General features: G+C 39.6%; 1 protein-coding gene across 1 annotated transcript; it reads right to left on the reverse strand.

Annotated features, from left to right (window-relative positions):
• Positions 1–3,983: 3,983 nt before the first annotated feature.
• Positions 3,984–34,046, reverse strand: mtnr1al (melatonin receptor type 1A like). The gene is made up of 2 exons (XM_062425739.1): positions 33,752–34,046; positions 3,984–4,753 (listed from the first exon to the last, which is right to left on the reverse strand). The coding sequence occupies exons 1-2, from the start codon at positions 34,044–34,046 to the stop codon at positions 3,984–3,986; spliced, it is 1,065 nt and encodes a 354-aa protein (XP_062281723.1).
• Between the last annotated feature and the right edge of the window lie 35,298 nt (positions 34,047–69,344).

The raw sequence follows: 69,344 nt of genomic DNA on the forward strand, positions 1-69,344 counted from the left end.
TTTTGGGCCATAAAGCAAGAATTCATAATAGTGACAAAATTAACCCTCCTGTTGTCCTCGAGTCAAGGAAGGAAGGGAGAAAGAAGGAAGGAAGGAAGGAAAGGAGGAAGGAAGGGAGGAAGAAGGAAGGAAAGAGGGAAGGAAGGAAGGAGGGAAGGAAGGCAAGGAGGGAGGGAGAAAGGAAGGGAGGAAGGATGGAAAGATGGAGGAAAGAAGGAAGGAAGGAAGGTAGGAGGGAGGGAGGAAAGAAAGAAAAGGTCAAAACAGACGGGGTCAATTTGACCCAGGAGTACGACACAAAGGTTAAGTTTTATAACTAAGTTCGGGAACAGAGACCACGCCTCATACCTCCCTTGTTTCACACCTTATCTGCTCTTCTCCCCTCCATCCTGGACCAGAAGAAGAGACAGCTCCCTTACCCAAAATCTCAGCCCACACTGGTTCCCTCTCCACACCCGCCTAAACAGTGATACAGCAACCCACGCCTCCACCCATCCACCTAGCACCCTGATTCCAACCTCCTTCCTTCATCCTTTACTTTACACCCCCATCCCTTCATCCCCAACCCTCATCTCTCTTCTATTAATGTAATACATCTTTAAACTCCTCACTAAGTTGGCGTGGTCTCTGTTAGTGAATGTCTAATTAGGATAAAAAAATGAAGAGATGACACTTTTTTATCCAAATAGAAAGCAAATTCTTCACTGTCTGAGTCTGAGTCATACTGTACATGTCAGCATAGTGCCAGAAAATACATTTAATACCTTTTTTCATTAAATCCCCTTTAAAGTATTAACTATACATTTTACATGAGTCTGGATGTAAACTGTAACTTGACTGGTTTAGTGGAGGGAAACAACTGTTTAATATTCAAGCGTTAAAGTGAAGGTGTGATGAAGATGTGATGTTTTCAGCAGCTAAAATAAACCGTTTTGATGCATGAGGACTAGTTTGAAATAAAAGTGCACACAGTATTGCTTCCAAAGGACATAGATTGTTGTCTTTTTTTTTTCTTTTTCCATTTTAAATGTCTTCCACACAGACGTGTTCAGTCCACCAGGTGTGAGGAAAACACCTTCATGGCGTCTGAGCGGATTAACGCAGGATGTGGCGGAGTTGGAGAAACCCCTCCTGCCTTCGCTGCTCCTGTCCCAGGTAGAAGAAAGTGATGATGTGAAGAGGTGACACAGTCCCCGAGGATAAAAGACACAACGCCTCTGCAGCACAAAGTAACACCGCCGATAGCCGACAGCTTTCACAGCAGAGACGGAGACTCTCCAGAGGCGGTGTTTGTTCAACAAGTCCACATTTTAAAGTTTAATGGGCTTAAAATCCTTGTTTATTTTTTTCTCTTCAGTCAAAAGGCTGATATTTATTAAAAGATCAAACAGAACTGCAACAAATGATTATTTTGAGTGATTTTCAAAAGAAAAAATGCCAAAATTATCTGATTTTAGATCCTTAAATACAAATATTTTCTCATTTCTTTTAGTCTTCTGTGACAGTAAATTGAATATTTTTGCTTTCTGGACTGTTAACCTTAAGAGGAAACATTTTCATCTCATCACCAAATAAGACAATTGATAAATCAAGATTTGAATTGACAGATTAATCAATAATGAAAAAAAATCACTGGTTGCAGCCTTAAGATAAAATAACACTCCAATAATATCTTCACACACTGTAGTTTTGAAAGGAGGCGGTCAATAGTTAAAATTTGCTCTAATGGTGCAAAATAAATAAAAATAAACTTCTCAGATCAATCATCAGTTTTGTATATCTTTGGATAACGCCAGCAATTCATTAAATATATCTAAAGTTAGTCACAGGTTGTTGCTTGTTTTTTTTTTTAAATTTCATTGAGTTTGAAGTCATTGAATTTGCAGCTCTGTCAACATCTGTCCTCTCTGTCTTTGTCCCTGTGAGAGTTTGGCTTGTTGCTGCAAGAAAATAATTCATAAAAATAAGAAATCATTGAAAATATATCAAAATAATCAGTGTAAACAGCCTATATCAGCCTCTACCCATCTGTTAAATCATTGCTCCACAGTAGTAGTGGTCAAACACTCACACACAGGGTTAATCGCTCATTTATCTCTTGTTTTCAGCCAGATACATGTCCATTTTATGTCTATTTTTAGATGAGAATGTCTTTTTTCTCTCCCTGTGAAACAGATGTTTGATGACTCTTCCTGCACTTGGGGGCTTTAGCATAAATTCATCTAATAAAATGTGACTTTGGGGCGAGTAGTTAGCCACGCGGGTCATATAAAACCACACATAACTGTTTGTGGATCAATATGGCAATATGGAGAGAGGCAGGAAGACCCATTTTTAGCTGTTCAATCCATTTTACACCTCTCACATATTCTGTTTCACTCTGAAATTAATCACAATATGGAAACTAAAGACGCTGTAAGTTTCATTCATAAAGAATTTGAGACCTTAACCCTGACATACTGTTCAGTACATCATACAGGAAATATATTTGACCCATATTCAATTTCAAATATCTTAATTTTTCATATTTTATATAATTTGTTGAAATAGTTCTCATGTTTTATGTAATGTTGAACCATAATATAATGCATTTTATATAGTTTTTCTCATAAAAACTAAAGAATAAAGTCTCTCTGCTCTCTGAAAGCTTCAGTAAGGATTAATCATGTTTTACTGTGACTGATGAGGTCATAATGAATGATTTGTGGTTCAGAAGTTTGTTATAGAGACTAATTATGTGAGGAAATACTGTGACGAGTGAGAATATGAACAGTATGTGAGGGTTAAAACGAAATGTTTCTGTGTGATTTTCTGCTCAAACAGGATGTTGAGTTGTAACCTGTGGGGTTGGGGGTGGGGGTCGGATCTAATTGGATATCAGATAAGTAGAGGAAGACAGTCGGATTTGATTGATCTTGATCCTTTTTTTTTTTTTTTTTTCTTACACCTGTGCAGCATGAGGTAACCATTAGAAACGACTTCTGTTTTGAAGTCAAAGCCCTTTAATGCAGGTCAGAAAATAAAAGAGGGCGCTTTCCTTTGAGGGCGAACACTGTTTTTTTTTTTTCCTTCCTCAGGGACAGAAGTGGAGCTGAAAGCAGCTGGGGCTTATGGGTAATGTAGTCATAGTGCGGAGAAACTGTAACGCTTGTGTGAAATATAGCAGCTGCCAGTCGTCTCCACCATGAACGTTTCTTTGTTATTAAAATGAATCATCTTGATGCTTGGAAATGTGCATGTGGCACCTTAAACCATTTTTATCGAAAGGTATATCACACTACTATACTATACTTTATATATAATAAAATGTGTTTTTCTATCCGTATAAATAAATTACTTTTTGTAAACATCTTTCTCTCCATTTTGAAACCAGCATTCGTCACTTTTCTCTTCTTTTCTCTTCTGTGAACAATCAGAAAACAGCATAGAAATAAAAAAAAAAAATTCAAAGTACTGAGTTTTTTTGTGTGTGTGTCATTCATGAAGGATTTTATGCATCAAATGAGGAGGATGGAGAAGGTCCAACATCAAATATATGTATGAAGTTTGCTATAAAGATAGGTAATTACTTATTTATGACTTCATTAAAGAGAAAGTCACAATGAAACACGTTACTAAGTAAGGAGTTACTCCCACACTCTCTCTCTCTCTCTGCATTTTCTCTGCAGTGTCTCTTTATCTCAGTTTCCCTGAAGGCATCACTGATAACTCTCAGTGTAGCATCATTTATTTCATTTTGTCTCTGCTCTTCACACCTCGAGCCATAAAAAGTTCTTCTATTCTTCTCCTCCATACACAGTGTTTTTCTGTCTTCTTTATACTTTTATACGTTTCTCTCCCCTCTCATTACTAAGTTTCTTAAGGTCTTTGTCAGGGTCATATTCTTCTTTCTTTCATCACTTTTTTTTAATTGACTTTTCTTGTCACATAAAAGTAAAACTACCCCTCCCCTCGACCTCCACCCTCCGTCTCAGCGTCTTTTCTCAGCAGTGAAACTTGAAGATGATCAGGACGATCCTCTTGTATTCCTTCCTGAAGTTGTGGTTCAGGACGCCGTAGACGACGGCGTTGAGGCAGCTGTTGAAGTACGCCATGAAATAGCTGGCCGTGAAAAGCCACTCCGGTATGGCCCGGCTCAGCCTGGAGTCCAGCGCCACCGCCAGGCCGATCAGGTTGAGCGGCGCCCAGCAGACGGCGAAGAGCACAAACACCACGAACATGGTGAGGAAGTTGCGGAGGTCGTGCGGTTTGATCTTTGGCCGCGAGTCCGGCTTGACCCTCCGCCTCACCTGGATGACGAGGATCCAGATGCGCAGGTAGCAGTAGGTGACGATGCCGATCGGCAGGATGAAGTGCACCACCACCACCGTGATGGTGTACAGCGAGCTCACCGACTGGGCGAAGGTGCAGGAGTAAACCCGCGGATCGTACTGCAGCGACTCCACAAACCAGTTGGGCACGATGGCGAGGATGGTGAGCGCCCAGACGAGCACGACGTAGCACATGGTGTTGCTGTTGGAGAAGAGTTTGTCGTACTTGAGGCTGTGGCAGATGTAGCAGTAGCGGTTGATTGCGATGCCCGTGATGTTGAAGATGGAGCCGATGACGCTGAGGCCCATGAGGAAGCCGCTGATCTGACAGTGGATGTAGCCGGCGATCCAGCCGTCGTGGAAGATGGCGGTCAGGACCAGCGGGTAGGGGTAGATGGCGACCACCAGGTCAGCGAGAGCCAGGCTCACCACGAAGGCGTTTCCTGCAGAGCGAGAGGAGGCATAAAAAAAGGTTATAAGCGTGAATTATTCTCACAATCTTTAACTCAAAAATGTGTTTTTTCTAAGTCTTCCATCAGCTTCACTTTTCCAAATCCAAGCTGAACAGAATCTTTCCCTCCGTCTCTGCTACCTGTGATGAGTAGAAGCCAGGTGATGGGACCCTAAGCCATCTTTTCTGGTCTTTCCCAAAACTCACAAGTCATGTTTAAGGTGTATAGTGAGAAATACAACAGACAGCTAATCCCTGATGGCCTTTTTTGTAATATTGGGATGCTCTGATTTCTATTTGGCTTGTCCTTCTAAATTATAACAAACCCTCATATTTGGTGTGGTCACTGCAAAAAGGAGTTATCCTATATTCCCTCCCTGCTTTAAAAAATAGTTGAATGACATGGTTTCCTGTCTATACCTTGAAGAAACACCTTGTCTAATTTCTACCCCAAGTTAACCCTTTGTAGGTCTGCTCAACCGTTTGGTAGTTTGATATCTGGTCAAAATGGTCAAAAAGACCTTCAGATTGCATTATGGTTGCTATAGATACAGGTTGTGCTAGCGTATAAACGAAGAATAACACAAATCACTGCTGACATCAGAGATCCTGCTGGAGACATTTTTGAAGTTGAATTTCATTTTTTCATCTTGTACACGAACAGAATGACTCTCTAACATGTTTTTAAAAATGTTTTGAACACTGAGGTCTGAATGAGGTCTGTATAGGTCTGTAAAACATCAAATTTAGGGTCAATGAGAAAAAAAAAATCCATGTTTTATGTTGTAATGGCCTCAAAGAGGAAGGAAAATAAATAGCATTTTCTTGGTGTGACCTACAAAGGGTTAAAGGTCTGGGGACCCTTTATTGATCAAATTAGGAAGGAGAGGTGTCTCACTGTCTCACTGGGACCTAATTAGATTGGACTACACTGTTTTGTGTTGTATCACATTGCAGTGTGCTGTGATCCACCAGGTTCATTTTCTTTCCTGGCCTTCTTCGACTTCTCTGTCTTAGTTACACTGACTCGATTCCTGACACTCAATCAGCTTATGGACATTTCAGTCATTGCATCGATTGACATGCTTGTTTTTGTTCTCCGTGTTGTATAAAATTCATAAACAATAAAATGTGTTTTTCCTCGTTTCCTCCAGTTGGATGTCTGAGCTTCACTCTGCAGAACGAGTTTGTTTTTATGTTCATCTCCTGAAGGAGGAAAGTTTCTCAGAGCTCACCTTGAATCTGAGTTTAATGAGTGTTAGTACCAGCAGGATTTGTTACATCACAGCCAGTTTTTGAAGTTTTAAACGAAAGTTAAATGAGAAAACTGAAGTGAACGTGTGGAAACTTGAAGCGTCTGCTGCACCTACACTGAACATGTATCTTCTATTTAGCTATTATGGTTGGTTTTGGAAATTACTCAAAGAGGGAAATTGAACTTTTTGAGTTGGAAAAACCATTTCAGACATATTACGATTACAAGTGCTTAATTTTTATGTCTTAAAACAAGAAGGAGCCTCGTTAAACTCAACAGAAAAAGTTTATGAAATTAAACTCAATGCACACTGAATATATTTGTGTTTTTGAGTGTTTGTGTTGAAATTTAGCCATAAGTGCATCTACTTTATTGAAGAGCATAAACTGTAAATGCAATTTTATTCCTTCCTTTCTTGTATTTCTTCATTGTTTTAATGTGCATGAGTACAGCATTGGTGCAGTAAACCAAGCTCTGGTATCAGATCATTTCTTTCATAAAAAAAATCTTGAGAATAATTAATTCATTTCTTGTAATTTTTCAAGCACAAAAACAAAAATCCTGTAGTTTTAACTTCTCAAATGAAACAGTTTTTGCTTTTCTCTTATTGTTGTGAATTTAGTATCTTTGAGTTTTGGATTGTTGGGCATAACACGACATTTAAAGACGTCACTTTGGTCCCTGCAAACCTGTGATGGACATATTATAAAGACAACAAAACAACAAATGTATTCACAGTAAAAATAATCAACAGATTACTAGTCGATGAATAATTTACAGTAAGTACTATAGCTGTTTGCAGCCGTAATGTGGTTTAAACACTTTTTTTGGGTAGTTTCTGGATTCAAACATAAAAAAACCTTTTACATAACAGATTACATTGTCAATAGAAAAGGAGACTTGTTTTCAAGTAGTATGGGAGTCTAATTTGTTGTCAACGAATGTCAAAGCTCTTAAGAAAAAGACAAACAAAATAAAACCCAAACCGAGGCTCAGAACAACCCGGCTCAGGAACAGGACGTTAACTGAAGGAAACGAGCAAACAAAAATAATCTCCAAGAAAAACAAAAACCAGACGAGCAGAAACTGCAGACAAACTTCATGATCCTCAAAATCATAATAGCATCTGGATCATTAAGCTCTCACAAACCTCATCACTCACACTTCAATGCCTCCAAACATCATCACGAGATAATGAACACAACTGTCCAACGTTGTTCATGTACACACTGACTTTAACTTCTTCAGATCACTCACAAACACACACTTTGTCTCCCCCCAAAAAAACTTCATAATGATGGATTATTGTTGCTCCTAAAGAAAGGAGTAAACACTGGTTTGTATGCCGGCCACACCAGCTGATGGGTTTGAGTTTACTCTAGTTTTTCATCTCTTTGTTCAGTCGTACACTGTAAGCATTGACAATAAAAGAAGATCTCACCCTGCTGATGTGCAGTAAAGGTCTCCCACATGGGAAGACCTTTCACATTAGGTTTGAAGAGCAACTGAGCTGCATTTCAATCATAATTTCTCACAGTATTAGACGTCGTCCCAGAATCCCTTTATGAAACTGTCATGTCTGTCCTGCATTAGTATGACAGACGGCTTTCTATCTGAGATATGTATGTCGGCAGATAAATGTGAGGAGTGGTGAGATGATTAATGAGAGAGGAAAGAAGAAATCTGTTTCTTTTGGTTTTTGGTGAAATATTGGATCATTTGAGCATTTTTTTAAGTCATTCATTTACAGACTTTTTAGCAGCAAATTTCCACTTTGTGTAAAAAAAAAAAAAAGATGGACTTTGACACTAAAAAGACTATAACGTTGAAAGATATCTACTTGATTTGACTCATTTGGACAGCTGAAGCTTCATATTAGCTTCAGATCAACTTTTAAATACATTTGAGTGCATTATAAAGGGATTTTTGGTCTTCCGCGGAAATCTCTTCACAAACTCCAGCTGGTACAGAACGCAGCTGCCCGTATCATAACCAGAACTCCCTCTATTGAACATATCACTCCTGCCCTGCAGCAACTTCATTGGCTTCCTATCAAATCCCGCATTGACTTTAAGATTCTACTCCTCACTTACAAGATCCTTCACAACCTGGCACCATCATATCTCTCGGAACTTATTCACATCTACACACCTTCCCGAACTCTCCGATCCTCCTCTGCCAACCAGCTCTTTGCCCCATCTGCCAACTTAACTACCATGGGGTCAAGAGCTTTCAGCCGATCTGCCCCCCGCCTTTGGAACTCTCTCCCGCCAGACATTTGCACTTCGGACTCTGTTTCCACCTTTAAATCCCGCCTGAAAACGCCCCTATTCAGAGTGGCATACTCTGTCTCACACTAACTATGCAATCACGTTCTTGTTTATTTGTTGCACTGATGCACTTTATAGTCACATTCATATTCAATACAATAATTCATACACAAATATTCTAAACCTGTACTTTAACTGTGATGCATCTAAATTAAAATTTGACACTCTGGGCTCGGCTGACTAAAACTGAGCGTTTCCGCTGTCTGGTTAAAACCCTCAGTTGCTGCTGTGGAAAGATAATGGATACACGTTTTGGAGGAAGCTTTTTATCAAAACGTCTCCTTTTTTACCTCTGGGAGCAGCGTGGTGGGAACTCTGGCAGCGTTAATAACAACTTGCTCTACCTGCACCATTTATCACCCTGCCATCCTATCTTCATTATGAATAGGCCTCATCCTTAATATTCTGCTCGACAACTCTGTGTCTCCCGCACGCCACAGATGGCTAGTTAGGAAAGAGCTGTGGCTCGGAGAGGAGAGACGGGGGACTTGTTAACCGCCAGTCAATACGTGTTAGTCCGTGGTTCTGTCTTTATTGTTACCGCATTTGCTCTTTTCATCTCCCCATGCATGCTGGAGCTATATGCTAATATGCGAAGAAGAGAAATGATGCCAAGGTTAGAGGTTCAACTCCCTGTGTAGATCAGTGATTGAGGAAGATATTAAGAAGTGTCAGAGTCGGCCTCATTAGAGACGTTTCATGCTGTATAAACGTGGAGATTCATGGTACCTGAAGGTGCTTCTAGCGGTGTCAGCTGTGGCCATGGCCTCAGTTTGTATCTATAATGTGCAAATGTGTCTTTATATAACAGTGTGTATCTTGTTAGCTGACGTTAGCAAGGTGGCAAAGAAAGTTTCATCATGTTTGACTGACACTAAAGCAACTATACCACAATGTAAATACACACTGTTGCATGGAAAATATAATTAAAGGCATAACATTTAAGTAAAAGCACAGATGTATTAGTGGTATATATTATTTTCACTGATGCATTACCTTGTAAGCATCATTTTAATGCTGCACTAGTTGAAGAGAAGATATTTATTTTTACTTAATAAGCTGTTGAGTACTTTAAACCTAGTTTTTTTTTAATATTTGCTGGTTGACATGTTTCCCCTTTGGCTTAAATCACTTACACTTGTAGTGTCTGTCTTTGTCTTTTGTTATGTGATATCTTGTGACATCCTGTCTCTATCTTGTGATATATCTTCCAAAACCAGATGTTTACTTAGGTTAAAGTTTAAAAGTTATAGGTCATGGAACAGAGGGTTTTACTTAGGTTAAAGATTTCCTAACTGACCGATTGTTAAAAGCTAGCCATAAATGGGTCAGGGGCTGTGTTTCCTGACTGGCCAAAAGTTCAGTAGGTGGGTTTTTTTAGAGATAGGATACTATATATGGGTGTGCCAAACCTGGAGTAGAGAGACTCAGATCGGCACCAGGAACGCTCTCAAGATTGGATGTTTGACACTGTTCTCTTTTGTAATAAAATCTTTAAAATATACAAGTGAGAGGTGTCAGCGGTGGTTTCCTTCTTCATCAGCGTATCAAGAGTCAACTAATTAATATATACTTCATACTGAAAACACATTTGAAGCAGGGTGCAAACTAACGGGGGGCCAGGGTGAGTTTGGCTCCTCTAATAAGACATGAGCTCCTCTGTATGACTCACACAAGAGGGCTATTCATTATTAATTTCTCTGTCATGTGGTAGTCAGCACAAGTCAATTAACTCTGAATACCAGAGCTAGTGGCGTCTTTTGACCTACTGCAAATGTTAATGAACTAAAAGCTAAACTATATAATATAGTACATCACTCTGCAGAGTATACTGTGTCCTGCTTGGCTGTATTGTATCATACAGTGATGTTTAGTTTTGATATCCACGTGGAGGTTTTATATGTCATAAATTCATACACTGTCAGTCACGAAAAAATCTAAGCTACCCTGAATATATACAGTATATCTATAGTTTGCACACCTGTTGGCGGGCGATCTTTTAATATTCAGTATGAGCCGGAGGAATGATAACAGCGAGGAAAATCTCTTTCACTGACAGAGTTGAAAAATATTGAACCTACCCTTAAAAGTTCACACTAATACAATAAGTGAAGAAGAGGCGCCGAAGCTCCCCTCATGATGAATTAAACCCAAATAGGTTTGCTAATTAGTATCTTCATTAAAACAAATGATCAGTTAATTAGTAAACATTCCTGTCTCCTGTATTGTATCATACAGTGATGTTTAGTTTGGATACTCACATGGAGGTTTTATGTGTCATATATTCATCATAATGTCATTCACGGAATAATGTGAGCTTCTCTGAATATATCTATATCTATAGTTTTATATAGGGATCTTTTAACCCTCCTGTTGTCCTCGAGTCAAGGAAGGAAGGGAGGAAGGAAGGGAGGAAGAAGGAAGGAAAGGAGGGAGGAAGGAAGGAAGGGAAGAAGAAGGAAGGGAGGAAGGAAGAAGGAAGGAAAGGAGGGAGGAAGGAAGGAAGGAATGGAGGAAAGAAAGGAAGGTAGGAGGGAGGGAGGAAGAAGGGAGGAAGGAAGGAAAGAAGGACAGAGGAAAGAAGGAAGGGAGGAAGGTAGGGGGGAGGGGAAAAGAGAGAAGGAGGGAGGAAGGAAAGAAGGAGGGAGGGAGGAAGGAAGGACAGAATGAAGGAAGAAAGGGGGATGGAAGAAGGAAAGAAGGAAGGGAAGAAAGAGAGAAGGAGGGAGGAAGGACAGACGGAAGGAAGGAAAGGAGGAAAGAAGGAACAGTCAAAACAGACGGGGTCAATTTGACCCGGGAGGACGACATGAAGGTTAATAGTCAGTATGAACAGGAGGAATGATTACAGTGAGCTAAATCTCTTTCACTGTTATATGAACCTATCCTCAAAAGCTACTAGAGGCACTGAAGCTCCCCTCATGATGAATTAAACCGAAATAGTTATGTTAATTAGTCTCTTCATTAAGACAAATAATCAGCAAACATTCCTGTCGATGCGATGCGATCTTTGCCTCTTGAACGCACTGAGAAGGTACAGCGGTTCCAAACATTCATTGGTTTTTTATTCCACATTGATATGCAGATTTATGCGGCGAGTAGCTCCAAAATCTAATCAGATCATCTGTTGGTTAGAGGAAGCTCGCTGTGTTTGAAACGGCGCGTCCACACACACAGACGGACGGACGGATCCCAGCGTGATTGAGCATCCTGTAACCACAGAAAGTGTCGGCTTCGTTCCTTCTCTCTGCTCGTGTGTTTTGTTTATTTCCTCGCAGCAGCGTGAGAGTGTTTCTGGTCCTGAAGGCACCTCTGACTGCTGCTGCTTGTTCAAGTACAACAGAAAACACTGCTGTCACACAGGCAGGAGGATATTGGTTTGCAGCAAACAGCGAAATAGAAAATTGTCACTTTTTCAACTGACATTTCTGGATCATACAGGAGTAATGAAAAGACACAAGAGTTGGTGGTTATAAAACTCAAGCTGGGAGATTTAATGAGATTATATTATCCAATACTGAAGCCATGACTTCAAATGTCCTCAGGACAGAGCTGTAGCTACGTTTGAGGACAGTAGAAATCATGTCCTTATTCCTTTTTTACCAAATGGAGGCAAGTTTGTGTCTACAATCAAAAAGGTTTGAATCATGCCATTTTACAGGCTGTTTCTCACACGTTCACATCCAATATAATTCATTTTGACTACTTTAGACCAAAGAAATACATAATTAATGAACAAGGGCTCAGTATAAATATCAGGGCCTATAAAAAAATCTTCCTTTGAAGGAAGTTTCCTGATTTAAATCTGAAAACACCCATTTGAAGCATCATTAAACAACTTTAAGGCTGTAGCCAACTTTTTGATAACACGATTAAACTATTCAATCATGTGCGTTTCTAAGTGGTATTATAGTTTGCTCTGTTATTGTTGTTATTGTTGTTGTTGTTGTTGTTGTTGTGAAGACAAACAGGGTCACTCTCTGATTCACTCTGAGTGACGCACCATGAAGAAGTGATCAACACCACTTTGGAAACGAGAGAGAGAGAGAGAGAGAGAGAGAGAGAGAGAGAGAGAGAGAGAGAGAGAGAGGAGAGAGAGAGAGAGAGAGAGAGAGAGAGAGAGAGAGAGAGAGAGAGAGAGAGAGAGAGAGAGAGAGAGAGAGAGAGAGAGAGAGAGAGAGAGAGAGAGAGAGGAGAGAGAGAGAGAGAGAGAGAGAGAGGAAACAGGCATGTTCACCGAAGAGGTAAATTAAAAATTGTCACAACTTCATATTGAACTTTGTCAACAGGCTACTTTAAATGATGTGCATTGCATATTAATAACATAGTTTGGATTCAACATTATCGATTCAAATAAACAAGTAACTACAGCAGGGTTGGTGTCAGGCTGGAAAGGGGAACAATGTGAGTTTGTTCATTCATGTTGTCTCTAATGGAGACATGAACGCAGATAGAAAGCCTTTAGTATGTGTTGCATGTGAGGGATTTTGTATGTCTGTAAAATGCCTATGGGCTTCTGTACAATGACTTTTGTTAACTCAGGAAAAACACATTACTTCCCTTCTTCAAATTTCCATTAGGAGTTACAGTATAAAAGCTGAAACTGTCCTTCTTCATGCTGGCATGTACTGAGTAAAGAGAGAGATTCATCACTCCGTCGTCTGTGCTTCTTCAGAGAAACTTCTAGTAACAAAAATTCTACAACACATGTTTATGTTTTTACAAAATAAAAGAAACTGCACAGATGGAAACACTGATATAACATATTTTCTATCCGTTGAGTCTGTTAATTTTCACATGAACAAAGCTTCATATGAGTTACGGTAGCTGACAGTAAAAGGCCCTCTAGAAATGAAAAACAGTATACTAAAACATAATGTACACAGATATAAGTAGCCTTGTGTGTCATGAGATTTAACCGCGCAATCACATTTATCATAGAGCATAAATGCCTTCTTCCTCTTTTAGTTGCACAGTGGTTGATGCACTTCCTTTGTGCCGTAAATCGAGCCTTCATTTCCCCAGGAGATCGTATCTGGTGCCAGAAATAATGGCAGAGTGAGAGCGACGCTTATAGGGAACCATTTTTAACACTGATGGTGTCTTTATTCTATAGCTGTTACCCAGTGCAATCAACATGTACCTCATAATAATAAGTTAACCCTCCTGTCGTCCTCCCGGATCAAATTGACCCCATCTCTTTTGACTGTTCCTTCTTTCCTTCCTTCCTCTTTCTTTAATTTTTCCTTCGTTCTTCCCCTCCTTCCCTCTTTCTTTGCTCCCTCCTCATTCTATACTTCTTTCCTCACTTCTTTCCTTCCTTCCTTCCTTCCTCCCATCCTCCTCTACTTCCTTCCTTCCTCTTTTCCTCCCTCCTTTCCTTCCTTCCTTCCTTCCTTCCTTCCTTCCTTCCTTCCTTCCTTCCTTCCTTCCTTCCTTATTCTTTCCTCCCTTCCTCCCTTCCTTCCTCCCTTCTTCCCTTCCTTCCTTACTCCTGTCCTTCCTCCCTTCCTTCTTTCCTCACTTCCGTCCTTCCTTCCTTCTTTCCCCTGTCTTCCCCTCCTTCCCTCTTTCTTTGCTCCCTCCCCCTTCCATACTTCTTTCCTCACTTCTTTCCTTCCTTCCTTCCTTCCTCCCTTCCTCCTCTACTTACTTCCTTCCTCTTTTCCTCCCTCCTTACTCCTTTCCTTCCTTCTTTCCTTCCTTATTCTTTCCTCCCTTCCTTCCTCCCTTACTCCTGTCCTTCCTTCTTTCCCCCTGTCTTCTCTTCCTTCCTCCCTCCTGTCCTTCCTTCTGTCCTTTCCTTCCTCCTTTCCTTCCTCCCTTCCTTCTTTCCTCACTTACTTCCTTCCTTCCTTCCTTCCTTCCTTCCTTCCGTCCTTCTCGCCTTATTTCCTTTCTCTTTTCTTCCCTCCCTCCTTACTCCCTTCCTTCCTTCCTTCCTCCTGTCCTTCCTTCCTTCCTTGACCTGAAGACAACAGGAGGGTTAAAGCACAAAAAAGTAGTCTATTTCCACTTTAAATTCAATCATACATCATCATCATCAACATCTGTGCTGCTGCTGCCGCTGGTAGTGAGTAGGCGCTGAAGCTTCTCCGCCTTTGATCAATGGCCGGCTTCAGTAACTGGTGAAGTGATTGTTAGCGGGCGTTGACAGAGCTGATGAGAAAGCTAATGAGTTCTTGTTTTATACACCATGTTTAAAAAGATATTCAATTCCAAAATCTATATTTTCGACTCAGCTAATGCTTGTGTCAGTTACAATTGATTACTATTATTTTTATGGACAGATTTAATGGCAGAAAAAGCTATAAAAACATCCATCAACTCAATCTTCTCCTGCAGCATAGTCCCTATTTACTCCATCTTTCATTCACTTCAGTGACTGAATCATCCTCTATTCAACTTTTACTTACAGATTCGGACAGTTGCCTAATAGAAAACGCCTTCTTGATGCAGTTTAGGTTTTTAAATGAAGGAGATATCATTCTACAGATGTGTCATTACCCGTCAGTGATGCATCAAGACAAGAAGCCGCAGCATTGCTCTCATATAGTGTTTATAGTCTGTGATCGCTCTGCTCAGTATTCATTTGCCCTTTACATTGAACTGGAGACATCACATCGTTTATTGCTTCTGATTGGCCTTTTGATATGTCATATAAAAGTTGCTGTAATGACCGGTTTCCAGCTTTTACTTGGAACTTCACTTCTAGCAAATGTGTATTTTTGTGAAATATGTCTGACTTAATAATACAAAACAAACAAACATCGATGCTTCGAATCAACTTCAGTCCGTCATTCATTCAGATGCAATGCTACACTGTCAATGCACACTATATGTTTTAAACCTCACAAGGCCAATTCTGCAACCCTACAGCTGTCTGATGATGAGAAAACAAACATTTTACTGTCATTCATCTCTGTTACTGTCTTTATATTAACTACAGCCAGGCAGCATCTCTTACTTTTCTGCTGTTTGTATTATTTTATCATGCCGTTATGAAGCAAGAACATAAACAATATGGGCATGGTCGGATCTACCATACAGGCAATCTGAATGACGGGAGAAAAAATTTGTGCACTTGCTTTTTTGTCTGGCTCTACAGAAATACACCACAAGACTTGACCCATTCTCTTCATGTTTCTAACAGTAACCTAGTAACAATATATAGATGTACTGTAGATCAGGTGCTGCCACAGAGGTTTCCCTGCAGCAGAGAATACAGACAGATGATGGTTGTTTAGTCCTTTTTTATTTGTTAAATAACCGCCATGGGGCTCCCATGCGTTGCCCCTCGGCGCTCAGCCACGTCTCCACCGAACACACAAACTTAAAACACAAAACAAACTTAAGCTTTGAGTCCTTGTCTTCAGCTTCGCTTTCCATTTGCAGCCCGTCTGCGCCCCTTTAGCCAGCTCTGCGCCCAGCCTCTCTCATACAGCCGACTGCCCAAACCATGCCCACTTCCACAAAGGTTTCCACCCAACAGCAGCGTTATCCAATTAGGACAAACATAAGAGTTATTTGGGGGACATGAGCTTCAGTGCCTTCAGAGGCCCTTGGGGGTACTAATGCAGCCCTGGACAATGGGGAGCTTCTCAATTTTATGAGTCAAAGTTCGATTGGATTGAAATCTTCGTTAAGCAAAGCAAGCAGGTCAATTCATAACCCTTTCTTTTGAAGCTTATACAGCGTAGTTTCAGGAGCGGGACCACACCACAACTGCTCTGCCTTCAGCCATTCTTATAAACACCATTAAGACTTCTCCTCCCCTTCCACTCTTGTATTCTGCCACCCCATTTCTCTCCTCCTGTTTCTTCCTCTCCTTCATAAGGTCCTAAGGGGAGTCAGCGCTGCCCTGGTACTATAAGTCTCCCCAAACGCAGTCAACAGAAACAGAAGAACCACTCTCATCAATCGTTTTTCTTAATAAATCATTTAAACACATCTTGTTGTTGGTGTGGTCCTTTCTAGTGAAATTATAGTTTAGTGATTGGCTCCTGGACATGTCAGTCAAACAGTTACTTTCTGTGTGAGCATAACATCAGACCCTGTTTAATACATCAAAGTTATGCATTTATCCAGATTTTGGGGAAAATATGAGTCTTTTTTTTCACATTTAAAACTTGTCTCTATTGGAATCTATCGTACCTGCTGTGAATATACTACTAGTTTCATACAGCCACCTTTCAGTCGTGCAGGAGGCTACAGATATGTGGTGTAAGATTTTAATGGGTGTGAGGTTCCAGTGCATTGAACTGCACGTTCCACATTTCACTCCGGTGACAGAACAGAACAGCAGATACATTTGTAAAGAAAATGTATTTTCAGAGTCACGATCTAGTGGTGTGAGGTTAAAAACGAGGCAGGGTTTTGTTGTGTCTGGAATAACGTCTGCGCCTCCAGCAGCAGCCGTGCCACATGTCCTCTCCATGTCTAAAAAACACCAACAGTCAGAATTACAGCAAATGATAAAGTAGCCGAGCAGTTAAAGGAAATTAGACAAAATAAATCATGTTGCCGTGGCAGCTCGCCACAGCGTCTGAATCTTTGGGCAGGTGCGCTGCAGCGGGATGGGGTCAGACGTGTGGTTTGGATCAGGTCAAGCTCATCAGACGAGATGTCAGGGTGGGAAAAGTGAGGCCGTGACTTCATGTCGTTCACTGCAGCAGAGCACATGCCTCACAGTTACGGCAGATGCTCGCTGAATCGTTAAACTTCCTGCCACCTGTTGCTGTTGTTTTAACATCTCTCTTCTGCTCTGTGTTTATCGGGGAGAGGTGTGAGGGAGGCGAGAGTCTCACCTGCGGGGGGTTGATGGAGGAGTTAACGCAGTGATGTGATACTTCCGGCAATGACTAATCACAAATATAAATGCTTAAATTGAGTGAAATTGAAAAGGTTAGTCCCCCCTTGTTCCCCCCACTGTTCTCAGCAAGCTAAACTCCGTCCAATAAATGCAGAAGAATCAGGGATCATCTTAGATGTGCCTCTAATAAGATGCAATTGTTGATGCAATTATGAATAAAGACTGAAACTGGAACAAAATACATAATCAAGTCAATAGTGTTACAACTGGTGCAATGACAAAGAAGCTGTGACTTACTGCTGCACACCATATGAATTTTAAATAAACTAAATTGTATGCATTTTCACTCGAAATGTATATTAACTTTTAATAATGCACTTGCACTTAACATACAACTTACTTCTTACAGCCTGCACTCTATTTTGGTGCATTGCAAACCAGACAAGCACGTGTTAAATCTCAGTAATTACAACATATATCTTACAAAGTTCACTAGAGCACCCTACTCAAAAATATCACCAAATTCCGTTAAATAACACCGAAACTTACAGTTGATGCTCATCTACTTTCAGATCACATGCAGTCTACTTCCTGTTAAAACAAACCCACCACTAGTAGGTGCTAAAAACACCATTAAAAGAACTCTAGAGAGCCTAGTGCAAGACACTCCCAAACTTAGGCCTGTCACAATATCGACTTATCGTACAATAATGTCATTATTAACATCATCATGCCTATATATGGACTTATCATATGATATATAGACATGACCTATCATCATTTTTTTGACCTCAGTATTACCACACTTCACATTAGCAGCTAAGAGGCTATTCATGTCACATTAGCTAAGCGAATAGTTGCCTCCATTCCTCGCTGTGCTCGTCCTGAGTGGAGACTGCAGAAGCGAGTGGCGGCGGCGCTTATATGGAATTAGAGATAAATAATCCCCCCCTTGCATTATTATGCTATTATATTATCATTATATCAGTTGTATAAAATGATCTCCAAATGACAATAAAAGTAGTTATTGTGACAGGACTACCCAGATTTTTGTTGCTGCTATTGGTGTCTATCCATTAGATAGATAGATTGTGACTGTACAAAGTTAGTTATAGATTCACAGCAGGTACAATAGATTCAAGACATCGATATAGCAAAACAACTTTCCTATTAAACATAAATAATCATCTATGTCTTCACTCAGGCCTGTACTGTAAAGCTTGATTTCTACTCGTTGGTGGACTGAGATTGATTATTGGAGAAAAGAAGAAAAAAAAAACGCCCCTTAGCTCTTTAGTCATTTTGATGAGTCACTCTGTCTCTCTTTATTCATCCCATGGCGTAACCCTCCAAAAGTACCAAATCAGCCATTACGCATCATTACACACCATCATTACCAGCCGTTTCATAGTTCTCAATCCAAATCAGTGCAAAACACCATTAACAGGTCCTAACATTTACCAAATAGGTAAATCAATCCAGCAAATTAATGTAAAAAAGGAAAAGAAATTCACTGGTTGTGGAAGCTGAAGCTGCCTGGCCTCAATTTTTCTCTTTAATACATTTTTTGGGAAAAAAAAAAAAGAAGAAGAAAGTATTTTGCTCCAAATGTGTTTTTAATAGGCAGCAAATAGACATAAAACTAAAGTTGAATTAAGTTTTACTTCAGAGCACTTTGCCACAGACATGAGAGAAACAGCAGATGGGCCTCGTCTGATTCATTCAGGTCTGAACCCTTCGCATAGCAGCGTTTTAACCCTTTAAATGTGCATCTATACATCAACATGGCCATTATTCATTTATATGTTATACTTCTTACCAGGTATTAGTCAGCCAACTATCAACTTTCTTTGATATCAACTATCAAAGAAACATGTACTCAGAAAAACGTAAGGGAGTCAAAACAGCCCTATGTTCCCTCAGTCCTATGTTCCCACAGCTCTATGTTCCTTCAGCCCTATGTTCCCACAGCTCTATGTTCCCACAGCCCTATGTTCCCTCAGCCCTATGTTCCCACAGCTCTATGTTCCCTCAGCCCTATGTTCCCACAGTCCTATGTTCCTTCAGCCCTATGTTCCCACAGCTCTATGTTCCCACAACCCTATGTTCCCACAGTCCTATGTTCCCACAGCCCTATGTTCCCACAGCTCTATGTTCCCACAACCCTATGTTCCCACAGTCCTATGTTCCCACAGCCCTATGTTCCCACAGCTCTATGTTCCCTCAGCCCTATGTTCCCACAGTCCTATGTTCCCACAGCTCTATGTTCCCACAGCTCTATGTTCCTTCAGCCCTATGTTCCCACAGTCCTATGTTCCCTCAGCCCTATGTTCCCACAGTCCTATGTTCCCTAAGTCCTGTGTTCCCTCAGCCCTATGTTCCCACAGCCCTACGTTCCTTCAGCCCTGTTCCCTCAGTACTATGTTCCCACAGTCCTATGTTCCTTCAGCCCTATGTTCCCACAGCTCTATGTTCCCACAACCCTATGTTCCCACAGTCCTATGTTCCCACAGCCCTATGTTCCCACAGCTCTATGTTCCCACAACCCTATGTTCCCACAGTCCTATGTTCCCACAGCTCTATGTTCCCACAGCTCTATGTTCCCTCAGCCCTATGTTCCCACAGCTCTATGTTCCCTCAGCCCTATGTTCCCACAGTCCTATGTTCCTTCAGCCCTATGTTCCCACAGCCCTATGTTCCCACAGCTCTATGTTCCTTCAGCCCTATGTTCCCACAGTCCTATGTTCCCTCAGCCCTATGTTCCCACAGTCCTATGTTCCCTAAGTCCTGTGTTCCCTCAGCCCTATGTTCCCACAGTCCTATGTTCCCTAAGTCCTATGTTCCCACAGCCCTATGTTCCCACAGCCCTACGTTCCTTCAGCCCTGTTCCCTCAGTACTATGTTCCCTCAGCCCTATGTTCCTACAGCCCTATGTTCCCTCAGTCCTATGTTCCCTCAGCCCTATGTTCCCACAGCTCTATGTTCCTTCAGCCCTATGTTCCCACAGTCCTATGTTCCTACAGCCCTATGTTCCCACAGCCCTATGTTCCCTCAACCCTATGTTCCCTCAAGCCCTATGTTCCCTGAGTTTAATATAAAATAAAAATAATAATACTGATAATACCAAGGGGGGGCAACAGCACATTATGTGCATTAGGGAATGGCCATACCTGTACTATGGGAATGTAGGCATCAGGAGGCCTAATTTGGTAGAAAACCCTTGAGGGAACATAAGGCTGGAGGAACATAGGGAGTCATATACCAAATATACTAAATATGTGCACTAACACAGGAATTAAACAGCAGGAGTCACCGGCTCTTACAAAAGGAGGGAACAGTGTCTACACAAGGAGCTTCCTGGGGAATGAAATCTATTTTTCTATTGTGTTTATTCATTTCATTCATCTACTTCCATGCTGCCAGAGTGCTGACTGAGACCAGAGGGAGAGAATACATTATAGCTCTTTATATTGGTTCCCTGACAGTTCTTGAATTGTTCTTTTTAAATTAGTTTTACTTGTTTTTAAAGCTCCTGGTGGTCTTGTAGTCTTAACTCTATCAAACACATGGTCACACACATTTTTGGTGCTGACTTATAGAGTCCTTTCATGTCCTGAGTCCTGACTCCACAGTATATTGCCGACCTTTTGCACCCTCACACCACGAGCTGAGCCCTTAGGTCCTCTACTCAATGTTTTCAAATTATATCTCAGACCTTTTAAGACTCTGGGAGATTGTGCCTTCCAGTCAGCAGCCCCAAAGCTATTGAATAGTCTGCCAATGAGCTTGAGGTCCTTGGATAGCACTTTAAAACCATCTGTTCCTACAGGCATTCAACCCTTACATTCTGTTCATATTCAGGCTTTTATCAGTATCCCTTCTAAAAAGTTGTAAAATATTTTCCATTTTTTGTATATTCTGGGTCACATGAAGATACGTTGTCAAAGTCTTTAATGTGTTTTTTTGGTCTCTCAAATGTAAAATAAATGGGTCAAATTAGACCCTGAACAGTATGTGAGATTTAAGTAGTTTGTAGTATTTCATGTTTTAACTTGACATGTCTGTTCCCTTTGTATATTTCATCTGGCGTCTTTATTATTTATCTTGATTTTATATGATTGTATTTGATTTTATATATTTTGAATGTGAAGCACTTTGTGACTGTTGTCTGTTTGCTTTGCTCACTTGCACCAGCCAACCATGTCTCACAAATACATCTTTAGTTGTTCCACAGTTCAGGATAAAAATCTTTCAGCGAGGCAGCTTTTAGCTTTTCATGCTCCGAGCCACTGGAGCAATCTGAGAGCAGCTGGAAGTCTTAATATCTCCAGTGTCTCTCCTTCTGGCTCTGTGTGCTGTGTGATGCAGGTCCTTGTGGATGAGTGGAGTCTAGCCGCCACTGATTACTAACTGGGGACACCCTGCCAGCACCAAGCTCCACACTCCACTCTCTCTCTCTCTGTCTGTCTGATCGCTACCGACCGAGCTTTGTTTGCTCCTGTGTTTCAATTTAGTTTAGTTTTCTTTTTTTTACACTTACAGCATCGTATTAACTTCTTGTAACTTTATACATTTCAGTTTGTCATTGCTAAGTTAGTGTGTGCATCTCCCTCTTTTGTTTTGACCTGCAACCCGATCATAACTTAAACTTAAAAAAACCTGCCTCTTAAGTCTGACTTTTGATTAAGAATGATTTATAGACATTATTTACTTCATTTTATTCACTTATTTCATAGTATTCATGTTGTAAAATCGCAGTGATTTGCATTTTGTGTGTCTTAAGTTTTTCTTTTTATCTATTTTATGTTGGTTTTATTTCATTACTGTTTACATTTATTTTGTCTGGTCATCTGTGAAGCACTTTGAATTGCACTAATCTTTATAAATGGGTTTCATAGAAATGACATTTGAGTGATTGGCTACATTGTATATTATCCTTGGGTTTAATAATGTCACTAAGCTTGAATGCAACATGTTGAATACAAGCATCCAATTATTGTTTTGTATTCAATGTTTCTAAGGCAGCTTTATTTATATAGTGCATTTAATACCCAGGGGGGGAAAAACATAAAAAACATACAATTAGACTTAGACTTAGAAGACTTTATTGTCAATGTACAATTGTGTTGGCACTTTTCAGGCAATTGGTATATTGTATATTATCCTTGGGTTTAATAATGTCACTAAGCTTGAATGCGACATGTTGAATACTCTTTTCGATTAATGCAAGAATCCCATTATTATTATATAGTGCATTTAATACCCAGGGGCAAAAAAACAACAACATAAAAAACATACAATTAGACGTAGAAGACTTTATTGTCATTGTACAATTGCACAATGAAAGTCTGTTGGCACTTCTCAGGCAATATATTGTATATTATCCTTGGGTTAAATAATGTCTCTAAGCTTGAATGCAACATGTTGAATACTCTTTATCGATAATGCAAGCATCCCATTACTGTTTTGTATTCAATGTTTGTTAATATAATGCATTAATGACGTGATTTACATTGTTTTCTTTGTTTCTGCATAAATGTCTTGATGCATCCTGAGGAGGAGCACACCGCAAACCTTCTATGTTCTTCATGCTATTGCCTGTATTTTTGCACATGTTGAGCATTATATTATTTTTTTTGCATTTGGTGACTACTGACTATATTCTCTGACCTGCTAGGGAAACCACAGATTCCTGAAAGACTGTTTTTAAATCTGAACTTACTGACTTAATGATAAAAAGTTGAATTCCCTGACAAAAAAAGTTAAAAGGTCCTGTTACAGCATATGATTAGCAGTGTATTATAATCTCCATATAAGGTCATTTTAATGCTCAAAATAATCCATGTTTTTTTGTGCAAGATATAAAAGAAAAGCAGGGAAGCTTCAAAAAATTAATGAGTAAGCTTTTGGATGAGCCTCTTTAAATCCCAGCCTGTTTTAATAAGAACTTTTTTTATTATTCTTCATGGACGGGTTTACCCTGTTTCTATAGAGACACAAAATTGATCCTTGTAACTGTATAATGGATTCATGCACAGTAATCATGAATGAAGACAAACATATTGTGAACTGAACAAGAGCTAATCAAAGAAATCACGCTGTAGTCGACTCTTTAGCCCTCCTTGAACCATCCCTGCTTTAAAAGCTGTGTGAAATCATTTTCTGGAGCAAGCACCACATCATCATTTTTTAAGAGGTGTATTATCTGAAAACCCAGAAAAGAGGTTTATAATTATGTCTTCCTTCTGCTGGCCAGTTGTGACCTTTCTTGAGCGGTGCAATCACCCAAAACGGAAGCAGTTATGGTTTAATGGATGGGTAGGCATTGCATTTCACTCCTCATAGTCCCCTTAAAATCCATCCTTAACAAGCAGCATTCATTCAGTGGGAGAATAAATCTGCAATCTTCATCTGAAGACCTGTCATGTGTGAAATCAATTCATAAAAAGGCAAATATTAATAGAATTCAATTGCTTCAGTGTCACTACCTTGGTCACCTCATCATGCTCAAGGGTTCATCCAACTTCATGTTTGCAAGTCATCTGATGAATGATTTCCTTAACCCTCCTTTTGTCCTTGAGTCAAGGAAGGAATGGAGGAAGAAGGAAGGAAAGAAGGAAGAAGGAAGGAAGGGAGGGAGGAATAAGGAAGGAAAGGAGGGAGTGAGGAAGGAAGGAAAGGAGGGAGAAAGGAAGGGAGGAAAGGAATGAAGGAAGGAAGAAGAAAGGAAAGGAGGGAGGGAGGAAGGATGGAAGGGAGGAACAAGGAAGGGAAGGAGGAAGGAAGGGAGGAAGAAGGACGGAAAGGAGGAGGAAGGAAGGAAGGAAGAAAGGGAGGAATGAAAGGAGGGAAGAGGGAATGATGGAAGGAAGGAAGGGAGGAAAGGAAAGAAGGAAGGGAGGAAAAGGAGAGGAAGGAAAGAAAGAGAGAAGGAGGGATGAAGGACAGACGTAAGGAAGGAAGGAAGGAAGGAAGGAAGGAAGGAAAGAAGAAACAGCCAAAACAGACGGGGTCAATTTGACCCGGGAGGACGACACAAAGGTTAAAGGGACAACACATGATTATGAAACCCTTTAGATTTTTTTAGAGAAACTGAGACAGTCAGTGCTTGAGGGCTCTGCGATCCTTTGAAAGGAACAAAAACAAGACACATTTTCATCTTGAAGCTGCACAGATTGACTTTAGCAGCTGAGTTCACAAAATAGCCAAAATAGTCGCTCTAAAGACAAGAGAGTCTTTTGAACACCAGACTGAGGCGTCTGTTTGCACCATAAAGGAACTAAGAACTGTGCTGGATACAGAGATGTTGTGACTGTTCTTGTTACTCATCTTATTCTTTAGGACCGTAAGAGGTTGCGAGTTGAAGGGATTTTAGGTTTCAGCTTATTGTTTAGCTGTACAGGCTGAAACTTCACTGTTTTGCATCATTCACTGCGTTTTCAAAAGTGTCATTCCCAGCTAAAAAACACACTGTACACTACCTGTTCAACTCCCAAACAGAAAACACACACATAGTAAGCAACTTGCTGTTGAACATAGTGGAGCATTTAGCAGCTATAGACAAGTATTTCCCTCAGGAGATGGTAGAGAGCAAAAAAAAAAAAAAGAGCAAAGAGATTGAATATTGGACTGTTTCTGCTGTCGCCAAATGGTTCATCATCGTAACAGCTGTGAAAACTGACAGAATATCAGAAAAATATGGCATGCAAAGTAAGTATGCTACAGCTGTTGGTATGACTGCGCAGATTTGATGATGTGTAGCTGAAAATTATGAACATCATTTAGGCTTTTACTCAAAATGTGTAGTGTTTCTATCTTCTTAGCAAACAAAAACTGATTACAGACCTAAACTATGTCTGTGATTTGTTCATAAATATCAACTTAGATAGATACAGTAGATACATAGATAGATAAATACTCTATTAATCCTGAAGGGAATTAAGAATGAACTTTAGATAGTGTTAGATAACGTTAGATTTGATAAACTACAATAAAGCCTCAAGCTAGTGTATGTATGTTTGCTAGTGTATGTTCATAATCTATTCATCAGATATCACATGCAAAGTAAGTATACTACAGCTGCTGGTATGGCTGTGCAGGTTTGATGATGTGTGGCTGAAAATTATGAACATTATTCAGGCTGCTACTCAAAATTTATAGTGTTTTTTTCTTCTCAGCAAACAAAACGTAAGTAGAGACCTAAACTACATCTACAATTTGTTCATAAATATCAACTTAGGTCGTGTAGAACTTCAGATAATGACCATAACTATAATTAAACCTCAACTCTAATTAAAGCTAGTGTCTGTTCATAATCTAGTCATCAGTGAAAGTTATAAACGGTGTGAAAGTCACTGCTGCCTTCTGCAGAGAGCGCTCTGATTTACATAACAAGTTTGATTAGTTGAGAGCTTCAGGGCTCATTGAGAGTTATTAGCGTTCCTCAGAATGAACTCTGGTGTGGTCCGTAGATGTTGAGATGAAAATGAAGGTTAAACAAGAAGTGTGAGCTTATTTTTTTACCAGCAAATCTCCTCTATGGGTGGTATTACAGAGTATTCCCCCCCCCCCTCCCACCCACTTCCTGCTGGTTTCCAGCTGTCAGACCGCTTGGTTTGGGATTCAGTGCAGCACCCAGTGAGCAACCATCTGCTCAGCTTTACGTCGCGTGATGCAGAGTGACAACATCCAGCATCCCGAAGCTTAAACGAGACTAAATTCCATCTGTGTGGAGCTGCTGACATTTAATATGAATGTAAAGGCTCGTGTTAAACGGCACATATCAAGATTTTTGTCATTTTCATAGTCACGAAGCCGGGTGACATATATAAAAATGCTCAGTGAAAGTCAAAAGCCAGCGCTTCAGCCTTGCAATTTTGCTTCTACGTCCTCATGATGACATCAGATTGGTCACACATGTCTGAAAACAGCTATCCGTTCTTTAGTCTTTAACGCTAAGATGGACGAGATGATAGCGTACACACATGGTGATACTCAGCACCTCACCAGTTTTTGCGATATAGTGTTTATTTACCTCACTGTCTCCTGTGTTTTCACTAGACTCACTCATGCAAACCTCAGATACAACAGACAAACACTATTTGATATTAACCAATGCTGCATAAACATCGTTCTAGATCATCCTTTCGATTTCAACCATCTACCTCCAGAGATGGGAAGGACACCAAATATAACAATTGATTCAATCCCACTTCATCAAGACCAACAAAGACAGGCATCTTCCTGGAGTTTCATCTTCCTCATCAATGTGCAGTCTCCAAAATTGGTGAGAATCAAAGATCTAGACCCTCACATGGAGACAACTCATGGACTGGGACATGGACAGGGATCAACAACGATATTCCAACAGCTTGGTGGACATGGAGCAGCGTGAAGTCAAAGCAGGGGTGGTGGCATATGCATGGTGCTCAGACTCTTTCATTGCTGATATCCTATGCTCTGCTGAAATGGAGAGTTCCTGATTATTAAGTGCAAGCCCTTCTATCTTTCACGTGAGTTTACTTGCATCGTTGCTACTGCAGTTTATGGCCTGGAAAGAACTTTCTACTGCTATAACCAAGCTGCAAGCCATGCACTCAGACTTTAAGTACCACACTTTGAGATCTGGACTCCCAAAGTTTCATCAGAGGGCATACAACTTTGGACCATGTTTACACCGGTGTAGCTGATGCCTACAAACTCAGACCCCTCCTCCACTTTGGACAGTCTGACCATCTCTGATTGTTTCTGCTACCCAATGACCCCGGTCATCCAACATGTGAAAACATCAACGAGAGCTGTCAAGATCTGGTTGGAGAGTGTTTGACTCCTAACCTGATGTGCCAGATGGTTTGAGGTCATCCTTGGAAACTGTTCAAAAAAGACAGGCACTTTCAAGAAATACTTGGCAGGTGACTGGACAAGGCATCTGTCAATCATCAATCATTTTGGAGCAAGATATTTCCCTCAGGAGTCTGTAGAGAGCAAAAATAGAGCTAAAAGAGAGTGAATATTGGAAAATTCACGAATTAATGATAATGTTGCTCCGTAACTTTTTGCAAACACGCTTTCATTGCCCCAAAGTAACCAAAACATTCTTTAAGGCCAGTTTGAAGACTTTTTTTTAAAAGCAGAGGTTCTAAACTTGGTTGGGACACATGAAAAGGATCAGCAGATAAGCAGATGATAACAAGGAAAGCAGAAAATATCTGTAACACAACTCTTTAAAATAACTCTTTGACCATCTTTTACACACATTCAACCTGTGACATGACGTTGTAAAAAGATATTGTGTCGGTTTCAGGGATCAGAAGCCAAAAAGATAAGTAAGCACCTAGTCTAAAGGCAACTTGATGCTCCGAAAAACCATTTATAAAAGTGAATAGAAACTCCATAAATGTCTCTCCCACTAAATTCAAGTTCATTGGGTTTCTTCAACATCAAGACACTGCTCGAATTGCTTATTTTAGTTTAGTGGATGTGTCTTGTTGCATATTTTAAACATGATCCTTGATTGGCTCTCAGGGTTCAAGACTGAACACCCATCACTGACCTAACTCAGCTACACCTCAGTGGCCAACTTTGTTTAATCTGGCTCTTAATACTCACAGAGTAGCAAAAGGCATAAACCGTCACTCCTGATCCTATAAGTCATATTACAGATGCTTCATCTAAGTTTTTCTACAGTCTAAGCACTGAAGGGCTTTTTCATTCCTGCCTTGTTTAGTCCAGTTAACCCTCCTGTTGTCCTCAGGTCAAGAAAGGACAGGAGGAAGGGAGGAAAGAAGGAAGGAAGGAAGGAAGGAAGGAAGGAAGGAAGGAAGGAAGGAAAGGAGTAAGGAGGGATGGAGGAAAAGAGGAAGGGAGGAAGGAGAGAAGGAAGGAAGGAAGGAAGGAAGGAAGGAAGGAAAGGAGTAAGGAGGGAGGGAGGAAAAGAGGAAGGGAGGAAGGAGAGAATGAAGGAAGGAAGAAAGGAAGGAAGGACAGGAGTAAAGAGTGAGGGAGGAAAAGAGGAAGGAAGTAAGTAGAGAAGGAAGGGTGGAAGGAAAGGAGGAAGGAAGGAAGGAAGGAAGGAAGGAAGGAAGGAATGAAGGAGGAAGGAGCAAAGAAAGAGGGAAGGAGAGGGAGAACGAAGGAAAATTAAAGAAAGAAAGAGGAAAGAAGGAACAGTCAAAAGAGATGGGGTCAATTTGACCCGGGAGGACGACCGGAGGGTTAAATTAGACTCTAGTTGGTTTTTACTCTTGGTGCAATTTGATATGAACACAGCACTCATACTTTTGTGTTGACCAAAACAGCCGTACTAATATCCTTTGAGGAAGTTGTCTACATCCAGTCCTCAACAAATTCTGGAGCAGTTCATTTGTGGTGGGAGTGTGATCTGACCTCGATCCGATCCAAGCAAAATCATCAGCTAGCAGCTACTTGTACCCTTTGTGTACTTTGTGTAGCAGCTGGGTGGAAAACTTCCTTCATAGTGTCTCGTACACTAAAAGACTGGACACCTCTTCTCTGCAACATTCAAAAAATAATCATCCACAATGCTATAGAAGAACAGATGTATTAAAAATGCACGCTAATATATGGATCATGGTGTTATTGTTAGTTAATCTTCTGTGGATTTTCACCATCCAGACTGGATTATCCTCCAGGTGTGAAAAGGTTAAGAGCTGCTGATATACTGGCTTTGAGATCAATTGAAATATTAACACTCACTCACACTTAATCATATTGATTTCCTGCTGGACACAGTTTTCAGTTTCAGGAGTAAATGAGTTGCATTCGGTGAGTTTAGACAATCAGGCAACATGTTTGTTTTCAGATGTTAACAAGTTATTTCCACACAGTTATTATAGGAGCCAACATGTGTATTTGCGTGTGTATTTTTTAGATGGCACATCACTTATTTTACCTGTTCACTTTGGTGATGGCGGGAGGTAGACAAAGGGGGTTACTAGGGCTCCAATATTTTCAGTTGACCGTCGTCATTGTCATCATGTTATCACATCAGGTATTGGTTAATAATTATAGTGCAACAACTGCTTGTTAGGTCTGGGTATCGGCACTTGAAATATACCAAGTAGTATTGAAACGTCTAATGATACCCACAATCGATCCTTTTTACATCCAGAGCTAGAAAATATGACTATTGACTATGACTGTCTTAATGAAGACGCTAATTAGCATAACTATTTGTGTTTAATTCATCACAAGGAAGCTCCGGTGCCTGTTAGTAAGAACTTTTAGGTTAAAAAATGTTCAGCTTTGTCTTAAAACAGCAATCAGGTGTTCATATGAACACTGAAAGAGGTTTTCCTCGCTGTGATCATTCCGCTTGTTCATACTGACTATTAAAACGTCTTCAAATGTGCTTTCAGTGTAAGTGATGGAGGCCAAAGGGTGAACATATATCAACCAACAAACATAAGAAAACTTATAGTAGGGCTTTGTATCTGTACTTGATACCTTTGAGGAATCAAACGAAATAAATCAATACCGAGTAGAATCAAAACGTCTCCGATCAAACAATACCTGCAATTATCCTTTTTGCACCCAGAGCTAGAAAATGTGACTATTTGTATGGACTTACTTTCAGCCAATCAACGCAAGCGTTCCCCGATTTAATGAGACATGTGATTGGCCCACTGCCACAGCAGATACAACTCGTCTGTGGTGTTGAAGTCACGGTGAATTTGAGTTATTAGTGAAATGCGTACAAATCGAATCATTTAGATGTGGAGGAGTGGTGGCATTTAATGCAATTTAATGCTTCTATTCACATGATTGGTATCGGTATCACTTTAAGGGTACTTGGATTGGTATTGGTATCTTAATGTTTTAACCCTCCTGTTGTCCTCGAGTCAAGGAAGGAAGGGAGGAAGAAGGAAGGAAAGGAGGGAGAAGGAAAGGAGGGAGGAAGGAAGGAAGGGAGGAAGAAAGCAGGAAAGGAGGGAGGAAGGAAGGGAGGAAGAAGGAAGGAAGGGAGTAAAGGAAATAAGGAAGGGAGGAAGGAAAGGAAGGAAGGACGGAGGAAAGAAAGAGAGAAGGAGGGAGGGAAGAAAGAGAGAAGGGAGGGAGAAAGGAAAATAAGAAGAGAGGAAGGAAGGAAAGAAGGACAGAGGAAAGAAGGAAGGGAGGAAAGAAGGAGGGGGGAGGAAGGAAAGGAAGTAAGGAAGGAAGGAAGGAAGGAGGGAAGGAAAGAAGAGAGGGGGATGGAAGAAGGAAAGAAGGGAGGGAAGAAGGACAGACGGAAGGAAGGTAGGAGGAAAGAAAGAGAGAAAGGAGGGAGAAAGGAAAAGAAGAAGGGAGGAAGGAAGGAAAGAAGGACAGAGGAAAGAAGGAAAGGAGGAAAGAAAGACGGAGGGAGGAAGGAAAGGAAGCAAGGAAGGAAGGAAGGAGGGAAGGAAAGAAGAGAGGGAGGAAGGACAGACGGAAGGAAGGAAGGGAGGAAAGAAGGAACAGTCAAAACAGACGGGGTCAGTTTGACCCAGGAGGACGACACAAAGGTTAAGCAATACCCAGCTCTACTGCTTGTCAGTCTTTTTATGTTTGCAACCAAAAAACAGCATTAACCTTCATCTGGGCTTCAGCGTGGATTTGTGTGGACGCGTCACAGATATGAGCCTACTAAGTCTCTCAGCTTCCTTTTTTATTTTTCTTTGATACTATCCTCTACAGTTATTCCATCAGAATATATATGAACCGAGTTGTGTTTATAGGTGTTTTTCTCACACCGAGCAGGCAGGTAGGTGCATTGAATCTGTCCAGGTTGAAGATTTAAAGCAATCTGTCGGTTTCGATGACCCTGACATGATGAACTGTGACACTGATGATCAGGTAATGTGTCTCTGACAGGGCAGATGGAGAAATAGGAGATGGATGGAAGCGAAGGATGGATAAATGGCCAAAAAAAAAGGAGAATAATTCACCTGCGGGCAAAGAAAAGAGGAGAGGGAGAGGTGGACCAGGAGAGAGAGGAGATGAATCGAATCAAGAAGATGGAATAACTGCAGAAGAGGGAGGGAGGGAGGGAGGGGAGAGGATGGGGCTCAGATGAATGAGAAGGTGAACAATTCATTCATTACATTTTCACTCACTGGAAAAGTGGGAAACAAATGGCTCGTCTTTTTTTTGACTGAAGCCGCGTTGAGCTACGAGGAATGACACGATATGAACGTCTAAATATCGATTCTTGGCTGATAATGATTTGTCACCCTCACAAGTCTGGAGCTCAGCAGCATCACTTTGAGTGGATGCTCCTCAGAGTCTCAGAGGTTTAGACACTCAGCAGATACGGATAATTAACTCACACACTCTGTATGTTGACTCATTTTTAAGATTCACAGCCTTTTTGACCTTTTGGGTGCTTTAAAATCGCTGTCAAGAAGTTTAAACACATTAAAATGATCAGAAAGTCTAACCATCATGTTAAAAACTGGGCTGAAAGAAAGTTTTCAAACAGTATAATCAGTGTTTCAACAGCTTTTTTAATCATTTTTAATGCAAATTAGTTGTCAGAAATGTGTGATTCCATTATTCCTCTGCCAAAAACCTGTGAAACATTATTCCTGTTGTCATGTCAGATTTTTTAATCTCCTGCCAGCATCATTACTGGAGTGTTGCTGTTCTGCTCAGCAGCCGCTCACAATCAGCCCTCAGATGCAACAACTTCTCATCAGCATGTGAACGCACCGCAGCCACAAAACATTCAAACCAGTTCACATTTTCAGCTGTGCAACCATTTAAAAAACACATACTCACAACTGAAGATGTTCAAGGACAGCTTTTTATCACAGTGATGTAAATGTTGTTGAATAGAAAACAGTACTACCAAACACCAGATGTACCTGCTTTGCACAAAATTATCAACATTTGCTGACCTGTGTTAATTTCCCTGCTCTGGATCTTCCCAACAAAACATCCTGTTGATCTCTCACTGCATAAACAAAGACACTCAGCTGATACTTCAGTGAATGGCAGCTCAGAGAGGAGATTTTAAACCTTCCTTTGAAGCTTCTCTACCATCAACATATCCTCTGATTTGAACAGTGGATGCAGTGATATATATCTGCAGGAATATTAATACTTGAGCTTCACAGGAAGTTAGGCATCACCGTTTCAGGATGCGAGGATCGTAAACAGACACAAAAACGTATTAATATTCATATGTTGTCGTATGAGCACAAAGTAAGGTCACTAAGTGCTTTAAATGTGATATTTACTACTTCAGATGGCTCCACAGGAGCATGCTGCTGAGTGAGAGATAACAATTAGGAGCCTGGATTGATTTTCCTTCCATCTGTATGTTTGAAGGGTCCTAAGTGCCTGAGTTACTTATGCACAGCGGTGCTCTTGAAGGGTTTGTAGTCTACATCAGTCTGGAACTACTATCTGATTTTCGCATCAATAACAGTGAGTCATCAATTGTGGCATCACTACTTTTATCCTCTGAAAGTCCTTGACCAAGAGCCAAAATGGCAAAGTTCCCAGCCTGCCACCACAAAGCCCCTCCTGAGGTATGGACTGTCCCTTTTTTTCAGACACTGACAAGTTTTCTGTCAGCGCTGCAATCTTATAAAACCACAACATGTCTTATAAAGCGCTGCGAGTCCGATCAGAGCATCCCTTTGTAACACATCAGACAAACAACTTCACCAGATAGATTTTTCTGCTAATGTTTTCTTTATGTTATTGAGTAGGAAGTGCAAAAAGCTGCAGTTTACACCAACATAATGATTTATATATAATCCATAAGCAAGCATGTACACACCTCCATTCAACACATCACTATCAGCGGACACAGCAGGATGTTGTGTGTGCCTCATATAATAGATGTGATGCATTTGGAGAACTGGTACACATTCCACTAATAACAGCTAATCTTTACTGCCTACTACTATATCTGTTCTGTGAGTTTAAAACGACCGTATTCATTTCATTTTAAACATCCTGTGACAGTCAGGTGATATTCTTGAAATGAATCCAGTGTGATGAATTGAGGTAGATGTATAATATGATTACAGGCAATTTCTTTAAGGTTAGGTCATATACATATCATAAGGAATATATCATGAGGAAATCATAAGAAATTGCAAAGTGCTGCAGTGTAGGTTGACTGCAAGCACACAGCAGCAACGAAGAATATCAACCATTTGGTAGAAGTCAGTTTGTGTCATGATATGTGGTCAAAAACAAAATCTATTTAACTCAAACTTTACCAGTTGTATGAGGTATGTAATGCACAAAAAGAGCATCAGATTGGGTTATGGTGGCTAGATACAGGTTGTGCTAGTGTCTCTAATATAACATGTTTTTTAAAAAGTTTTAAACAAATGAGGTCTGTAAAACATCAAATTTAGGGTCAATGAGAAAAAAAATCCATGTTTTTTGTCGTCATGGCATCAAAGAGGTAGGAAAAGCAAAAAAAATGGTTTTCTTTTAAAATAGGGCTTTCTTGGTGTGATCTACTAAGGGTTAAAACATATTAGATTAGAAGAAAAAATCTGACTAAAGTAGTCAATTCTGGCAATAAACAACTAGATGAATGTCATAGGCTCTTATAAATGATGGTGAAGGACAACATCTCTAACCTACCTGCTTTCCTGAGTTTCCTGTTCCTGAACACGGACACGATGACCAGCATGTTCCCGATAACATCCACCACGATGGTCGTGATCAGGACGCCGGCCAGCAGGGTCACCGCCCAGGGGAAGGACTGGTGGTGGTGACCCGGAGCCCCTTCCTCCCCTGCCGGCGTGGAGTTGCGGGGCACCAAGGTCCCCTCCACCATGGTGGGCTCATGGTCCTCCAGGGACATCAGTTGCGGAAGGTGCCTTGGGTTGACGAGTCGCATCGGTTCGTGGTCACGGAAGGTCGGTTCATTCAGCATTACGCACGGCTTTCAGACTTAAGAGCACCGGGGAGCTGTGCGCAATGGCACCGGGGCGACGCGTCCTCTACGAGCCGAAGTCTCCAAACAGAGCATAGCAGGACATTTCTGCGAGAGTGGTCGAGTCTTAACTTTGATTAGTCGCACTGTCTATCCAATGTGGAGGTTAACACATATAAGAGAATACATAAAACAGACGCTCAGTGTAACATATCTTCATTTAAAGACAAGAAACACGCAGGAAAAAAAAACAGGTTTAAATGCCAGCAGATGTATAGAAGGTCTCCAGAAGGCTGTGTCATTTACTTCCCATTGAAAAAGAAAAGAAAAAATAGAGCAAAACTGTCGTTCCTCCGCACGGTTCATTCACAAATCCGCTCCGTTATTCGTGATCCCAGCTTCTTCATTGAGGAGGTGCAGCCGCCCGTCTGTCTCCCTCTGAGCTTCTCACGTGAAGAAGGCAACTTCAGCTCTGAGCGTGTGAATGGATGGTTGTCGAGGTTTATGCGCCTTATAGCATCCAGCTTCTCTCTCTCTCTCTCTCTCTCTCTCTCTCTCTCTCTCTCTCTCTCTCTCCTTTACTCTCCCGCCTTTATTGCTGTGGTTTTGTGTGTGTGTGTGTGTGTGTGTGTGTGTGTGTGTGTTTGTGTGCGCGCGCGTGCGTCTATCTCTGTCACACAACGTCCTCCTCACCTCACTGATGCACTCTCCTCTCCTCACTCACACCCTTCCTCTTTTATGTCTTCCATTTCATTTACTGGCCTTGTTTTTATTGTCTCACTTTCTTTCTCTATGTTCTCTCTCTGTTTGTGTAAACATATTTTTCTTTTATTTTGTCTCCATTCTGACTCCACATCTGTTTATCTCGCCGTGCCTCCACCTCACCTTTGCGGCTTCAGTGATGCTCTCTCTCTCTCTCTCTCTCTCTCTCTCTCTCTCTCTCTCTCTCTCTCTCTCTCTCTCTCTCTCTCTCTCTCTCTCTCTCTCTCTCTCTCTCTCTCTCTCTCTCTCTCTCTCTCTCTCTCTCTCTCTCTCCCTCCTTTCTTATCGCCTCTGCCAGATGATGTTGCGCGTGCCCCTCGACGCCTCGAGTGCGCGCCTCGTGGTGCATCGTGAACGCATCACCGGACGGTCCTTCACATTCCTCCAACATGTGTGGAGGAACTGATAGTCTATCGCTGATTGTCAGTCCTGAATTTACCTTCAACTTCCCCATGATTAGACATTAGAGGAACTGTATATCAACCAGCTATACAGTTCCTCTATCAGCTATAACTTCATTAACCTAAATTCAATTTACCATATGGATTGCCATGGGTCTGCACGTCACATCAGATTAAAATATCATACATTACAATTAGAAGTAACTATTCCTATAGGCCTATAGGCTCCCATCACTTCATTAGGAACACATGTGCAATCGAATTCAATCCAATACAACAGCTCTGCTTTAAATTATACTTTAAATTAAGTTTATACATTTTCAGCTTTTGTTAACAATGTCGGAAAGGTGATGATTCTGCTTTATGTTTAACATTGAGGTGCATATTGAAAAGTGTTCCTAATATGTTTTCCCCCTCATCTATGTTAATGGAGTGGAAACTATATTAGGAGCACCATTGAATATAATGCTCCCTAGTACACCACCATCACCCACTATGACTGTAAACTGTAAATGTATAAGCTCCATAAATGTAGAATTTATAGCAGAGCAGTTGTATTGGATTGCATTACATTGCACAGGTATAAATAACTGGCTACAACTTGCATTACGTTCACAATAAGCTGCTGTCACATTTTCACTTTTTCAATTATTACAAAAATGCAGAATTATTATATTGTACTGTGACTTTGCAGCAAATTGCTGTTATATCACGATATGCTGCTGTAGCATTGCTGTACTGAATATATACTGTAATACTGCAGTTTGCTGTTGTATCATTACAGTGTATGTACTGTGAAGGTGATGCAACCCAGTATTCAGTAGTTTTCTGTAAATTTACACTTAAAATAACATTGAACTAATAAGTGAAGTGTATCCTTTAAGTTTTTCTTTAAAGCTGATTCAGACGCCACACGTCCAAATTTGATGACACATCCAGACAACTTCCTGTGATTCTTTAAAATAAAAAAAGTTGTACTGATGTCTATAATGCCACCTCACTGTCACAGCGGAAAACCTGGATGACACTTCATGTCACCGACTGACAACCTTGGCTCACTTGAACCTCTTTCCTAGCGCGGCTTTAAATAAACCATGAGAACACTTTACCTTTAAAAAAAAAAAAAATCCCCCAGAATGATTAACATAGCCTACTTTCACCTCAACTGAACCACAAATAAGACACAAATATAGCAGACCCCTATAAATAACACCACAGCCTCCCAGATTTAAATAATTCGGAGCGCCCTGTTAGTTGTGTAGTTGCATGCTACACAACAGCAACGTCTCTGCTTTGACTCCCTTGCTGCATGTCGTACCCCGCCTCTCCTCCCATGTTTCCTCTCTACTATCAGTCATCCATTAAAAGCACAAAAAAACCCCTCTTGTTTTCATTAACATATTCCCTCTAATCAGGCATCATGCATGAACAGCACATTCATTCCCAGCATGTTCTGGGAGGGTTTTTTATAACATCCTGAGGCATTCCCCCCCCCCCCTCGGTACAGTATTTTTTTTAAAAACAGCAAATCAAAACAGCGTAAAATGAGAAATTGCCTGGAAAGAGTCGGATAACAAAATGAGCCACAAAGGAATTTTTAAATATATATTTATTAAGCAACCATAACTCTTCTTTAAGAGGTGATAACTTTCCAAACTGTCCCAATAAATGATAAAATAGGTTCCTTCCTTCCAAGACCATCCATATAAATGTTTTTCTGCATGCTTCTGATGGTTAAAGAGGAACTCAACAGCAGAGTTTCACTGTCTTCTCTGTTTGGATGATGTGTAACCACCCAAAAGTGATTTCAAGGTGTACCGAACGACCCTAAAGTCCATCTCTGCATCATTGCAGCAAGGCGGAAAGTTGAACAACTGGATGAAAGTAAAGACAAGATTTTGTTGTTTGTTTTAGGCAACTACGTAAGATGAGTTCCTCAATTATGTCACTTGTGTCTTGGATATTAAGGGTCTTATAAGAAGAGATAATATAATATAATAAGATTTATAATCTTGATATAAAATCCAGGATTATTGTAGTAAAGATTCTCTATTTTATTTATTCCACTTCCTTTTCCTCACTCACTTCACTTCTCTTCTTCTCCTTTCCTTCTCACTAATTGGCTGCTTGGTTCACCTGCTGTCAGCCCTAATTGACCTGATTGAGTTCACCTAGTACCTAGCACTCCTTCTCACTCTTTCTCTTTCATCTTCACACATGTGGGCAGACCTGATGATCGATTTTTATCTTCTTTAGTTTACATTTTATCCTGAGTCAATTCAGTTTAACTGAAAACTAATTTGATCTTTTAAGACATGGTGGTAATTTAATTTGTTTTTAATCTAATCTTGTGTCTTTTCTTTCAGACTTTTAGACCCAAGTGTGTCTTTTTCCCCCCCCCTTTTAATTCACTGCTGCACCAATGCAATCCTGATTATTGAAGTAAGTCTTGAGATAAGAGTGAAGGCAAGTCTCATGGTCTTCCTTTTCCATGCATTCTGACCGATGCCCATTTTTTGAACCTCCAACTTCACAATTACCACGATGTTATATAATTCGCACCCAATATTAGCAAAAACATTCATTACATTTTTGAGCAAATTAAATGGCTTGTTGAGAGTTTTCATCACCCAAAAAGACTGAATGTAGCTCTGTGTAGTCTGTTCCCTTGTTGGACAGTGTAAGATGTTCCCTCTGCATGTCTGGCAGCAAATTGATAACAGTACATAGTTTTCTGCAACTAAACCTGAAATATTCATTAACCAGAAAAAGACATATAAATAAGGAAAAGTTGCTCTGTGTAGTCTTTTCTCTCTTCAACATCTGATTTATTTCTTTCCATATGATTTATATTATCTTTTGATACTGAAATGTCTTTTTTTAGCAGATCTAATGGAATAAATACACTTATTTCTATAGGATTTATAAGCAGCGTGGATAAGATGAGTAAGATTTGAGACATCATTTCTGTATTATTTCATCAACAGCTTCAGTAAATCAACTTGAAGTCTTATTGAAGTCCTGACTGTATTTCTTGGTATAGCGATGCCAACTGGAAAACATTCATTAAAACTAAAGCTAATAACTTTCAGCATTATTTTCATCTATATAGATCAACCCATGGAAAATTGTCAAGGATGTCTTTTACATTTAGACATATTTGACTTGCTCTTGATTATCTTGCTCATTATTTTCTTGGCATGTTCAGTTCTATTAAAAAGAACTATTCATTAAAGAGAAGTGGAATATGGGGAAATGATCAAGTCTGAATACAGGGCCGCAGATTTCATGCCTTCATTCAGAGAGTTAGTTAAGACGTTATCAAAGTTGTTGAATTCTCTTTAACTTGTGTAGATTTATGAATAAGAGGGGAAAAGAACTAACTATATTTAAAGAATACTGAGAAAAATCCCCAGTCAGGATATCTAATTTACTTTTAAAGAGGTTTATATGGAAATCATCAGAAGTGTAACAGAGTTTATCAGGTCAAGTGAACTCGATACACTTCTCAGCCAGCATGTCCATGTGGGCCCAACATGGGTTAAATATGGGCTACGTGGGTACTGAGGGGGCATGGGCTTGAACTGGGCCAATTATGTGGGTCCCACATGTGGGGCTTTTCCATTACACAGTTCTAGCACGACTCGACTAGGGATAGTACCTGGTACCTGGTGCTTTCTTTAGTACCTGCTCTGGCGAGGTTCCAAGTGAGCTGAGCCGATACTAAAATGTGATGTCAACACACTGCCGGCCGCTGATTGGTCAGAGAGTCACAGGAAGAGTCATGAGCGGTATCGTCCGACACAAGAATCAAACCCAGCATTTTTAAATACCGGCAACAGCGTTACAGCGATTCGGCTCTCTTCTCTTGCTTTGTTTGTGACAAAAAGCCACATACAGCAGCAAGTACACCATCGCCTCCATGTCTTCCACCCGTTTATGTGCTTGTGGGGCGGCTGTGGCTCAGGAGGTAGAGCGGTTGTCCTCCAATTGGAAGATCCAATCTACATGTGCTCCAGTCTACATGTCGATGTGTCCTTGGGCAAGACACTTAACCCCTAATTGCTCCCGTTGCTGTGCCAACGGTGTATGAATGCGAGGGAATGGTTAGCTTCCACCTGATGTGCAGGTTGGCACCCTGCGTGGTAGCGGCCTGCCATCAGTGTATGAATGTGTGTGAATGAGTTGTAGTGTAAAGCGCTTTGAGTGGTCGAAAAGACTAGAAAGGCACTATATAAGTACAGACCATTTACCATTTGTGTCACGTATAAAGGGAAGTCACGGCAGTTTCGCGCAACCCTGCTAATGTATGACAACCCCGGACGTCGCGCTCATGACTCTTCCAGTGAATTAAGGGAAAACAACGTGCCTGGTACCAAAACCCAGTAGAGTCGAGTCGAGTAGAGCCGAGTAGTGCTAGAACAGTATAGTGGAAAAGCCCCAATGGTTTCAGTAACATGGGCCCCACATGTGAAGTCCACGTGGGCTAACTGTATGAGCCCCATAAGGGATGTAAGTGGGCTAAGCAGGCATTGGCATAAACAGGGCAAATTGTATGGGTCACAATTGGCCACATTTAAGGTCCATCCTGATCCCACTTAGACCCCAAATGGACAAACATATGGGGTCTACATGGGTCTCACCCATTTGGGCCCCACCTGAAACACAGTCAGAACCCACTTGAAGCCCATGTGGGCAAACACAGGGGGGACCACCATGGAAACTGCAGACAAACCCACTTGGAACCCATATTTGCAGCCCACATAGAACCCTAATGGGTCCCACGTGGGCATGATAGCTGTGTTTCATTAAAATCTTTTATGATTGAGTCAGGTGGGCGATATGTAACACCAACAATAACATTTATTTCTATCAAATACACCAGAGAGCTCTAAAAAAACAGATTCCACCTCTGAGATCATCCCTAATTTTAAATTCATAGTCACCATGAATAAACAGAGATTTACTCTCTCTTAGTCAAACAAATTGTATTTTGGTAATTTAGTGAGTTCTCTTGAGTCCCCTGTAAGCCATGTTTCTGAGAAAGCAATAACAGAAGAAAAAAAAAGAAAAAAATCATGTTTGAGCGAAGATAAATAATGAATGAATTTGTCGGAGTTGCTGGAACAGACTTCTTATATATTCGGATGAAAAGTGGAGAATATATTAAGGAGGCGTAGAAGCACATAAGTCATTAAACTGGGGTTTCATTATGAAAAACCGCAGAGATTAGAAGCGTCAAATGATGAAAATAAATTAGGTCTGGGCCAGAATCAAAAAAATCTAAATTGTAAAAGTGAATTTCAGAGGAATGAAAAGGGCTTAAAGATCTGGCCTTTCATAATCAGATTTGTTGTTGTCCGTAGATGAGTGTAGATGAGTGGTAAAGTAATTAAAGTCCTGTATAAATTCCTAATGGTGGAGACGAATGAGCCAAACTCTTGAGTGTTGGCCTTTCTTCTGCTGTGGTGGGATTTATGGAGGTGGAAGGACAATAAGTTTGTTGTAGCTCAAATATGCAATGTCATCTCTCTCTCTCTCTGTCTCTCTCTCTCTCTGTCTCTCTCTCTCTCTCTCTCTCTCGATACCTTCATTAATGGGAGTAGTTCCTTCTTTCTTATAGTCCTCCTCAATGATAAAGATGTCAGATAAAGTTTTAAGCCAAAGGTTATCCTTCAACCACAGACATCTAATCACAGTCAGTCTGTATTTTTCTGATGGTGACATTGACTTCTGGGTCCTATGAGCCCAATTTTATATATATATTTTTCCCCCTCTTAATACTTTTTTCCAATGTTGTTACTACTATTTGATGAACTGTGACACTTTTAGTATCCTCTGTTATTGATTCCATGTATCATAATCCATGTATAATCCAGGACCATTTTCATGTCATAAATCACCTGTTGCTTCAATATACAGTCCTATAGGTGAAGAACAATCAGGTGCAATTTTTTTATTTTTTAAGGACATATTTCCCAGAAAACCCTGCATCCTGGCATAGGTGGCGTAGGACTGTGAAATAGGTTTTTCCTGACCTATGACCCCTGCCTCTTTCCTCTCGGCTCATTACAGCCCACAGTCACACCAGAATTGTGTGAGAATTGCTCCGCTGTTTCCACAAAACAGATTTATTCAAGTGCCAAATCGGGGCTCGGGCTCATGTGAGGACCAGGCACATGGAAACACACTCAGAGACATACATGAACGGATACACATAACAAGCCCCTACAGAGCCATGCGGGCTGCATTAGTCCTCTCTTGGGATGCTTTGATTTAGCTGATTTCCAGGAATCAGTGCAATGCAGGTATGTGTGTGTGTGTGTGTGTGTGTATGAGCATCTCTGACACACAAACACACACACACACACACACACACACACACACACACACACACACACACACACACACACACACACACACACACACACACAGTCCTTTTTGATAATAAGAGGAATGCACATGTCCGAATCTGCATATTTATGAGCATACCTATGCACCATTCATAATATGTGGCTTTAATAGACCTAATACGGTGTGTGTGTGTGTGTGTGTGTGTGTGTGTGTGTGTGTGTGTGTGTGTGTGTGTGTGTGTGTAGTTTTCTTTTCAAATCTCACATCCACACTTCAGACACATAATTAAAAAGAACAACTTGAATAAATGAGTGCAGAAACATAACAAATGCAAATGCTGAATGGTTTGGTGAGTATTGAAATAGTGTGAATCCTATGATACGGTCATTATTTCAGTCAGCATGTTTTATGTGCTGCTGCATTGCTCCCAGATTATTCAGGCTTCATGATATCTTTTTTTTAATTAATTAATTTATTTTTATAATTGAAATGCAGAATTCAATCATTCGTCATCTCCAAGGATCAGCTGTGAGATAGCTCTGGCTCATATCATATTTGGCTCAGCAAATTTGGCTCTTAGTTTTGGGAACATGAACTTTCTTTCTTTCTATCATGTCAATTAATTGCATGTAGTTTGTCACGTTTTAATGCTTATTTTGGATACATATGATATTCTAGTGCTCTCTTAATTTTAATAAATCCAATAAAAAGATAAAAACTGAACTGATTCAACTGTATACTATTGTCTATGTTTCCAAAACCTCATATATCTCATTCATCTGTGTCATAGCGCTCCATTGTTGTCCAAAAACTATTAGAAACACATGAGTAAGCCACATTATTCACTGTGTGATATGTTGCTTCATTACCATAAAAACACACACTGTAGTTCATTCGTATTCGAACACACACACGAACACATCAGCTGTTGCTAGCACTAGAGCACCAAATGTGTATTCATCCGCCACTGAAAATAGTCCCCAAATGCACAGTTTCCTCCTATTTGAGTAACATTTGCTAAAAAAATATCCAGTATCCAGTTGACGTGATTATTGAAATAAAACTATATATTTATGATCAGCTTTTAAAGATTCACATCGACAGTAGAGCATGAACTGTGTATTCATCCGCCACTGAAAATAGTCCCCAACAAATGCAGTTTCTTCCTGTTTAAGTAATGTTTGTTAAGAGCTGCAGTATCCAGCTGGTTAAAACATTCATCACTTTTCTTGTACATCAATTTTTCTCAGAGGTGCAAAGAAAATATACGAGTTCAGAGCTTTCGTATGAGTCATGACCAGACAGTAGTATCAGTCTTTCTACAAATGTAAAGAAACACTTGTTTAACTTATAGTGTCTTAATATGAATACATTTAGAGTTTAAATGTGAAAATCAAGCAAAATAACATATATAACTAATGCAAATGTAATATTCTGTTCATCATATTATCATCATCAACCTCTTGGCTGGCAATTTGCTGAGATGCATTTTAGATTTGATTATTTTTACTGTTACATTTTGGCAAAGCAACTTTTACATTTCAGTATTCTCTGCAGCATCATGTTGTGTAGCAGCTGATGGTGTTACATCGCATACATCAGGTTGTAATATCTTCTCTAATATCTCGGTGCTTTAGAAATACTTTTTTTTTTATTAAGCATCTAACTTTGTTTTCAAGCAATTCTTCTTTATTTCTGTCACAGTGCAGCTGCTCTGATGCTGGTTTCATATTTTCTAATCGTTTCATGTATTTATTGTTAGATGTTTGTCTGCTGATTTTTGACAGCAGGATTTGCAGAACTCTTGTTTTTTTTGTTTTTTTTAATGTTTGGAAACATTTTTGTGAATGAAACTCGCCCACATTGACATTTTAGAGGAGTTGATTATACTAATGATCAAATCTGACAAATGTTCAGCTCCGCATGAAAAGGTGACATTCATCAGGCTGAGACACGCTGCTTATGACAAGTTTGTTGAACACACATATGAGTAAACCTCAGAAAAATACGAAGAAGAAGAACGTTTTATGATAATTAGAAAATGTTCTGGGTTGATCTTTTATCGGATTTGATGACAAAATGAAAGGAGCTTTATCCTTTAGTTACTGCAAATGATCAGTTAGTGCAAAATGCTATTATTATTAGATTAGATAGGAAACTACATTTAAATATAAAAAATAATTTAAATGTAGTCTGAAAATCAGGCTAATGTCTCCCAAACTAAGATTTATAAATATAGTAAATCTTCCTCGTTGGTTTGTGCTCACGTCATTACTTCTGCTTAAATCTGATCTATCACTGAAATCAATTTAAAAATAAACTCTTGGGGCTGAATGTCTCTCTCCTCCTGTGTAACATCAGCGGGATTGTTAAGTCATGTCACACACACACACACACACACTGAGACACACTGACGCACACTGACGCACACACCCTCCGGCTCACTGGTCGTTCTAAGTGGATAATGAGGACGACACCCAGGGTGCTGAAATAATTGAAGCTGTTTGATGTCTCGTCAAATAATATTCACACACACATGCACACACCTTTGACTCACACACACACACACACTGTTTCTAACACATAATAACCTTTCTTCATAAGTATCATGAACACTGAAACACACACACACACACACGTACACACAGCAGCAGGAGCACAAACGCAGACTCACTCTCACCTTAACAATGCTTGATGGATGTCTGATCCCTGATGCTGTTGAGGAAAGCTCAGACGACGGGCATCAAATCAGGGCTGACAGGAGTGTGTGATTCTGTGTGTAGATAAGTGTGTGTATTTGTGTCAGGGAGGTCTGGCTAGAGCCTAAAACCCAGAAAGTATGAACTCACCTTGGTTTTCTGTTCTAGTTTACACCTTCGTACCGAGTAGAAACAAACAGGTGCATAAATATGGACAAAAATGAGGAGGATGAATGACACATGAGCTGCAGCCAAGACTAGACTACTAACAAGTCAGCCCCACCCCCCTTTCATTGCTGTTGCTATGCCTGTTAAGTTCAACATATCACTCTTCTCATTTATCAGTTTGTACATCCTCGATTCCTTTCCTCGCCTCCTCTCTTTCGTATCTTATGCTGCAATCCACTGCAAATCAGGAGCTGATAGTTCCGAGGCGGTATTCCCGACTTCAATGCGTCCCAGTGCATCTGCTCGGGAAAACATGGGCGCCTGCAGTACACTGATGTTTGTACGGCAAGTCTCTGAGGACCTTCAGATTATCACATTAAAAGAGAGGAGTAGGAAAGGAGGAGTGGGATAGTACCACATGCTCGAAAAGACTTCTATGAAGCACAAATCAACTGAATGGAAATGACAACTACAGCATGTTTCACAACTGATGAAAAGGTGATTCTGCTTGTTCACTGTGTGGTCCGCCATATTGTTCTGATGTTGATGAAGGTGTATTTCTGAAAGTAGGGCTACATGAATCTTTCCATGTGAGAAGTGCTATGGATTGCAGCATTACTTCTTCCCACCTGAGATGTGAGCGGAGGAGGTAAGAACGAGGCATGATTATTGATTTCACACGATGGAAGACAAAAACAGGCTACTCATTTCTAACTGTCATATAGGGCTGCTAGTAATGATGATTTTTATTATCAATTAATCAATTAGGAAATTATGTTCGCAATGAATTGATTACTTGTTTGATCTAAAAAATCAATCAATCAGAAAATGGTGTGAAGTCTTGTTTTGACCCAACCCAGAGTGATTCAGTTTACTGTCATAGACGACTAAATAAACCAGAAAATATCCACATTTGAGAAGCTGGAATCAGAGAATTAAAAATAGTTGGCGATTAATTTAATGGTTTACAACTTAATCAATTAATCAACTAATTGTTGCAGCTCCTCTGGTGACCATGTCTTCCTTTTCCTGCAATGTATTATTTCCCTCCTTATTCTGCTTTTCCCCTCTGATTTAGGTTTAACATCGATATCCACTAATTATCTCTTGACTGCCTCCTTTGCTAGCTTGTCTATACAGATTAACTTCACATCTTTGCCTCAACAAAGACAGGTAGGCCTAGACACACGGGGGACTAATCACAACACAAGGCACTGCTGGGGTGAACAGGTACCAGAATAAGGAGAGGACATGATGATAGGGTAACAAGGTGATTAGGAGGGTGTAGAAGGCAAAACACAGGGGAAGGCTAATGATGCTAATGCAGTAAAGGTGAGCCGGAGAGAGTGGGAACACACGAGGAACACAATCCGTTATTAAGTGACAGATAAAACCATAGAAACACAAATGGCACAAGCAGTTACCATAAACTATTTGTAACTCAGAGCACATTTAAAACACACATAATCCTTTTTATCACTGAGATAGACTGTATGCTGAGCGAGTCAAGACCCGAGAAAGCAAAGACAGACAAACCAAAAAATAGGCAACCCCAAATAATCATCATGCAAGATGATATTTTAAAGTCAAAATCAGCTGTGTCCCTCTCTGTCCAGTCCAAGCAAGGTAGAAAAGTCTGATGGCCTCTAGAGGACAGATAAGATAAGATAAGATAAGAAATACTTTATTAATCCCTTGGAGGGGAAATTGAATGTCACCTTCTCACAAGACAGCCGACATACAGCAAGGAAACATGCAGACTCAGGCAGTAAAAGTGAAGTGCAAAGCATCACATCAACATCAATCAAACAATCAAACAATCCACAACACAACAATCCTTTATACCTCACTGCACCAGGTATAAAGGACCTTGAGGGGACACAGAGCCAGACTGGGACAGAACCATATGGAAATAAACAATATACTTACTTACTTAGTTTGCGACTGTTTCTTCTAACATAACGCTGAACAAGCACTTTTTCAAAAGGCTTTGAGGAGGATAACAGATGAGTTTGGTTAACATAGCTCTGTCCTGGGTAACGTTGGCATGCCCCAAACCCCCTTAACACAGGAACATAAATCCAGCTTCATTAAAGCCCCATGGAGACTGTGTCAGAATACATGCTGCAGTACCCCGTTACTGGTTACTGGTTGCCGAGCCACAGTGTGATTAAATGGTTGCTGTTCAGGTTTGTGAATGGACAAAGAAAAAAAAAGAAAAGAAAAAGAGGACAACTGCACCAACTTGTGTGTGTGTGTCAATTGTATTGTGGTACTTTTAAGTTAGTTTAGGAGGAGGCCACCTTTAAAGCACAGCATTAACTAAAAAGAAGGACATAAGGACATAAGGAAGTTCATTGTCATCGTGGTTTTACAACAAAATTCAGTTTGGCACTGTCATATCGGCAAGGCACGTGATTAACCTTCGTGTCGTCCTCCCGGGTCAAATTGACCCCGTCTGTTTTGACTGTTCCTTCTTTCCTTCCTTCCTTCCTTCCTTCCTTCCTTCCTTCCGTCTGTCCTTCCTCTCTCCCTTCCTTCCTTCCGTCTGTCCTTCCTCCCTCCTTTTCTCTTTCTTTCCTGCCACTCTCTTTCCTCCCTTCCTTCTTTCCTTCCTCCATCCCCATGCCAACCCTCCCTCCTTCCTTTCCTTCCTTCCTTCCTTCCTTCCTTCCTTCCTTCCTTACTTCCCTCCTTCCATCCTTCATTCCATCCTTCCATCTTTCCTTCCTTCCTTCTTCCTCCCTTCCTTCCTTGACTCGAGGACAACAGGAGGGTTAAAAAAATACAAATCCACACAAGACAAAACTGGATAAAACGACAACGGCAATGAATAAAATGATAAATAAAAATAAAGGCAGTTGCATTTAACAGTTCAAATATTGCACACAATTGCACATTTAGTCCTTATCAATGATTGTCATCTGAATGTTGGGGGGTTGCAATGAAGTTGGTGGTGGGGGGGAAGGGGCCCTGGGTCAATAGCTGTAAGACTTTTAGTATTTCAGTATTTTATGTGTTCATTGTGCTGTGCATTGCTGAATATTTCTTTGGCAAAATCAAATCACAACAAACAACTGACAGAAAGTAAAGCTGTGTCCTTTTAGTACAAGGAGTACTGGTTGTTCCTGAGGGGCTGCTGTAAATTATAATGAAGCTGCCATGTGTAGTGTGCTGTGTACTCTGAGTTTGATGGGTACTTGATGCTAACAGGGTACACACACAATGCACAGAGAGTAGGAGGAACAGGGGTCACAGTTCATTTTTTTGCCCCTGGGCCGCCTAACAGATTAATCCAACCGTGGCAACAGCAGTGACGAACTGTGACGATACAAAGGAAATGACTCACTCTGGCAATTATGTTAATGTTCAGTATGTACAGATAAGCATGTGGATCAAGTGATTTTTACACCCAGACATCCAACTCCTCCTCCGCCCCCTCGCTGCAAATTTTCACTGCAGCATAAAATATCTCTGCATTCATTCTTTGGCATTTAAGCAAAGCTGGTTTTAATCTATGTACTGTGTCAGATGGTAACATCAAAACATATTAAATTGGACATTACTCACTTTCATCAAGGTTGTATAAACATATATTACGCCCCCCCCCCCCCTTACCCGCTCTGAGTTAGTGACCATGTTCAAAATGACTGCCACTTTATATGTCAGTGTGTACGTGTGTGAAATTTACAATGTACTGTAATCGCCTGAAAAATTGCACAATGCATCGAACAAAGTAGGGAGGTGTTCTCTGCACATCTTTCAGTGATATGTAGCTGAATCAGGTGCTTGTGAGATCAAGGACAGCAAACTTCATCTTTATTCGTGCAAACAGGCTAACGTTTCAACACTACTCTGTCAGTGATGGCATGAAATGATTATCCATTGTTAAAAATCTATTTTTTTGATTACTAATGTTTTCTCTTCTATCTTAAATTGTTATTAATTGTCCTAAATGTTCCTATGCCTCAGGGTGTGCTATCTAAATGTAGTTATATTGATGTCTGACCCTCAATATAATGACAATAAAGCTACTTCTACTCAATTTAAGTCGAGTAAACTTAGTGTCTATTTTGTTGGGAGAAGCGAATAAGTGAATGAGAGTGATTTTATATAACTATATATATCAAATGACCATCAGTACTTTTATTTCGTAGGGATAAATTCTCTGTATATAGACTGTAGTAGATAGTAATATACTTAATAATTGATAAACCATTTAATTCACATACATTGGCATCGGATTGTGGGCTCAATCACAAGAGACCATTTTATTATTTTGACATTATGAAACATTTTTAGTCTTGATTCATTTCAAATATACAATATTGTAAACATATTTAATAAAAACTTGAATATAAAAAAACATTTTTTGTTCTGTCACACCGCCTCATAAGCTTATAAATATCCCTATTTTTGTGAAATGGGTGTAAACAAGATAAGAGATAAGATATTCCTTTATTAGTCCCACAGTGGGACATTTTACATTATTGCAGCAGCAAGTGGATAGTAAAAACAATAAGAAGGGCTTCAAAAGAAAGATTAAAGAACAATAAATAAGACGTAACAAGCAATAAAAAGACAATAGTAGTAAAAATATATAATTACTGAGATCGTACTAAGTGGTGGTGGCGTACTGGGGTGCATCATATTGACTGGTAATATAATTGTCCCCGTCATGTATGTTAATGGTGTGGACAAAATATTAGGAACACCATTCAATATAATGCACTTAGTACACCACCATTACCCACTATCATGGCCGTAGCTACCATTGAGGACACCGAGGTCATGTCCTCTGTATTTTTTTCTTGAAGTTTCGTTTAATTGGGAAGTGAAAATAGCCGACGAGACAATTATCCTTGCATCAACGGACCGTCACGTGACACGTACTTGAAGATTCCGCTGCCATGTCAAAACGAAAGTATCCGGCTATAACCAGCGGTGGAGTGAAGCCTTGAAATCGCCAGAAATATGTTGTCTACATTTGTGAATTGGACTTGACCCGATTTTGCAAACTGTTCATTCATTGGATGAGCCCTTTTCTCCCAGCATGCCGTGCTCCATTCCACATTTTAAGAACAAACAAAGAAAATAATATATTGCAGTTATAATTTTAAATATACAATCATGGAAGTTGTAGAATACTCAAATAGGAGTGGATTTAAGTTGCAAAATTGGAAATGATAAGAAAGAACTGGACCAAAAGAATGACCATGACTGAGAAATGCACAGCAAGAAAGCGTTATAAATATATCATGGATTAAATCAAACAGTCATATAATTTGTGGTCTTCTTTTTGTCCTCGGTATTTGAAAAATCCTGGCCCACTATGACCTCAATGACAACACATAAAGCAGGATTATCACATTTCTGTCAATGTTAAAAAAAAACAATAAAAATATATGAACTTCATAAATGTCTATAGCAGAACTGTTGGATTGGATTGCATTAGATTTAATTGCACAGGTGTTTCTAATAAAGACACCAGTGAGTGTATTTCATGGTTGAACTGAAGTAATAGCGTACCAAAAAACAAAACAAAACAAAACAACACCATATTGATTTCTTTCATCTTGCTCTTATTTATAATATATGTATATTTTTAAGTTATTTTATTGGAGAAAGTTATATGAAGTGAGCCTTTATTTTTCAGGTGTGTGTGAATGCGCCCCCTGCTGGCCAGTTTGATTTTAAACAAACATTTGAGGCTGCTGTGGGACATAAGAAATATATTTTTTAAAAGAGCAAAACAAGTTGTAAAAAGTAAGTTGCCATGTTGATTTATTGTGTCAGCATGAAAAGGGAGGTAGTTTACTCAAATTTACAGACAAATTAAGGGGACTTCCTCGGAAGAAAAGACGCTGTTTAATCGGTGTTTGTAGTCGCTAAAAGGTTAATATTAGGATTAAATAGGAGATGGACACGCGGTGTGAAAAGGGAGAAAGCCACATTGTTTGGACGCCAACTGTGACCAAAGTTAACAAGTGAACCAGGGCGACTTCCTTCATTAAGGTAAGATGCTTTACTATTTCATATTATTGGATATCTGATTCTGAACTATAGGAATTAAACGGGGTATAACATATAAAATGAATGGAAAGATGCCGTGGATTTAACTTACAATTGATCAGGACTGGACAATACATCAATATTATATCAATATCGTGATATGAGATTAGATTTATCGTCTTGGGTTTTGAATATGGTAATATTGTGATATGGCATACATGTGGTCTTTTCTTAGTTTTAAAGGCTGCAGAACAATACAATTATGTATTTTTTCTGAAATGACACACATAGTCAATAAATCCATATTATGATTTTTTTTGGGGTATCATTTTAAAAAGTATGTAAGTAATACCCTTAAAGTGATACTGATACCAATGGAGTACTTCAGTCAATACCAATCATGTGAATAGGAGCATTACATTGCACAAAATGCCATCACTCCCCCACATCTGAATGACGTCATTTTTACACAAATGCATTTTGAAAGACTTCAGATTATGAATATTTAATGCTTGTGCTGATTGGCTGTGAGCAGGTCAATACAAATAGTCATGTTTTCTAGCTCTGGGTGCAAAGAGGATCGATTGCAGGTATCGTTTGTCGCGAGATGATTCGATACTACTAGGTATCAATTTACTTCATTGATACCTTTTTAAAGGTATGGAGTACCAGTACCCAGCCCTAATATTTATCAAACATCTCATGGCATTAATACTTTGTGAAAGCAACAATAGTCATTCCTACAGTATTTGGTCAAAAATATCATGAGATATAGATAGAGGGAAATTATAAAATGATTCATAGGTTACACATAACTCCAGATATAAGAAATAAAATTGATTGTGAATCCATTGCTGCTGTATTTTGTGCAGAGGTAAAGCGTATTTTGGTCAGAAGCCATAAAAAAAATAAATAAATCAAAGAAATAATATTATGTTGCCTCACAGCCTTGACCAAATCAGATTTGACTTGGAGAAATCTGATTCAGTTTCAGCCTTAACACTCCTCTAAATCAAGGTTTTAACCTTGTTAACATGTCCATGTGGTGTTTTTTTAATATGCTACAAACACCACATGGACATGAGGAGCAACATAAGCAGTACAACACCACGGCTGACTTTGAAACTTAAGTGTAGCAAAGATTCAGTCAGGCAGGATTTCCTACATCACAATTCTAAGGAACCAATCATTTATAATTAAAGATAATTGCATGCAAAGTCTACCTACACAGCTTTACCCTGATACATTTTCTTCTGTGCTATTCTGTCCTATCTTCTGTGCTTATTGGAATTAGCTGAGTCTGGTATATTGCTGTTTGGCCAAGTTTCTATCAGGAGAAAAACAACAGTTCCTCGTCTCCTGATGAACATTTACCTGGTTGCGTTAGCTTTTAGCTTCTCTAACAAACCAGCCCGCTAACCCCCGTGCACACCACTTCCTCTCACCTCTGAGCCGTTGTAGTCTGCTACATCGGTCCAGTGCTGCAGGGCTTTTGGGCCTCAGAAGCTGCCGTCTGCTGAACCCTGGTCAAAACTTTGGTGGAAGTGAGGCAGCAGAGTTGTTGATAATATTAAGGAAGTCGACAGGGCAGCACTGATCATGTTATCTGCATACTTAAGAGTCCCCAACACTATTCCAACTGGGAGCCTGAGAAGCTGCTGCACTGCTTTGTGTCACCATGAATGTATGTGCATAATTATATATTCTGTAATTTTAAATGAGGGAGAAGGAGTACATGTCATTTTAAGGATTTTAAATGGGTAAATGTTCAATTTTTTTGTGGAAAACCCAAGCAGATTATCTTTATACATCTTAATACATGTCTGTAGAGGATTTTTAAATACTTCATCAGTGTTTGTCTTTGCTTCTCCCTGAGGTGTTGAGGACATAGTGCCTGAAGACATCTTAATCTTCATGAGGATACTGTTGGTAGGTGCGCAGGTGTTTCCCTCTGCCTTCAGGGCATCAGCCGTCCCCCCAGCCAGCATCCTCTGATCACATGATACGATCGGTGACATCGGCTGATCCTCCCAAACACAAATATGTCCCCAATGAATAGAGTTGTGCGATAGGAACAAAATCTCATATGTCGGTAAAGAACGTTTAATATCCTGATAACGATACACATCACGATAAGGCTGCGTGATACTGCGATAAATATTGTCTGACGAGAGAAAAACGTTGTGAATCAAACTCTTCACGTCTTTTCTATGTATTACATTGTTAAATTACTCTTCTTGGCTTTTTACTCACAACGTCTTTATTGCACTTACAGTAACATAACAAGTTTAGTTCTCCTCAACTTTCCACCGCTGTCTGTCTCTCTGCTGCTCGCACAGAACGACCATACATGAAAGCAAAACAGTAGAGTCTCTCTTTATTTATGTAATTCAGAAATAAAGCGTGTTGAACAGTGATGACTTTGCCCTGAAGCTAACGGTGTATGTAGCTATAGAGATATATCACGTTAACGTAATAACAGCAGAGCTTTTGTTATTCTCATACAGGCAGGAGATTGTAAGATGCTTTCAAAATAATTAAGTTAACTTTTGGCTGCGGACCATTTATTTACTTATCTATCACTTATGTTTTAAATATTCATCAGCACTGGTGAAGAAGATAATAAAACAGTTGCAATGTCACTGAAAACCTGTGTAGGCCAACTTTTTTCCACACAAAGAATTGATCAGGAATCGATAATGGCATTGATATCAATAAAATCGTATCCATTCCCATCGCTAATTATTTTGAGTCTGTTTTTTGAGAAAAATGGTTTAATTCCAGCTTCTGAAATATAAACATTTTCTTGTTTCTTTAGTCGTCTACGACAGTAAACTGGATTTATTTGGGTTGTTGAGACAAAACGAGAGATTTGAAGATGTCGTCTTGGGCTTTGACAAACTAGACATTTTCCACTGTTTTCCAACATTTTATAAACCAAACATCTAATTTATTAATAGAAAGAAGAATCATCAGATTAATCAATGATGAAAAAAATAATTGTTAGTCTGGTGTCAGACATCAAGCTCTGAACACGAGGTCTGTTTTTGCTGCAGCTGCTCACGTCTCTGTAGCTTCAAAATTCACTTGTGAATGAATATAGATTACTATAATTATTGGCTAATGACTTGAAATGAATGTTTAATAATTACACTAACTAGTAACTAGTATTTAGTGTTTGTAATTATATAGAGAGAAGAAGAGAGAGAGAGAGGAAAGCTGCAGGGGATGGAGACGGGATCAGCTCAGTTTTGCAGCCAAATTCACAATAAAGTTCTGTTTTCCAATAATGAGTTGAATATATCTTGATTTGATTTCTCATAAATACGACTAACTTTTGCCCAGCAGATATATAAATTAATAATTTTATGATCACGACAGAATAAAAATTACTAGAGCTAAAGCAGCAGTGTTGTGAGATGTTGACATCTAACCCTTTACATACTGTTCATATTCTGACTCATAATTAGTCTCTACACCAATTCACATTCATAAATTCCCTGTCAGTCATTAATATATGTTTGATTAATCTTATGGAATCATATTTATTCATATTCATTCATCATATTCTATAAAATGTTCTCCTGAATTATACAATGGTGAATTTCCCCCCCATAAATAAATATAATAAATATAATAAAATAAATAAATAAATAGAAAAGACTCTAAGAATTAATGAAACATTTATTAATGGAAATTTATGAATGTGAATTGGTGTAGAGACTAGTTATGAGTCAGAATATGAACAGCATATATGACAGAACGAAGAAAAACAAGAAGGAAAGCAGCAGCGTTGTGAGTTGTTGACATTTAAAATGAGCAATCAGAGAAAAAGAAACAACAAAAGTACAAACAAATACATGGACTTGTGAAAAGTCGTGTGGAGAAGACGACTGTAAATACCAAATGTCAGACATAATATTCTAGCAAACAGATGAATGAGCTTCAGTATTATGAAGTGACACATTTTTCTTTGCTTTTCTTTTCTAATCCACATCTCAACCTGTCGAGACTTACCTCTGGGTTTAATCCATTTTAAGGATTAAAAGAATAACACCTGTGAATATGCTGTGATGTGCAGACGCTGTAACAATAAGACTGTGATTGTATTATAATGTGTTCGGTTTCATTTTGTTGACATGTCCAGGGCCTGAAATTCATTCTTCGCAATTACGTAGGATTTCCCACTTTAACCCTCCTGTTGTCCTCCCGGGTCAAATTGACCCCATCCTCTTCTTCCCCTACTTCCCTCTTTCTTTGCTCCCTCCTCCATCCATACTTCTTTCCTCATTTCCTTCCTTCCTCCTTTCCTTCTTTCCTCCTTTACTTACTTCCTTCCTCTTTTCCTCCCTCCTTACTCCTTTCCTTCTTTCCTCATTCCTTCCTTCCTTCCTTCCTCCCTTTCATCTTTCCTTCCTTCCTTCCATCTTTCCTTCCTTCCTCATTCCGTCCTTCCTCCCTTTCATCTTTCTTTCCTCATTCCTTCCTTCCTCCCATCTTTCCTTCCTTCCTTCCTTCCTTCCTCATTCCGTCCCTCCTTCTTTCCTCCCTTCCTTCCTCCTCTACTTCGTTCCTTCCTCTTTTCCTCCCTCCTTACTCCTTTCCTTCCTTCCTTCCCCCTTTCCTTCCTTCCTTCCTCTTTTCCTCCCTCCCTCCCTCCTTACTCCTTTCCTTCCTCCTTTCCTTCCTTCCTTCCTTCCTTCCTCCTCTACTTACCTCGCTGAGGACAACAGGAGGGTTAAATATTTCACATAGGTGGGTTTTATACACTTATCTACAGGTCTTACCTTGTCCTACTTCTGATGGCATTTCATTGTTCTCCAATTTAAGGGATTCTCTGAACCGTATACATCGCTATAATTTGTTGTCTCTTTCTCCTTCCTCATCTTTTTGATCTGCATCAGTGTACCTTGACTTCTCTCTGGTCTCCAGGCTTTAATCTTTCCATTGTACTAAGAAGATTTTCAACTATCTCTGCAGCATAGAGAGACAAATTCTCAGAGGACTGTTTTGCCACAATGGATAAACGGTGAACCACGACTGAATATCTTGTTGTGTCAGCAGGGAGTCATCGGCCAATTTCATCCACCAAGGATCTCGCATATTTGTTTTCATGCCATCAAAAGCTGGTTTTAGAGTGTTGAGGTTAAAAAAGTTTGTCTCATTTAAAATTGTTAAAATGAAGAGAGCTGAATTCCTCTTCTGCAGGGCCAACATGGATTACTATTTACTTCTCAGGGCCTCTTTGGTGCCGTCAACCATTAGTTGGACTGTGGAGAAGTCTTCTTTGAGAAGGACCAAATGCATCAATACATCCTTCATCGTGTGACAGAGAGACCACAGCTGTCAGTAGACCTTTGTTTTTGTCAGAGTCCTGAGTGTTGGAGGCAGCCAAGCTATTAGGAAGAGTGCTGGGCTTTGAAGCCAATTAGACGTGGTGGCCGAACTGTGTAATTACAACATCATATGTTGCTATTGGAGCCAAAAAAGACTTTTTCCTATGGACTTACATTGTGAAAGAGACGTCTGTGAGTCAGCTGATACATTCTTTGACTTGTTTCACTACTACTACAGAATTCAATCCCTTCGGTCTGATCATATTTTACCCCGAAGAGTTTTATCCCTATTCAAGTTAACTGGAGGGCTAAACAGGAAACAGCTGGTTCGGCCAGTTCAAGTCATTTGTGCACTTGCTCTATGGACCCAATGATGTGGAAGCAAAGCAGAAGAGGGAGAACGTTTTCATGCACCGCTTAACAGCTTTCATATAAATGAACGGGGTCCCGCCTCTGACACCGCACCCAGTTCTCTTTATAAATCCATGTAGGGAGCCGTGTGCTGCAGGACATCTCTCAGGGATTTCAGTGACTTACACAGAATTGTGAATTGACACCACCTCGAGGTATGTGGTGGATTAAACTTCAGTCGGAGGTTCATCCAACTGTTTCTGCTATTGATGCAGCTTGTTACTTTTGACAGCAGGGTTACTGAAAAATACAAAGAAATTGACCCCAAGTCAGTACAAACTGCCTCACATCCTCAAAAATGAGTTCCTGAACAGTTTTGTTGTAACCTTTTTGTCATTTATGTACCTTTTTTATATATGTAATGAGTCGCTTACTGTTACACATGTCTGAAGACTTCTCCAAAAACTGGACATTTTAGCTCAGCCATGTCAACATCCTCCACCTGTGTACTTGCAGCAGCTTGATGCATTCTTCTGACAGACCTTTCTCATTAAGGCAGTTTCCATAACTTGATGTGTTTGTGCTTTTTCAAAGAAGGACATTACTCCTCTTTTAATGAATTTTAACCAGATAACCAAATACTGAATGAGCCAATTTGTTTTCTGCTCTTTGTTTCCTCCCCGCACTTTAACTGAGCAACCTCAACAACATCAGTCATGACATTCTTGGCTGAATCTTCCCCACGCTTTCTGTACAAAGCTGCTGTATTAAAAAGCGGCGATTTTAAGTTGACGTTTTGTAACATCGACCGCAGCATCGTACATTTTACAAACCGAGCAGCTCATTTCACCATCGTTAAGTTGGAGCTACAGATCTATTCTGAGCCTGTTAGCCTGAAAGTTGCTCTGCACTGCTGTTTGTCCGAGTCCTTTGGGTGCTTCCACTTCAAGTGATGTAGATTCACATTTTAGCCAGGAGTCAATGTTTGCATGCCTAAACCTAATGCCATCACCTAAACCTGCCTGTATGCTAGTGAGAGATGCTACAACAGCAGAGCTTGTAGCCTCATAGAGAGAGAAAGGGTCAGATGTGTTGTCCAGACAGGAAGTCTGATGCACCTCCAGCTAGTCGTCAATCGTTCTGCACCAGCGCAAATGTTAACTGAACATTATCAGACATCGCTGTGAATGTGTGGGACAATTTCCCGCATTGTAAGTACTAGATTTGCGGTAATTGGTGTGCAGTACTTACAATCCCACTCTGAATTTCAGACCCTGATGCCTCCAGTGTACTGTTGGCTGTTTTTTTCCAGTTTAAAGGCATAAAAATCTTCATGCTGGCTGCTTTTTATTGTCTGTCATTGGTCTCGCCGAGCCGTGAACTCAGGCAATTTGAGAACAATTGCACGCCCATATTGGGACCGAGTCTAGCATGAAAATGATGAATTATAGAGGTCGCTGTGCAGGCTACACGCTGTGCTGTTTCTCCTTCGCTCTCTTTGAACTTATCACCTGACACACTTCCACCCTTTCTGTCTGACACCAGTGTTTTCATGTGTTTACATTGTGTGTCTGTGAATGACGGGGACGGAGAGAGTGATTGACAGCCAGCGAGATGGGACAGGCAGCTCCACAGCTGGGGTCTAAAGACAGGAACTGGTATTACACAATCTTTTTTTATTTATTTTATGAATTCATTTATTGCAAACATTAGAATAAAAACAGATAAAGTAGAATAACAATGTATCATGTGTGACAGAAAAAGTGAGAAAAAACATTGTGGGAAGACCATTAGACGATTAATTGAACATTATCAAATTAATCACAACTATGTTGATTATTGATAAATCATTTTGAGTAATTTTCCTGCTTATCAAATATGAATATGTTCTGGTTTCTTTAGTCCTCTGTGACAGTAAACTGAATATTGGAATTAATTTTTTTATTTTATTGATTTATTTTGAACATGAGAACAAAATCAGATAAAGAAGAAAACAATAATACTCCTCAATTAATTCATATAATTTATAAACAACTAGCCAACATGTATTTACAACCCAAATAGTCACCCGGTGTAAAAAAATAAAGTCAGCTCCTCATCCATTTACCACATATAAAAATAGATAAACATATTAATTAAATGATGAAAATAATCCCCAGTTGATGCACACATGGGCCCCTAATGCATGAAAATTGAATTGCACCCATTTTAAAAGTTACATTTATTACAATTTATCATATTAGACCCAATTTATTTGATTATATATCTGTGGCTGACATTTCTCCGTAACAGCCATTAATGTTTGCCTTGTTTAATTACCTCTGGTTATAATAGTTTTTACAGCTTATGTCAAACTGAAATCAATTTACAGGGTTTGTTTCATTGTGGAGGCGTTCCACCTCGCCTAAAACACAAAGCGCCTGCACTAATGTCCGAGGAAATGTTTACCTTTTTAACATGTAATATAATATTAGGTTTATTAATATTGAGGGGAAACAAGCAGCAGCCGTGTATTTAGTGAGAGAAATGATTGTATTTTTTTCATCTAGTGACTACTTTCAGTGCCTGGTTCAGGTCAGCAGGTGATTGGCTGGTCGATCACATTGTTGGTTCACTGTAATTAATCAGATTGCTGCAATACTGTGTAAAATAAGGGGCGATAAACAGCCAAGTCAGCAACATGCAGGCACTTTCTAAACTCATCAGGTCAATCACAGGAAACAATGATGATTTCTCGTCTTCTTTTGCATTTATTTTAGTTTATTTAACAGATTATGTACATGCTGCTATTTAAGTATTTGACTATTTCTCTCGTACTGATTTAAAAAAAAAAAAAAAAAAAAAAAAACGAGATATGACGTGTTAATAAGTGAGTGTATCATCTAAATTTTGGAAACTGGTGACTTTATTTATTAATTAATTTTAATGCAGTTTTGCTGTTAACCGGAGCAGGATAAACACCCAGAGGGGATTTCTTTAGATAGGTGTGTCTCTCTTTATTATACAAAGATGCTGAAACTTTGTTTTTCTATTATAATGTGAAAAAACGACCAAGTTAGTGAATCTTTAAGGCTTCAGATCTGTGCTCACAATGTGCATTACTGCCACAGTGGTGCACTTTTATACATCGTGCTTCAACATCTGGTGCTGTCGGTGGGGTTAGTCTGGTCTGTAAATACTGAAACATCACAGCAACTAGTGTCTGAAATACTTCTGATCAACACACTGAATCAGCACCAGCCTGTGAACCCCTCTGGTTATACAGCAGTAACAGGTCAACAGTAGACTATCAGTTTTGGAGCATGCAGAATGTTTTAATACCGCTGTTTACAGGACCCTAAATTATAGTAAGTGAGGATGCTCACATTGTTATTGTTATAGTTATTATCATAGTTATCTTTCTTAGTGTGGTTCTCGGCCCTTTATACTATATTAGATAAGGCTGCAAAGTATTTTCTTAATCGATTCATCTTTTGAATATTTTGTGGATTAATTGATTTAAGGGCTTATTCTATAAAACATCTGCTAATAGGGGAAAATGTCTTAGGTCAAATGTCTTTAAATAGCTTTTTTCTGTCTGATCAACAACAAATATTTGCAGCTCTAAATCCTCCTGGCTCGAGCTCCATACTGCTCAAATATGTGTCAAATTATTCCCTTCAAACTGTTTGTAATCCAACTGTAAAACACTGTTGAAAAGAACTTCTCTCTATGTCCTTTGAACATTTGGCACTGGAGAAGTTTGAAGGTGTTTTTTTTTTTAAATCTAAAGATCACAGTAAATGTCACATCAGGATATTTGCAGCAGCTACAACAGTCTGAGAGGAGGAAGTGTTGGTTGTTCAAAGAAATCAGTAACTTGAGGCAGATGTACACCAAGAAGTTTGAAAGTAGGTTTTCCTAAAAAAAATAAATAAACAGAAATAAATAACCTCTGAATGATGACATGTTTCAGGCCTCCAGGCAACAGAAATTAGAGCATTGAAAAGTGTGTTTGCAGTCTTTGATATGCAATGTGTTATAGCTCCAAACCTCCAAACACACACACACACACACACACACCTTATCAGGTAACGTCAGGATTTGGCAGAAAGTTGCTGACTGACTCAGATAAGAGCTGCTTCTGTAGTAATGAGAGTTTGAAACAGACACTATAACTGTTGCATCTTTATCTCAGCACCTCCATCTCTCACTTTCTGTTTCCTCACTTTCACACAAACACACCTTTCAGCGTGTCACTAAATCTCAGACAGACCGACACACAATTTGTGGTTTCATTCTGCCTTTATCTCCTTTTCTCTCCGTCACAAAAAAATGACTGTCTTCCGTTATGTGGCCTCAGCTGAACTCATTTAAAAGAAATGATTTGTGTCTTCAGGTGACTTAAAAACCATAAAGTGTGTCTTCAATCTAAAGGAAAATCATACACTGCCATCAACAACATTAATCGAGGCCATTGCAATATAAGGAATCTATGCATATAACCCGGTATTATGGAGCACGTGTGTATAGATGGATCCATCTGTGCTCTGATGTCCAAATGGACTTGACTGATTGCTTCTACAGGAAACAGCAGTGCCTCCTCCTCCTCTTCTGATATTTATAAGTCTGTTGTCTGTGTTTGTCACAGACTGAATGATTTATTAAGACTTTAGATTTGTGGACTTTGTTGATTTGATGAGTTAATGTTGAGGAATCATCTGTGAAGACTCTCAGTCATTTAGGTCATGGTTATCCAGGCAGGGTTTATTGAAGTAGGGCTCAAATCTACAACACCTATCCCAATATAGCACATCTTACTACAATGAATAAATAGTTGGTCCGAACATTGGCGGTTGTGGCTCAGGTTGTGGCTCAGGAGGTAGAGCGGTCGTCCTCCAATTGGAAGATTGGCGGTTCGATTCACGGCTCCTCCAGTCTACATGTTGGATGTGTCCTTGACACTTAACCCCTAATTGCTCCCGTTGCTGTGCCAACGGTGTATGAATGCAAGTGAATGGGTAGCTTCCTCCTGATGTGCAGGTCGGCACCATGCGTGGTAGCTGCCTGACATCAGTGTATGAATGTGTGTGAATGGGGTGAATGAGTTGAAGTGTAAAGCGCTTTGAGTGGTCGAAAAGACTAGAACGGCGCTATATAAGTACAGTCCATTTACCATTTACCATTGTCTGTTCATCCTTTTGTGTGGGTTCAATTAAATTACTCTTCTTGGCTTTTTACTCCAGAGACTTATGACGTACTTACAGTAACGTGACATGTACTTATCATCAGCTGGAGTACTTCACCTGGTTCAATGTCTCTCCTGTAGCACACACACATGGAGGGCCCAACCTGGGAGGAGAAGAGCTGGAGAGCAGCGCGACCATAAATAACAGCAAAATGCAGTAAAGACTGTAACATTGAGCTGAAATTAAACAAACGCACATAACTTTGTTAATAACATAAATAAATAAAAACAGTCTTTGCTTTGTAATGCTGTCATTTATAGTCTCGCTGCCTCTCTTCTTTTTCTCAGCACGGATGGAGCTGAGCTCTCAGTGTGTGCAGCGCAGCAAAGGAGAGACACACAGCAAAGGAGAGACATAGCTACAGCAGTGGATATTTGACAATAACGAAACTTGTTACTTAGTTCAGACATGCATGTTTACGCAGCTACGCAAGCTTGCTCACTTGCAGGGTGATGATGAACAATGTGCATTAAAGCCCACAACTGATCTACAAGCCATCAAACAATTCCTTACGTCCCTTTGTTGGCTCTACTGCACATGTGCATTGTTCACCGTCTAAAACATCTTGAAGTTAATATCCTTAAATGTGTCAGCAGTCACACAAGTAATGTTCTGTATATAATTTCTGGGTATTTTTGGATTTCTTATAAACCAACTTTCAGAATCCAAAGGTGACCACAAATAGCACATAAAAAAGGCAGGCATATTACAATATCTGATTAATCTTATGACCCACTTCCAATACAGTTATGGGCTTTACTGCATGTGTGCACCATGCTGCAAACTGGTAAACTAGCGTAGCTGCAGAAACATGCATGGCCCGGGGGTGCTATATCGGGATATGTATCGTTATCAGGATATCAAAAATGTTTTTTTTTTTTTTTTTTTAATTTTGTATTATTCTGACTTTAAGACTGTGTACCACCAATAGAGGGCGCTGTGTGAGCAGTATAGCCCACACCACGTCTTTGCCAAGTAATGCTCAGTTTAGGAAGTCTGAAGAAGAGTAAACACGGTTACATTGTTTCACCTGTCTTACCCTCTTCAGGTTTGGGAGGGTTAGACAGCTGCAACGAGAAAAAAAACTAAACAAAAGAAGATGAAATTGATTTTCTTTTGCTTACATTTTTTTTTGCATCTTATCTCGATAGAAATACGCCTGAGCTCACGAGAATTGAATTAATTACTTTGGAATCTCAGAAGTCTTTACCAGCTTAAATTGTAAAATGATATGTTATCTGGCGGAGCGCGCAGGGATTAAATAGTCATCGTAAGTTCATCAGCTGCAGAATATTTTGATAGGAGAAAGATTGATATCGCATTATTGCAAGAATGCAGCTGCAGCTCATTCAGCACGCGACCGCCAGCAACTTCTAAGGAAGCTGAATATATTAGACCAGCTACCAGTGTGCTAGAGAATTTAATTAAAAATACTGTTAATTGTCAATAAATCATTTAATGATTTAGGGCCAAAAGAAGTCTTGTGTAGACTTCTTATAGCTGCAAACTGTTACAGGATTAAAACTAAATATGGTGAAGATGCATTCAGCTGTTAGGCTAAAAATACCTTGAATAAATTGTTGCTACTTTAACCCTCCTGTTGTCCTCCAGTCAAGGGAGGGAGGAAGAAAGAAGGAAAGGAGGAAGGTAAGGAGGAAGGAAGGAAGGGAGGAAGAAGGAAGGAAAGAAGGAAGGAAAGGAGGATGAAGGTCAGAGGGGAGGAAGAAAAGGAGGGGGAAAGGAAAGAAGGAAGGGAGAAAGGAAGGAAGGAGGGAGGAAGAAGGAAGGTAAGGAGGAAGGATGGAAGGGAGGAAGAAGGAAGGAAAGGAGGAAGGAAGGAAGGAAAGGAGGGAGTAAGGAAGGGAGGAAAGAAGGAAGGGAGGAAGGAAAGGAAGGAAGGAAAGGAGGGAGGAAAGAAGGAAGGAGGGAGGAAAGGAGGGAGGGAGAAAGGGAAAGAGGAAGGAAAGAAAGAAGGACAGAGGAAAGAAGGAGGGAAGGAAGAAAATGGGATGAAGGGAGGGAGGGAGGGAGGAAAGAAGGAACAGTCAAAACAGACGGGTTCAATTTGACCCAGGAGGACGACACGAAGGTTTAAAAAAAACAAACAGGCAAAAGACTTTTATGTTCATCTTTGCCTTTTAATTGCTATTTTTCTGCCTTTTTTATTCTTTTAAAAAACATTTTTATCTTCTTATGTCGTTTCCTTTTTATTTTATGTAAAGCACTTTGAATTGCCTTTGTGTATGAAGAGGAGCTATGAAAAAGAAAAGAAAGGCACTCAAGTCAACCTTTAATTAAACATCACCTTTCTTACAGGTTATTGTAGTTCAAAGTGCTTCACAGTTCATTGACAAGCTGATAATAATAAGACAGAACAAGTGAAGACCGAGGAGGACGTAAAGAAAAGGAGTGAAAAAGGAGAGTGAAATAATTGGCAGAATAAATCAGTTTAATGGTAAAAAATGTGTCTTTGTTTTCTGTATATGAGCCTAAATCTTATGATCCTGCATCCTGTTGCAGTTTATTGGATGTTTTAAAAGGATTTTCAGTCTTTAGGTCAATCAATTAATCAATCAATCTTTATATAAATAACTTTATATAGCACCTTTTATAAAGGCTTAGTGTAGTTTAAAGTGCTTGACAGTTAGTTGATTGACAAGCTGATAATGAGACATAAAGAAAAGAATAAAAGACAAAAAAGAAAAAAAAAATATAGATTGAATGATTAAATAAGTAAAATAAGAGGGAATAAGAGAAAACGTTATTAAAAGAGTTAAAAAACTAGGTTATAATAGATTAAAAAGACAAAAGAAGAGTAAAATGAAATAAAAGAGATGATGTGAACTCTGCCACTGATCCTGGATTAGCACTAAAAAGTCTTGTCTGTCGTTCATTGATTGATATTTGGAGAATATATCACACGTTTTACTCAGTAGGACATAAAACATACTGAAGTAATACTGGAATAAACAGGAACATGGTTTTGGATGTGATCATCCATAATAATACAATAGTCTTCACATCTGCTGTAATAAAGCTGAAGTACTGGAGCTTGAAAGAAAGCAAACATTATTAATTGAACAGCGACAACACATTTATAATCAAGAGAAGAAGAAAGATCTACTGAGGGTTAAAGCTGAATTAAATAATTAAATGCTATGAGTTCCTAGTTCATAAGAGCGAGACAAACAGAATATCTAAAGACTAGTAGACCTACTTACTAACAAAAAAAAATCATCAGTAATGATCAAACGTCACATATGGCTTATATAACAACAGAGTATGAGGTTTAATGCTAAAATATCAACATTATTTTCAACAGTTTTCTTCATGGGAAGTAAAAACTACACACTTTTTATTTTCTTTGATGGCTTAAATATCTCAAAAAATAACAATAAAGCTAATTAATAGACTTATCTCTCCTTTTGCTTTAAATTAATTAAATATTTTTTTTCATTATTAATCTTTATTTTAGCTCGAAAGACCTTTTTTGAGGAAGGAAGAATCCTAATTTAAGTGTCGAGAAACAACAATAGTAACAGTGCAAAACAATTTTAGTTAGCTAAATAGAAGAAAATAAAATGATGAATGGATAGAAGTAAATAGAGAAGATTGTGGTGAAGTTAAAAAGATTTACAACCAATTAAAATACAGCCATTGAACAGCTGTAACGGCGGAAGAGAATGACATTTTTGTTATTATGAAGCACTGAAATGAATCGTGTTAAATCAAAGTTTTACTCATAAAAAAAAAGGGAAGGATTGGAATTCATGCTGAAGTTAGAGCCATAAAGTTGGTGGTGTCTTCGTGTCTTGAATCAGCGCCGCCTGCTTTAGTCCACACAGCTCAATCAGGATTTGTTAAACAAAGATCTGCAGCTGATAACTTGAGACATCTTTTACATATTATAGACGCAGCATCTAAATACACTGCTACCCATGCTGAGAAGTTATTCGACAGACTTGAAACCAAATATTTATGGTTCAAAACAGATTTAGAAGTTGCACATTGTAGAAGTTTACAGGCTGCTTTTGTTAATGTAAAGATCCTGAATCCAGATGTTGGTGCGTCTTGACTGACTGTTTCTTTGCAGATGCTGAAAGCTAAGTTTATTAGATATGATCAGGGATTTGAAAGGATTCAGGTTCAACACGTGGGTTTGATTTTAATCAAGTTTTATTATTAAGGCTCAACTCTACAGAGATGCTCGATCCTCCTTTTTAATTAAAACGTGCAGCGTCTAGTGGTTTTTGCTCCTTTGCAGAGATCCAACCTGTGGTCCACTTGAAGTCTTGTCAGTTACCTTTTTAAGTGTCTTATGTGACATTTTTTTCAAGCACTGGTGTTACACAGTATTAAGTGACCCATCAGTTACAGTTAATCTGTAAGAGGCTAGCACCCTGTTTATGTCAGTGAATCAAGATGCATTTCATCGGTCACGTCTTGAAAACGACGACATCTTGCTCATATCACAGACTCTGATCAGCCGCCACCTGTCCAGACCGGCCAATCAACATATACCGGTTCCAGGTCATCAGGTCATAATAAATATAATCGAGCCACTTCAGTCAGCTGTTGTGGTTCAGCCTGAGCAGATATCATGTTAATATAAGGCCTGATGAAGACCTTTGCTTGGGTGAGGGTTGGATTTTAGGTGCAACTTATAAATGCATTAGACCAGAGAGTGGTGGTCTCTGATATAACTATTGACCATTTTATAAAACTGTTGGGGCAAATCAAGCAGTGATGTTTGCTGGACTTCCACCATCTCCACAGCGTTCAGATGAAACTGCCTGTCAATGTAGTTTAACCTGAGAAGACAAAGTGTAGTTTGTTGACTACTCGACTCGACTCGCCTCGGTATGGTTCCAGGACAGACCTTTTCCATTACAAAAAAGTACCTACTCCACGTGGGCGGGGTCGTCATAGCACGGCTCCGCAAAACTGCTGTGACTTCGTTTTATACACGACACAAAACACATAAACAATGGAGGACATTGAGGCAGTGGTGTACTTGCTGCTGTATGAGGCTTTTTGTCACACACAAAGCAAGAAAATTGAGCCGTATGGTTCTAACGTTGTTGCCTGTATTTAAAAATGCCGGGTTTGATTCTTGTGTGGGACGGCTCATGACTCTTCCAGTGACTCTCTGACCAATCAGTGGCCGGCAGTCTGTTGACGTCACATTTAGTATCGGCTCGACTCGCTTGGAACCTCGGCAGAGCAGGTACTAAAAAAGTACCAGGTACCAGGTACTATCCCTGATGGAAACGCAAAAAAAACCGAGTCGAGTCGTGCTGGAACTGTGTAGTGGAAAAGCGCCATAGGACTCATGTTTAAGTTGCTCTCCAATAATGTGTGTGTTCTTATTATTTCTTCAGCTGGATGTTTGCGCTTCACTGTGCAGATGCTTGTGCAGACTTTGTTGCTGAAAGTTTAAAGTTGCTCTGAGCTCCATCTTAAATCTGAGTTAATTGTGACATTGCGACTAATTTTTGAGCCAATCGTGCTCCAGTATGTAGCTTACACAAGTGTGAATTGAAAACCTGAAGCCTGCAGTGCTCAAACACCAAGAATAGACTTTACAGTAAAGAATGAGGCATCTCGCATCCAGCAGTTAAACTTTTGAAATGAAATACATTTAAATATTCATGGTTTGTTCTTAATGAGGAAGAAAGGGCAGATGTCATTTTGAGACATTTTAACAAGCTAAACTTTTTCGTGGGGAGGAGAAAAAAACCCATCAGACACAATTTATTATTCCTAGCAGAAGATTTTATGTCCTGAAACACGCCCGGAGGGGATGTTTAAATGAAAGCCCTGCTGCTCACTGTTATCATCTGAACTGCATCCAAACGACATGACTGATTGATCCAGCCTCCAACTGTTCGGCTCAGGAAGTTCCTCAGTCTACACGAGCTCCTGACTCACCCAGAAAATGATTTTACCGTCTGGCTGAGTCACAGCAGCGATGTGCACGGGCATATTCAAATTACCCATGATTTCCTCTGATAACACTAATCCTGTCTGGAGAGGACTTTAAGGTTGTTTGGTTTTTTTCCCCCCACTTTTCTCTCCAGACTGTGACGAAACCAACATGATTTTTTACAGAACATCGTCTGCTTTAAAAAGAACACGAAACAGCAAGAACACCAAAGATAACTTCAATCAGTGATCGTAGAAGATAATAATCTTTTATTCATATTGTCTTTACAATATTGAAAAACAAAATGGAAAGACAGCATCTTAATAAAATCTCTCACAGAGAAACAACAGGGCAAAACAATGGGCGGGTTTTCGGAAGGCCCACATTGATCTTTACAAAAATAAACTATGAATGAAACGAGCGAAAACAAATGTAACGTACATTCAAGTTGAAGTCACATTCTGCACAGACGACAAACACACAGATGCAGACTGTATGTACAACACAATAACTCTCCATTATAAAGATCTGTTTTTTGTACAAATTTAACACAAAAAAAACCCAACAACTTGTTTTGATCCAAACAGCAGTCACAGTTAAACCACCAGTGATAGACGACCTGCAATAAAACCCAACACATTGATGTTTGTTGTTCTGACGCCTTCAAATGCAACAATTTTGGAAAAATAAGTGGATAATATGAATATTTCAGAGAGGATATAGACCTATGAAAACTAAAACAGCATGATTTTAAACCTGATCTTCATATAAAAAGCTGAACAGCTTTGTTTTCTCTCTTTGTGCTTAAAGTTCCCTCGACGACATTTCAGGATATTCAGTTTTTTTTGGCGTGTTATGTGCGTTTCAGATTGCAGATTTCATACAAAAGATAATCTGTGTAAATCAGATAAACAGAAGAAAGAAAAGATCATGAGATAAAATCCATCAAAACATGATATGTCATGAATGTCTGTTTTAAAACATCCTGAATTTGTGCTGCTAAAGCTTCTAAATCACATTTTTTCTCAGTCGTCCTTTTTCTCCCCCTCACATATTGTGCCAACGCTCAGCAGCAGCAGTTCAGCTCGACCCAGCAGTGACTAACTATGTATTAATATTTGTAGTGAGCGTGCGTGCTTTGATTTAGCCTATTAAGGTGCCAGATGGGAGAGATTTGGGCTTTAAGGACATTAAGAACAAAAAAAATGAGACACAGAAACACAGTCAGCGCCCATCTGAATCACCCTGATGTCCGTTAACGCCTACAAGTCACAACAAATGTTTTCTTCTAGTTAAAGAAAACATCGCCCACATGTCTTGTTTATCTCCTCAACTTCTCACAGCTATGTAAAATTAAAAAAAATCATCTCATGTGTGTTTTCATATTAGTCGCATCATCTGCACCCTCGACACGTTTACATACAGGCAGCAGCGGTAAACACCGGGTGCCAAAACACAAACTGTCCAAACAGCTGGAACATCTGACTTTGTTTTTGAGATCTGATCTTTGAGGTCGAAACGTCACGTTCGAGGTCGAGCACGTGTTGTTTGGACAGTATAATCATATCATACGCTGATATTTTGGGTGTTATGTAGCGTCGGATCGCGCTGAGCTGCTGTGTCTGAAAGCGGACTTAATGATAAAACTGCTGAGTGCGGAAACATCTCTTTGTTTGTTTTTAACACCGTGTCAACTCATACATAATTTATGTGGCTCTGTACGCTGCAGATCATCCACATACTGTGCGTTTGTTGAATTAACCTTCATTAAATTCATTATTACTGAAAACAGGCAGATGCATGACTAACACAGGTTTGTTTTTTATAAAGGAGCCAATTAGATAGAAATAAATAACTGTGAATGTTTTAAGACCGGAAATGTTAATTAAGTTAATTAAGGACTAAATGATGAGTTTGTTTTCTCCATTTTCTATCAATTAAAGTACTTTTGGGGGTTTTTAATGAACATTTTTGGTGCAAGTTCAAGTTGATTCTTTTTTTGCTTATATTAAATTAACAAGCAGAAATCCCATCATCATCATCACCATCATCATTTACTAG

Source organism: Scomber scombrus, chromosome 9 (assembly GCF_963691925.1).
Source record: "Scomber scombrus chromosome 9, fScoSco1.1, whole genome shotgun sequence".
NCBI classification, from domain to species: domain Eukaryota; kingdom Metazoa; phylum Chordata; class Actinopteri; order Scombriformes; family Scombridae; genus Scomber; species Scomber scombrus.

What these genes read in the sequence shown, in the direction of transcription:
- mtnr1al (XM_062425739.1), bottom strand. Translation starts at nt 34,046, where the DNA reads ATGCTGAATGAACCGACCTTCCGTGACCACGAACCGATGCGACTCGTC. An exon ending in CAGGAAACTCAGGAAAGCAG is followed by an intron (nt 4,754 to 33,751) that starts GTAGGTTAGAGA and finishes CTCGCTCTGCAG; the next exon opens with GAAACGCCTTCGTGGTGAGC.